Source organism: Caretta caretta, chromosome 1 (genome assembly GCF_965140235.1).
Source record: "Caretta caretta isolate rCarCar2 chromosome 1, rCarCar1.hap1, whole genome shotgun sequence".
NCBI lineage: Eukaryota > Metazoa > Chordata > Testudines > Cheloniidae > Caretta > Caretta caretta.
Genome location: NC_134206.1, coordinates 126,892,029 through 126,964,117, shown reverse-complemented (window position 1 = coordinate 126,964,117; position 72,089 = coordinate 126,892,029). Strand labels below are relative to the sequence as shown.

Below are 72,089 nucleotides of genomic sequence, written 5' to 3'. Positions count from 1 at the left end.
GCAACCTCTAGGCTGGTAACTATAACTACTTTGCAGAACTTGTATGTGTATGTGTGTGGGAGTGAATGGGATGTAGTAAATATGACTGTTTACTTGCTTTGCCTCTTTTGGTATTTTGTGTGAGTACATGGGATAGAATGTTTATGATTACTTGTTTACTGTGCCTCTTTTTGTATTCACAATAAACATGGCATTTTACCTCATCCCCTTTTAAAAGATCCTGTTGGGTTTTATTTTATTGGTATAACACAGGTTCATTGGTATGTTTTGTTTTGTTTTTTTGCCCTTGGAGAGAAAGATATCACATATGGATCAGAAGTTAGTGTGTCCCCCGCCCCGCCCCGCCCCGCCCCGCCCCACCCAAGATTCAGTCAACTTGAGACTTCCCAAGAAAAGATATTAGGAATTAATATGTCATTGTTAACAAAGATGATCAAATTAACCTGGAATTAAATAATAGCAAAGTATTACCTATTACAGAACCTGATCCAAACCTGAATGATGTCAATAGAAAGGCTTCTACTGACCGCATTCAGCTTTGGATCAGATGTCATAAACTAGTGCGGAATCATGTCACAGGCTGGAGCCCCTGAAAAATAAGTCTTGGTCTGCCAGTTTCCAAGTAATAGACTTAAGCGAGAGAGCAGAGAGAGGCAATCCTCTTCTCACTTTACCAAAACTGTTAGAAGAATTGTTGGACGAGGAATTCAGTCCAATATTGTCCATACAAAAGGTATCTCAATTGTCTCCTGCTCTGACCATCTTGAGACAAGATGGCGTGGAGAGGCAAGAGTTGTCTGTTAGCTGCTTTTAATTTTTATTATTTTCTTGAAAATAGTTATAGTTTTGTTTCCATCAGGATGGATGGGTATTAGCTTTTCCTGGTGCGGCTCAGTAGACAATCCTGTAGACTGAAATTTAGATATTACACAAGGGCCCTTCATACCTACGTAGATCCCCACTGATGAATACTTGTTTTCTGCATAGCACAGAGGACCTCCCATCCCAGAATTGGAGCCTCAGCGATGGGTTTGATAAAACACAAGTGTAATTTGCTTTTTGTTATTGTTATTTTACTCCAGTGAAACTACTTATTTGTGGAACCATGTAACATTTTCTCAGATTACAAAGCGGTCTGTCATATTGTACTATCAACTTGCTCATGCAATTACCATCGGATGCCTGAAGATCCTGTTGACTTTGAGACTACAAAACTTTCCTGACCTTGAAATTAGCCAAGATGGAGAAACAAACAATAAATGCTCCCCCACCCCGAATAGCATATTCATGCCGTGGAATGAATTTAATGTTTTCTTAATGTAATGAGGTTTTATGGGTCATCCCTGCAGGCAGTTAATCATTAACAGGAGCCCTCACCCAGTGTCCTTCTGCTCTGGCCGCAGTGGGTTTCAACCATAGGTGCCGACTTTCTAATGTGCCTGGGGGTGCTCCTGCACCCACCGGCCTCACACCTACTCCACCCATTCCCCCAAGGCTCCACACTGCCTCTTCATGCCCCCGCCTCTTCCTGCCCTGTTCCACCCCCTCCCCCCAGCTGGAACAGCTGATCCATGGTGGGTGGGAGGGACTGGAATGGAGGGGGGAGGCACTGATCGAAGGGGCCGCAGGTGAGCGGGAGTTGCTGGGGGAGGCACTGATGGGGGACTGCCAGTGGGTGCTCAGCACCCACATTTGTTTTTTAATGTGGGTGCTCCAGCCCTGGAGCACACAAGGAGTCAGTGCCTATGGTTTCAACCATCTAGGTTCCTAGCTGCTAACTGGTGGTGTCTCCACCTGACTGCTTACCATAGCCAGGAACCCTACCCTACCTCCATATGTGGTTTTTACAGTCACTGACCCAGTACTTATCCCTATAACTAGCCTGATAGCTCACATGTATACTCTTCTGACACCTCCATAATGGATAAAGGTACACTTTATTTAAAAGTGGAAATATAGAGGAAGCATATAAAAGGAAGGGGAAGATGGATTTGGACTAGGTACATCAGTAACACCATAGAATCTGCAAGTAACACTACTCCCAGGGTGGATTTCCCTGGATTCCTAAATTCAGTTTATTCCAGATAAGTGGGCTCCGTAATGTGGAGGAACCAACTACCTTGCTGAGGTGTTGCATGCCTGAAGCTGCTTGAGTGTGGTAAGGTGGTGAGGGCACCATTTGCCCAGGCTGCTAACCTTGCTGAGGTAGCAGTAGGCATTACTCACACTGGAAAAAGTCCCCACCATGTAGGGGACCTCCTTCAGAACATAAGAATGGCCCTACTGGGTCAGACCAAGTGTCCATCTAGCCCAGTATCCTGTCTTCCAACTAAAGGTTTCAGAGTAACAGCCGTGTTAGTCTGTATTCGCAAAAAGAAAAGGAGTACTTGTGGTACCTTAGAGACTAGCCAATTTATTTGAGCATAAGCTTTCGTGAGCTACAGCTCACTTCATCGGAGTGAGCTGTAGCTCACGAAAGCTTATGCTCAAATAAATTGGTTAGTCTCTAAGGTGCCACAAGTACTCCTTTTCTTTTTGTCTTCCAACTGTGGCCAGTGCCAGGTGCCCCAGAGGGAATGAACAGAACAGGTAATCATCAAGTGATCCATCCCCTGTCGCTCCTTCCCAGCTTCTGGCAAACAGAGGCTAGGGACACCATGCCTGCCCATCCTGGCTAATAGACATTGATGGACCGATCCTCCATGAATTTATCTTGTTCTTTTTTGAACCCTATTATGGTCTTGGCCTTGGAAGAGGGGCAGGGATTTGGGGAAGGAGTCCAAGAGGGGCAGGGGTGGAGCAAGGTTGAAGTCGTGGCTGGGCCGGGGGCAGAGGCAGGTCGAGCACCCACCGGTGCCAGCAGAAGTTGGCACCTATGCCTTTCAAGGCAAAATAGACAACTCCCCCAGGCAGGGAGACAGTCAGGAGATCATCCCCATTCCCTGAGGCAAAGCTGTCCTCCTCTCAGCCCCCCTCCAATTGGTTTAGTCAGCCTTCCATCCCCTTGGGTTCACCCAATCACAAGGCTCAACGTGCTCCCCCTCCTTTACTGGTGGGGTGAGCACACTTTAGTCTTCCAAATCTCTCATTTACCAGGTAACAAGCTTGGCTCACTTTTAGATCAGGCTCATTTACCCAGGTTTCAGTTCTGCTGTTGCCTTAATGTATGTTTCATTGACCATCTATTGTCTTTGCATGATGTTTCTTTCTATGTGATTCTTAGAACGGCATTAATGTTGGCTGTAGAGAGTAAAGCGCTCTTAAAAATCAACGGTGTCTTTTAAAAATGGTAAATAAAACCAACCAAACAACAAAAATCAGTAAATTGTCGGCCAGTGTGTTGGTTTCTTAACCATATTGGGTCCTGATCCTCAGGTCTGATCGGGCTGCCTTGTGCCTCACGGCGGGTGGTGGAAAAGGCCCATGAAGCTGGGCTAACCAGCCAGAGAGGGATTCCCACGACACATGGGAATCCCCATATGACATACTGTACAGCAGGCCTGCACAACTCATAAAGCAGCGAGGGCCATATTACTCCAAAGAAAACAGCTGAGGGCCGAAACAACCGCACGCACCCCCCCAACCCTCCTCAGCACTGCCCGTCCCGCAGAAACAAACCCTCCTTCCCCAGGGCCACCCCGCTGGGTGTGAGGGGGTGCAGGAGTCAGGGCAGGGGGGGCGTGAGGGGAGATGCGGGGGGCTGGGGAGGTGTAAGGGGGTGCAGGGGTCGGTGCAGGGGTCAGGTAGGCAGAGGGCTGGGGTCGTGGGGGCACTTACAGCGGGGGCTGGAGGAGATATGCCCTGATTCCAGCCCCTTCCCCAAGGCCACGCTGCCTCCTCTTCTCTTCCTCCTCCCCGGAGCAGCAAGTGTACTGAGGCTCCGCTCTTCCCCCTCCCTCCTGCTACTACTACCCACTCGGCTCGTCATCCCTCCATCCCCCCCAGGCTCCCTTCCTCACCACCCGCTGCCTGCTCGCCTCCTCAGACTCCCTCCCCTGCCACCAGCTCACCTGCCCCCAGCCACTGGCCTCTTCACCACCCCGCCTGCCCGCCGGCCAGCCAGCCAGCCAGCCAGCCGTTGGCTTGCTCCACCTTGCCACTTGCCTACTCACCCTCCACGGGCCACACAGTGAGACCACAGAGGCCGCATGTTGTGCAGGCCTGCTGTACAGCTTGTGTGGGAATGCGGCAGGGAGCATGGCCATCAGGCAGCTGTGCTCCAGCAATCTTTGGGAGTCCAAGCAGCCAGGTGCAATTCAGACCAGCCCTGAGGCTGTACCAAGGGTGAGCTGTCCTGCAGCCACCCACAGGTTCAGGGTTAAGGGCATAAAAGCACATTGGCCATCCTTTGCAGGTCCTTCACCAAACACAGCTTGGCAGGATCTGAGGAGTGGCCCCTTGGAACTTTCACCACAGCAAGATAAATATGCTGACAATAAAATTCAGTGGATGCTGCCCTAGACTTAAAATAGCCAGCCTTAGTTTTCTAAGGTGCCCTTTAAAGGAAAGCACCCTGACCATTAGGTACAAGCTACCAAAAACACAGCAAAGTACAGCTACTAATTTGGTGCACAGGTGAAGCAAGTTGGTGTTTCTATACTGTGCAAATGAGACTAAGGTTAGATCTCGAGCTCCTAAATTGTATGTCTAGTGGAAGTGTGGTGTTTCTCTCCAGACTCTTTCTCTTCCTCAGCCCTGGTCTACACTAGGACTTTAGGTCGAATTTAGCAGCGTTAAATCGATTTAAACCTGCACCCGTCCACACAATGAAGCCCTTTATTTCGACTTAAAGGGCTCTTAAAATCGATTTCCTTACTCCACCCCTGACAAGTGGATTAGCGCTTAAATCGACGTTGCCGGCTCGAATTTGGGGTACTGTGGACACAATTCGATGGTATTGGCCTCCGGGAGCTATCCCAGAGTGCTCCATTCTGACCGCTCTGGACAGCGCTCTCAACTCAGATGCACTGGCCAGGTAGACAGGAAAAGAACCGCGAACTTTTGAATCTCATTTCCTGTTTGGCCAGCGTGGCAAGCTGCAGGTGACCATGCAGAGCTCATCAGCACAGGTGACCATGATGGAGTCCCAGAATCGCAAAAGAGCTCCAGCATGGACCGAACGGGAGGTACGGGATCTGATCGCTGTTTGGGGAGAGGAATCCGTGCTATCAGAACTCCGTTCCAGTTTTCGAAATGCCAAAACCTTTGTGAAAATCTCCCAGGGCATGAAGGACAGAGGCCATAACAGGGACCCGAAGCAGTGCCGCGTGAAACTGAAGGAGCTGAGGCAAGCCTACCAGAAAACCAGAGAGGCGAACAGCCGCTCTGGGTCAGAGCCCCAAACATGCCGCTTCTATGATGAGCTGCATGCCATTTTAGGGGGTTCAGCCACCACTACCCCAGCCGTGTTGTTTGACTCCTTCAATGGAGATGGAGGCAATACGGAAGTAGGTTTTGGGGACGAAGAAGATGATGAGGAGGAGGTTGTAGATAGCTCACAGCAAGCAAGCGGAGAAACCGGTTTTCCCGACAGCCAGGAACTGTTTCTCACCCTAGACCTGGAGCCAGTACCCCCCAAACCCACCCAAGGCTGCCTCCTGGACTCAGCAGGTGGAGAAGGGACCTCTGGTGAGTGTACCTTTTAAAATGCTATACATGGTTTAAAAGCAAGCATGTGAAAGATTACTTTGCCCTGGCATTTGCGGTTCTGCCTTTGCAAAAGGTTTCTGGGGAGGGCAGCCTTATTTCGTCCTTCATGGTAGGACACTTTACCACTCCAGGCCAGCAACACGTACTGGGGAATCACTGTAGAACAAAGCATTGCAGTGTATGTTTGCTGGCATTCAACCAAAATCCGTTCACGCGGTGGGAGGAGGCAAAATGCGACCTTGTAACGAAAGCACATGTGCTATGTATGTAATGTTAACAGCAAGGTTTACCCTGAAAGAGTGTAGCGACTGTTTTATAAAATGTGTCTTTTTAAATACCGCTGTCCCTTTTTTTTTCTCCACCAGCTGCATGTGTTTCAATGATCACAGGATCTTCTCCTTCCCAGAGGCTAGTGAAGCTTAGAAAGAAAAAAAAACGCACTCGTGATGAAATGTTCTCCGAGCTCATGCTGTCCTCCCACACTGACAGAGCACAGACGAATGCGTGGAGGCAAATAATGTCAGAGTGCAGGAAAGCACAAAATGACCGGGAGGAGAGGTGGAGGGCTGAAGAGAGTAAGTGGCGGGCTGAAGACAGGGCTGAAGCTCAAAGGTGGCGGCAGCGTGATGAGAGGAGGCAGGATTCAATGCTGAGGCTGCTGCAGGACCAAACCAGTATGCTCCAGTGTATGGTTGAGCTGCAGCAAAGGCAGCTGGAGCACAGACTGCCACTGCAGCCCCTCTGTAACCAACCGCCCTCCTCCCCAAGTTCCATAGCCTCCACACCCAGACGCCCAAGAACGCAGTGGGGGGGCCTCCGGCCAACCAGCCACTCCACCACAGAGGATTGCCCAAAAAAAAGAAGGCTGTCATTCAATAAATTTTAAAGTTGTAAACTTTTAAAGTGCTGTGCTTAAAGTGCTGTGTGGCATTTTCCTTCCCTCCTCCACCACCCCTCCTGGGATACCTTGGTAGTCATCCCCCTATTTGTGTGATGAATGAATAACGAATGCATGAGTGTGAAGCAACAATGACTTTATTGGCTCTGCAAGCAATGATTAAAGGGAGGAGGGGAGGGTGGTTAGCTTACAGGGAAGTAGAGTGAACCAAGGGGCGGGGGGGGTTCATCAAGGAGAAACAAACAGAACTTTCACACCGTAGCCTGGCCAGTCATGAAATTGTTTTTCAAAGCTTCTCTGATGCGTACCGCGCCCTCCTGTGCTCTTCTAACCGCCCTGGTGTCTGGCTGCGCGTAACCAGCAGCCAGGCGATTTGCCTCAACCTCCCACCCCGCCATAAACGTCTCCCCCTTACTCTCACAGATATTGTGGAGCACACAGCAAGCAGTAATAACAGTGGGAATATTGGTTTCGCTGAGGTCTAAGCGAGTCAGTAAACTGCGCCAGCGCGCCTTTAAACGTCCAAATGCACATTCTACCACCATTCTGCACTTGCTCAGCCTGTAGTTGAACAGCTCCTGACCACTGTCCAGGCTGCCTGTGTATGGCTTCATGAGCCATGGCATTAAGGGGTAGGCTGGGTCCCCAAGGATACATATAGGCATTTCAACATCCCCAACAGTTATTTTCTGGTCTGGGAATAAAGTCCCTTCCTGCAGCTTTTGAAACAGACCAGAGTTCCTGAAGATGCGAGCATCATGCACCTTTCCCGGCCATCCCACGTTGATGTTGGTGAAATGTCCCTTGTGATCCACCAGAGCTTGCAGCACTATCGAAAAGTACCCCTTGCGGTTTATGTACTCGGCGGCTTGGTGCTCCGGTGCCAAGATAGGGATATGGGTTCCGTCTATAGCCCCACCACAGTTAGGGAATCCCATTGCAGCAAAGCCATCCACTATGACCTGCACATTTCCCAGGGTCACTACCCTTGATATCAGCAGATCTTTGATTGCGTGGGCTACTTGCATCACAGCAGCCCCCACAGTAGATTTGCCCACTCCAAATTGATTCCCAACTGACCGGTAGCTGTCTGGCGTTGCAAGCTTCCACAGGGCTATCGCCACTCGCTTCTCAACTGTGAGGGCTGCTCTCATCTTGGTATTCATGCGCTTCAGGGCAGGGGAAAGCAAGTCACAAAGTTCCATGAAAGTGCCCTTACGCATGCGAAAGTTTCGTAGCCACTGGGAATCGTCCCAGACCTGCAACACTATGCGGTCCCACCAGTCTGTGCTTGTTTCCCGAGCCCAGAATCGGCGTTCCACAGCATGAACCTGCCCCATTAGCACCATGATGCATGCATTGTCAGGGCCCATGCTTTCAGAGAAATCTGTGTCCATGTCCTGATCACTCACGGGACCGCGCTGACGTCGCCTCCTCGCCCGGTATCGCGTTGCCATGTTCTGGTGCTGCATATACTGCTGGATAATGCGTGTGGTGGTTAATGTGCTCCTAATTGCCAAAGTGAGCTGAGCGGGCTCCATGCTTGCCGTGGTATGGCGTCCGCACAGAAAAAAGGCGCGGAACGATTGTCTGCCGTTGCTCTGACGGAGGGAGGGGCGACTGACAACACAGCTTACAGGGTTGGCTTCAGGGAGCTAAAATCAACAAAGGGGGTGCCTGTACATGAAGGAGTATTTCAGGCAGGACTGCACGGAGGGTTCCAATAAGAAATGGTGCACCTAAGTTATCGTTGTTATTGGAACAAGGAGGTTAGCCTGGCCTCTGATTGATACATGGCTAGATTTACCTCGCTGCACCTTCTCTGTGAGTGACTGCAGTGTGACCTAGAGGAATGAGTCCCCTAGACAGGGGAGGAGGCAAATGAGTACAAAACAAATCTGGTCTATTTCTTGTTTTGACCCACTCCATCTATCTTTTACATCTTTGGCTGGCAGCAGACGGTGCAGAAGGACTGCATGCCATCCACATCTCATGGCTGCTCGGCAGAAGATGGTACAGTACGACTGCTAGCCATCCCCATCTCTTGCCTGCCTGGCAGAAGATGGTGCAATACGACTGCTAGCAATCCTCATCTCTTGCCTGCCTGGCAGAAGATGGTACAGTACGACTGCTAGCAGTCCGTATCGCCTGCCCGCTCACCATAAGACGGTTCAATAGGACTGACTGCAGGACTAAAGAGAATGACCTGGTCAAGTCACTCCAAATTTAGTCCCTGCGCCCATGTCTGCCCAGGCGCTCCCAGCCGACGCGGCCAGGAGCACCTCGGAGACGATGAGGACGACTACCAATCATATTGCACCGTCTGCTGCCAGAAGGCAAGGGGTTGCTGCTACTGTGCAGCAAAGCCGTACCGCGTCTGCCAGCACCCAGGAGACATAGGGTGACGGTTACCTGAGCGGGCTCCATGCTTGCTGTGGTATGGCGTCTGCACAGGTAACTCAGGAAAAAAGGCGCGAAATGATTGTCTGCCCTTGCTTTCACGGAGGGAGGGAGGGAACGGGGGCCTGACGACACGTACCCAGAACCACCCGCGACAATGTTTTAGCCCCATCAGAGTGCTCCATTGTGACTGCTCTGGACAGCACTCTCAGATGCCCGATTGTTTGCCATTGCTCTGACGCTGGGAGGGGCGCTTACAGGGTTGGCTTCAGGGAGCTAAAATCAACAAAGGGGGTGGCTTTACATCAAGGAGTATTTCAGGCAGGACTTCACGGAGGGTTCCAATAAGAAATGGTGCACCTAAGTTATTGTCCTTATTGGAGCAAGAAGGTTAGCCTGGCCTCTGATTGATACATGGCTAGATTTACCTCGCTGCACCTTCTCTGTAAGTGACTGCAGTGTGATCTAGAAGAATGAGTCCCCTAGACAGGGGAGGGGGGGAAGCAAATGAGTACAAAACAAATCTGGTCTCTTTCTTGTTTTGACCCACTCCATCTATCTTTTACATCTTTGGCTGGCAGCAGACGGTGCAGAAGGACTGCATGCCATCCACATCTCATGGTTGCTCGGCAGAAGATGGTACAGTACGACTGCTAGCAGTCCGTATCGCCTGCCCGCTCACCATAAGACGGTTCAATAGGACTGACTGCAGGACTAAAGAGAATGACCTGGTCAAGTCACTCCAAATTTAGTCCCTGGGCCCATGTCTGCCCAGGCGCTCCTGATCGACCTCACAGAGGCGACCAGGAGCACCTCAGACATGACGATGACGGCTACCAGTCGTACTGTACCGTCTGCTGCCACAAGGCAAGGGGTTGCTGCTGCTGTGTAGCAATGCCGTACCGCGTCTGCCAGCACCCAGGAGACATAGGGTGAGACATAGCCTGAGCCGGCTCCATGCTTGCCATGGTATGGCGTCTGCACAGGTAACTCAGGAAAAAAGGCGCGAAATGATTGTCTGCCCTTGCTTTCACGGGGGGAGGGAGGGAACGGGGGGCTGACGATATGTACCCAGAACCACCCGCGACAATGTTTTAGCCCCATCAGGCATTGGGATCTCAACCCAGAATTCCAATGGGCAGCGGAGACTGCGGGAACTGTGGGATAGCTACCCACAGTGCAACGCTCCGGAAGTCGACGCTTGCCTCGGTACTGTGGAAGCGCTCCGCCGAGTTAATGCACTTAATGCACTTAGAGCATTTTCTATGGGGACACACACACTCGAATTTATAAAACCGATTTCTAAAAAACCGACTTCTATAAATTCGACCTTATTCCGTAGTGTAGACATACCCTCAGAAACAGATCTGCTAAGTAGAATGGGATAGTTGGGCCTAGAGCAGGGAGCCAGCCACAGAACTTCATGCCTTCCAGTTTTTGTTTATAAAACACTCTATACACACCAGTTCAATGCTCTGTGTGCCTGCCCCATAAGTGAAAATACACCATGCAATACAGAGGGCGTTCATGCATGTGGAAATTAGCTTGCACATGCCCGTATTACATAAACGGCCGACTCCCAGCATAAGATACTACTTGAGAACAAGAAAGTCTGCATGCCAATCTTAGAGAGACTGTGGCTCATCGCTGTTCATATTCCTAGCTTTGTAATACTACTCCCTGATATTTCCTCTTCCCCAGCTGTGATAAGTTCTCCCCCCGATACATCCCTTCACTTTAATAGAGCATCATTCCAGTCACTAAAGATAAGGCTGTGTCACCATCTATCATTGCAAAGTTTTCTAGGGATTAGAACTAGGCTTGGAAAGATTTGCTATTTTTTTCGTAACTGCTGGTTAACCAGTGATTTCTCCCTTCAAACACACCTATTAACACTTATTGTTAATCAAAACATAACAAGAATCAAAGTTTGCAAAGGTGCTGCACACTGGCAGATGCGGGTTGCTCTATATTGCTGTTAGCTCTGTTATAACTTATTTCTGAATGTAGCAAATATTGAAGAAATAACCATCGGACTCCTCCTCCCCATGATGGGCAAAATGTTTTCAGCTGTGTATTAATGTTAGGAATGAATATGTAATGTGGATCCTACACATTTAGGAATAGAGAGCTCGAGGTCAATAAAGCAGCAACATTAAAGCGCAGCCATCTTGAAAACACAGCATCTGCTTTTACAATATAAAAATAAGCCTCAAAATATCAATGAGCAAATATGCTATTAAAAATGTCCATGTGTCCAAATGTATTTATCTGGCAAATGTTCTCTTTGTAAATTACACATTTCCCTGTAAGTTTTCATCTTAAACCTACTGTTTAAAAACATTCTAATTCAAAGCCCCAAGTTTTAAATAATTTGAGGGAAGAAAAGAAAGATCTCCAGTTTAGGTTGTCAGCTGTAACTTTAACTCATGCATCCTTCTCTCTCAGCTCCTCCTTTTTTTCCCCTTCTGGCAATTGTAAGTGTGTGTCCAAAAAATAATATATAAAAACTACAAGAGGTGCCTGTCTGAACACTCTGGGTCCATCTGTCAAATACTTTTAAAAAGTACAATAAAAGAGAAACCGCAACGCTTTGTATTGTTACTAAATAACCAAGCAGTGCTAACATTACACAAGTTTTATTGCTTTTCTAACACTGTCTCAAACTAAGTCCCAGGTATAAAATAACTTACCTCTAACATGGACCAGAAGAAAACCCAGGCCCAAAAAAAGGGTCGTTCTCAGCCTCATCATGGTCTTATTTACAGTTCACCTGCTGCTTCTCCAAACACTAACAGCTTTTTCCTCTGGAGATTTTTTAAATTGGCCAGATCAGACAAGTCTATTTGCACTGTTACACTCAAAAATGGATGGCTCAGTGGAGAGAGAAGTCATTAACCACTCACCCACTTCCAAAGCCTCCAATCCCAAATAGCAGAGCTGATGAATAATATTATTCATTATACATATAGGTCATATACCTACATGATACATCCTCCCCGCCAAGAAACTTCAGGCCCGCAGCTAATGAGAAGGGAAGGCAACCGACCAATGAGGAGATAGGAACATAAGAAACCAACATTCTCCCCAGAGCCAAGACACCGTTTTTAAACCTTCCCTTCATGAGACACCTGCAGAGTCGGGTGGGGTGCTGCTGCAGCTGGACTAACTCGCCGCAGAAGAGAAACTTCCCATACAGCATACCCAGCAAATGACACCATTCTGTTCATGGGCATAATTGCGATTTCCATGTTCACTTTTTGGATGCTAAGCAGTAACGAGTGACATCTTGTCAGATTTCTAACCCGTCACTCAATAGAGGAGAAAAAAATGCAAAACAAAGCACCCAAATTGCACAAACTACATGTAATAGCTGTCACAACTTGCCTTTGAGTCATCTGCTGGGAGCTTGAGCAGTTGCAAGATAAGCAACCCTCTCTGGTTCAGAGGTTTTAATTCACTTCAAAAGAGCGGTGGAACCTTGTTCATTCATGCTGCTGCCTGGCAGAGCCATTGCAAATGAATGAATTTTGTGAATTACTGAGTGCAGCTAGTCAAAAAAAGGACAAACATTTATTCTGAAAAAAATCTGATTCACTCTGCTGGTGAGTAAGCAAACAAAAGTAACAGGAAAGCAAGAGCACAGGGACCAGTTTGGAGCTTGACATAAGAGGACCGCCTGAGGCCTGAATGGGATAACAGGAGGGTGTCTCTATCAACCCCTGAACTTGCTTCACTCCCCCCATTTTCCATCCCTAGACTAGGCAGAGTGCAAGGTGCAGGTAGTGGAGTCTTGCAAGTAAATCCCAACATTTAAAGAGCTATTTTTGTGCAGAGGATGGGAGGTTGCAGCATGAGAAGACGTCTGCTAGTGAAGGAATGGCTCCCATAAATAACTGCAAATTAAGTCAGAATTAAAAACCAAAACCAAAAACAATCTCTTGAGGCTGGGAATGACTGGAATCTAGGCATTAAGGACTGATCTAAATATCAAAGCTCTGGCTGAGGAGAAATAAGTTGCCGATTTGGAGGACAGAGTCACTGTGCTGGAAACCGCAGTTGGAGGAACCAGAGGCAGAGGGGACTGTGGCAATGCTGCAGGAGACTGCTGGAGGAGAAAGAGAAAAATGGAAAATGAGAGAAAAGAAGCAACATCATAACCCAGAGGCTTCTGGAAATACTGAAAGAGGAGGCAGTTTGGTGCACGCAAACCTTGCTTAACGATTTGTTAAGATTGAGGTCTGTGGAAGAGGGGAAAACAGGTAGGACCACAGGGATTACTAACAAGTTCACAGGTGAAATCCTGACCCCTTTGAAGTCAACAGTATTTTTGCCATTGTCTCCAATAGGGCCAGGTTTTCACTCCAAAGATTTAATCCTGAATCTTCACAACTGTCACCAAAAATGTATGATCATGGAAAGGGCTACAGATCAGTCAGAACTTGCACTCCAATACCACAAATTTCTATTATTTTAGACCTCTCTGCTCTAACTTTAAAAAAAAAAAAAGAGGGAAAGAGAGGGATGAGATTACATTTAGAAGAGCAGAAATTCACTGGACAGGGATTTCCATTAAATTCACATTCAACTTTCAGATTCATGGAGACACATGATCCATTTAGCCTTTGTTCTTGTTCAAACACCTTTCCAATATTATTGTATATTTGTTCTATTAATATTTGCAGCCAAGTTTGGTGATTTTAATAGTTAATATACTCAAAGGGACACCCAGAACTGCAGCTATGTCTGGAAGGACCCTAGAGTGAGTTTCAATGAGTCTGTCAAAGTCTTTTTTATTATTATGCCACTTCAGTTACTCACAGGAGCATAGGGGTCTTAAAAAAAATGAGCGGCAGGACAGCATTAGCAGTCATCAAAAATCCCCTGGAACGATTTGCAAAAGTAGAGAGCATTAATGCTTCCTGCTCCAGTTTCAATTCGATCTTTACTTCCTGTCCTCATGTGTCCTGTGGTGTTATTGTGGGGGCACAAATGGCTCAATTTCAGAACTGCTTGAGCACTCAACAACCCACTGAAATCAAGGGGGCCGGGGGTGGCTCGGGTACATGCACGGAGGAAGCCTGCATCTTTGAAAAATCAGGCTACAACAGCATAGGCACCAACTTTTCCCGGCGCCAGTGGGTGCTCGACCCCCTCCTCCTGGTGCCCCCAGCCACGCCCCAACTCCACCCCTTCCCCAAAGTCCCCGCCCCAACTCCATCACCTCCCTGCCCCTATTGGACTTCCCCAAATCCCCGCCCCGGTCCCGCCTCTTCCCTGAGCACACCACGTTCCCACTCCTCCCCCTCACTCCCAGCACTTGCTGCTGTGAAACAGACGTTTTGCGGCGGCAAGCCCTGGGAGCTAGAGGGAGAAGCAGGGATGCTGCGCTCAGGGGAGGAGGCGGAGCAGACGTGGGGCGGGGAGCTTGGCTGCCGGTGGGTGCAGAGCACCCACCAATTTTTTCCTGTGGGTGCTCCAGCCCCAGAAAGTCGGCGCCTATGTGCAACAGTTCCTGTGATCACGTTCTACTCAGGAGAGGGTTAAACTAAAATAGTAAATGAAGATCCCATTATAATGAAAAGAGGAATCTGTAAATAGTAAGACATTTAGTACATTGCTGTGATCTGAGAATGGGAAGAAGAATGAAAGCTTTGGAAACTGAACAAGTAACAAATAGCAAGTAGCAAGTTGACTTTAAATAATGTAAATTGATATTGAAACTGTTTTTGCTATGATGGAAGACACGAAAATTGTCGTCATCATTGTTTTGGCTAAGACAGCTAAATATATTCATTCTTGTCAGTCCCAAACATTGAAGCTGAGAAAGTTATTGGCATTTAAGTTTAAGTGGCTGAGGAAATCATTTCTAATTTCAACAAAAGGAGTAGGCTATATGACTCAATAGGGAGTCATCATAAGACCTTTGAATGCCTCTCTTCAAACTAACATATGCATGTGTGCGCTAAGCCTGATTTCAATGATGAAACTGTTGACATCCTGAAGGTAACAGAGAATCTAGTGCAGTTGAATAATAGGGAATCTTAGGCACGCTCATTGAGGTTTAATGGCTTTACTTTACAATAGCTATTTTCTTGGTGGGTGGCTTTTCTGTATGTACCATATCTTCCCTCTCTTCATGTTGGGGCAAGATTTCTTATGTGAGAAAACTATTTTAGATCCACATCTCTGCTGAACACAAATCACTAACAAATGCGTCATTTGGTATGGCAAAGCATTTTACAAAATGTAGGCTGAAGCAATGAGCGGTGTTGGGAGTCAGGATGTCCCAAGTACTAATCCCACTTCTGCTACTAATGCAGTGGGCACCCGTGGGTAAATCCCCAAGATCCTCACAAGTTTTTAGGCACCTGAGTCCCATTGAAATCAATAGGAGTTAGGCACCTAAATTACTTTGAGGATCTGGGCCTGTGTCTTTTTGGCTTCAGTTACTCCTCTGTAAATAGGTGATAAAAGTGTGTGCCTACCCACCAGGGGGAGTAACAGCTGTACAGTGCTTTGAACATATAAAGCACCACAAAAATCTAAGCATTTTATTTTTAAAAAATTAAATTAAAAGATTTAACCATTTTTCTTTTTCAAACCTTAGCCCAAGAGTAGACGATGAATAAATGCAAGAATAAAAGTAGATTCCCTGTAAACCTTATTTTCTAACTCATTAAGATGTGAACAGATTGGAAAAAGTCCAGAGGAGAGCAACAATAAATTATTAAAGGTCTAGAAAACATGGCATATGAGAGAAGATTGAAAAAATTGGGTTTGTTTAGTCTGGAGAAGAAGAGACTGCAAGGAGACATGATAACAGTTTTCAAGTACATAAAAAGTTGTTACAAGAAAGCAGGAGAAAATTCGTTTCCTTTAACCTCTGAGGATAGGACGGACAAGAAGCAATGGGCTTAAATTGCATCAAGGCAGGTTTAGGTTGGACATTAGAAAAAATTTCCTGTCACGGTAGTTAAACACAAGAATAAAATTACTTGGGAGGTAGTGGAATCTCCATCATTGGAGATTTTTAAGAGCAAGTTAGACAAACACCTGTCAGGGATGGTCTAAAGATAATACTCAGTCTTGCCATGAGTACAGGGGACTGGACTAGATGATCTATCAGGGTCCCTTCCAGTCCTTCGATTCTATGAATAACTGATGTGCATGTACGTTTGGTATACACAGTGGCCCAGCACACTTTTTGTATGTACACTCTTTTCTTGATATAATTTAAAAATGGTTCCCACATTTCATTTAAATCTCTTTGTGTTCTCCATATCATATCAGGTATTTTGTAAATAAGCATGTTAGATCTGAGAAGCTTGAAGTGGGGAGAGTAGTGGCAGTTACACCCTTGTCACAGTCATATCTTCACCTCCTGAGGACAAGTTAGGCCTTACCCCACTAGAGCCAGATACCTGTTTTATTGCTCTATCTGCATTGCTCAATGGACCCCTATCAGAATTCTGGGGAGAGCAATTCCATTCCGCCAATTGCTTCCTATGATACAATGAACATTTTTGGTCATAAAAACTGAAGTATTTTCACTAATACCTTGATACATCCTCCTGTTTTTCTTGCTCTCTCTCATGTGGCCACTTGGTTGGTTGATTAATCCTCTTCAGAGATGATTCAGTGGTATACGTTGGATCTGTTAATCTGCCTTTGTACTAATTTACAAGTTGAAGCGATTGGAAGGCGTGAGAGCATTTTGCAATGATCTCTGAATTTGGCCCCCTGGTGTATGCATGTATGTACACACACACACACACACACACAGACTATAATAGGAGCTATCATACCTGGACTGTATATAGTTTCAGAGAGTTTAAGGCCAAAAGGGGGCATTAGATCATCTAATCTGATCTTCTGTATATTGCAGGCCATTAACTCTCACCCAGTTACCCTGAGGCTGAGCCTGTCTTTGAGTAAAGCATCCAGTCTTGATTTGAAGACAATAAATGGAATATCCATTACTTACTTTGGTAGTTTGTTCCACCTTCCCCATTAAAAACTTGTGCCTTACTTCTGCTTTGAGGTTTGTTTGGCTTCAACTTCCAGCCACTGGTTCTTGTTAGGGACTTTCTCCACTAGGTTCTCTCCCCATGAAGATACTTAGGGTATGTCTACACTACGAAATTAGGTCGAATTTATAGAAGTCGGTTTTTTAGAAATCGGTTTTATATATTCGAGTGTGTGTGTCCCCACAGAAAATGCTCTAAGTGCATTAAGTGCATTAACTCGGCGGAGCGCTTCCACAGTACCGAGGCAAGCGTCGACTTCCGGAGCGTTGCACTGTGGGTAGCTATCCCACAGTTCCCGCAGTCTCCGCTGCCCATTGGAATTCTGGGTTGAGATCCCAATGCCTGATGGGGCTAAAACATTGTCGCGGGTGGTTCTGGGTACATATCGTCAGCCCCCCGTTCCCTCCCACCCCCCCCGTGAAAGCAAGGGCAGACAATCATTTCGCGCCTTTTTTCCTGAGTTACCTGTGCAGACGCCATACCACGGCAAGCATGGAGCCCGCTCAGCTCACTTTGGCAATTAGGAGCACATTAACCACCACACGCATTATCCAGCAGTATATGCAGCACCAGAACATGGCAACGCGATACCGGGTGAGGAGGCGACGTCAGCGCGGTCCCGTGAGTGATCAGGACATGGACACAGATTTCTCTGAAAGCATGGGCCCTGACAATGCATGCATCATGGTGCTAATGGGGCAGGTTCATGCTGTGGAAAGCCGATTCTGGGCTCGGGAAACAAGCACAGACTGGTGGGACCGCATAGTGTTGCAGGTCTGGGACGATTCCCAGTGGCTGCGAAACTTTCGCATGCGTAGGGGCACTTTCATGGAACTTTGTGACTTGCTTTCTCCTGCCCTGAAGCGCATGAATACCAAGATGAGAGCAGCCCTCACAGTTGAGAAGCGAGTGGCGATAGCCCTGTGGAAGCTTGCAATGCCAGACAGCTACCGGTCAGTTGGGAATCAATTTGGAGTGGGCAAATCTACTGTGGGGGCTGCTGTGATGCAAGTAGCCCACGCAATCAAAGATCTGCTGATATCAAGGGTAGTGACCCTGGGAAATGTGCAGGTCATAGTGGATGGATTTGCTGCAATGGGATTCCCTAACTGTGGTGGGGCTATAGACGGAACCCATATCCCTATCTTGGCACTGGAGCGCCAAGCCGCCGAGTACATAAACCGCAAGGGGTACTTTTCGATAGTGCTGCAAGCTCTGGTGGATCACAAGGGACGTTTCACCAACATCAACGTGGGATGGCCGGGAAAGGTGCATGATGCTCGCATCTTCAGGAACTCTGGTCTGTTTCAAAAGCTGCAGGAAGGGACTTTATTCCCAGACCAGAAAATAACTGTTGGGGATGTTGAAATGCCTATATGTATCCTTGGGGACCCAGCCTACCCCTTAATGCCATGGCTCATGAAGCTGTACACAGGAAGCCTGGACAGTAGTCAGGAGCTGTTCAACTACAGGCTGAGCAAGTGCAGAATGGTGGTAGAATGTGCATTTGGACATTTAAAGGCGCGCTGGCGCAGTTTACTGACTCGCTTAGACCTCAGCGAAACCAATATTCCCACTGTTATTACTGCTTGCTGTGTGCTCCACAATATCTGTGAGAGTAAGGGGGAGACGTTTATGGCGGGGTGGGAGGTTGAGGCAAATCGCCTGGCTGCTGGTTACGCGCAGCCAGACACCAGGGCAGTTAGAAGAGCACAGGAGGGCGCGGTACGCATCAGAGAAGCTTTGAAAAACAGTTTCATGACTGGCCAGGCTACGGTGTGAAAGTTCTGTTTTTTTCTCCTTGATGAAACCCCCTGCCCCTTGGTTCACTCTACTTCCCTGTAAGCTAACCACTCTCCCCTCCTCCCTTTAATCATTGCTTGCAGAGCCAATAAAGTCATTGCTGCTTCACAGTCATGCATTCGTTATTCATTCATCACACAAACAGGGAGATGACTACCAAGGTATCCCAGGAGGGGTGGTGGAGGAGGGAAGGAAAATGCCACACAGCACTTTAAGCACAGCACTTTAAAAGTTTACAACTTTAAAATTTATTGAATGACAGCCTTCTTTTTTTTGGGCAATCCTCTGTGGTGGAGTGGCTGGTTGGCCGGAGGCCCCCCCACTGCGTTCTTGGGCGTCTGGGTGTGGAGACTATGGAACTTGGGGAGGAGGGCGGTTGGTTACAGAGGGGAAGCAGTGGCAGTCTGTGCTCCAGCTACCTTTGCTGCAGCTCAACCATACACTGGAGCATACTGGTTTGGTCCTGCAGCAGCCTCAGCATTGAATCCTGCCTCCTCTCATCACGCTGCCGCCACCTTTGAGCTTCAGCCCTGTCTTCAGCCCGCCACTTACTCTCTTCAGCCCGCCACTTACTCTCTTCAGCCCTCCACCTCTCCTCCCGGTCATTTTGTGCTTTCCTGCACTCTGACATTATTTGCCTCCACGCATTCGTCTGTGCTCTGTCAGTGTGGGAGGACAGCATGAGCTCGGAGAACATTTCATCGCGAGTGCGTTTTTTTTTCTTTCTAAGCTTCACTAGCCTCTGGGAAGGAGAAGATCCTGTGATCATTGAAACACATGCAGCTGGTGGAGAAAAAAAAAGGGACAGCGGTATTTAAAAAGACACATTTTATAAAACAGTCGCTGCACTCTTTCAGGGTAAACCTTGCTGTTAACATTACATACATAGCACATGTGCTTTCGTTACAAGGTCGCATTTTGCCTCCTCCCACCGCGTGAACGGATTTTGGTTGAATGCCAGCAAACATACTGTCATAAATATAAAGGGAAGGGTAAACCCCTTTGAAATCCCTCCTGGCCAGGGGAAAGCTCCTCTCACCTGTAAAGGGTTAAGAAGCTAAAGGTAACCTCGCTGGCACCTGACCAAAATGACCAATGAGGAGACAAGATACTTTCAAAAGCTGGGAGGAGGGAGAGGAACAAAGGGTCTGTGTCTGTCTGTATGCTGCACTTGCCAGAGACAAAACAGGAATGGAGTCTTAGAACTTTTAGTAAGTAATCTAGCTAGGTATGTGTTAGATTATGATTCCTTTAAATGGCTGAGAAAAGCATTGTGCTGAATAGAATAACTATTTCTGTCTGTGCACCTTTTTTGTAACTTAAGGTTTTGCCTAGAGGGGTTCTCTATGTTTTTGAATCTAATTACCCTGTAAGATATCTACCATCCTGATTTTACAGGGGGGATTTCTTTATTTCTATTTACTTCTAATTTTTATTAAAAGTCTTCTTGTAAAAACTGAATGCTTTTTCATTGTTCTCAGATCCAAGGGTTTGGGTCTGTGGTCACCTATGCAAATTGGTGAGGCTTTTTATCCAACATTTCCCAGGAAAGGGGGGGTGCAAGTGTTGGGAGGATTGTTCATTGTTCTTAAGATCCAAGGGTCTGGGTCTGTAGTCACCTAGGCAAATTGGTGAGGCTTTTTACCAAACCTTGTCCAGGAAGTGGGGTGCAAGGTTTTGGGAAGTATTTTGGGGGGAAAGACGCGTCCAAACAGCTCTTCCCCAGTAACCAGTATTAGTTTGGTGGTGGTAGCGGCCATTCCAAGGATAACGGGTGTAATATTTTGTACCTTGGGGAAGTTTTGACCTAAGCTGGTAAAGATAAGCTTAGGGGGTTTTTTCATGCAGGTCCCCACATCTGTACCCTAGAGTTCAGAGTGGGGGAGGAACCTTGACATGGTGGCACAGTGGTGGGATTAACCTGAAATCATCTGAGATCCAGTTGAGATTTTTTGAACTAGAAATACAGATTTTAAAAAGGAAATTTTTTTTTCCTTTGGAAAGAAAGTCCAGAAAGCAGCTTTGAAACTGAAAGCAGCTTGGTTTCTCTCTGCTTTGTGGCCAAGCAGAGACAAAAGGGGATTATCTTGTGAATTGCAGGTTTTCTTTGCCTGGAGGCAGGGTACTTAACTCCTGCAGGGAAATTCACAGTCTTCCAACCCATTGGTTTTTTTTTTCTTTTCTTCCTAAAAGTAAATAGGGGGTGTGTGTTCTACCCATTTGCTTTTTCTTTGGGCTGGGTAAGCAGGTTTCCAAGCAGTTGGAGGTTTTTTGCTTTAATTTGGGCCCAGAGCAGAGACAAGGGAATTGTTTTTTTTCTGTAGGCTGACAGTCACTATCAGAGAATAGGTATTCTATTCCAGCACAGCAAAATTTTACAGCCAAGTTTTGTTTGTTTATTTCTAAACCTCGGGTGTAAAGTTAGTAAAAACAGAGAGGTTAGAATGGCAAAATCCGCGGCTCGACTACAGCTCGAATTAGCCAAATTTCAGGCTGAGGAAAGACAAAGGGAACATGAAAGACAGATAGAACTCATGCAGCTGAAGAAGGAACAAGAAAGGGAGGCAGAACAACACCAAGAGGCTGCCCACAAGAGGGAAATGGAAGCAAGGGACAAAGAAATGGAAGCAAGGGCCAAAGAACTGGAGGAGAAGGAAAAAGAGAGGAAGCATGTGGAGGAGGTGGAGAAGATAAAGGCCCAGCAGAATATACCAACAAACCCTAGCAATCCTTCTCCAGGTACCACTTCCCATCCCAGAAAGTTCCCCACCTACAAGGCAGGTGATGATACTGAGGCCTTCTTAGAGAACTTCGAAAGGGCCTGCCTTGGGTACAACATCTCTACTGACCAATACATGGTAGAGCTGAGGCCGCAGCTCAGTGGACCCTTAGCTGAGGTGGCAGCTGAAATGCCTAAAGAACACATGAACAAGTATGAACTGTTTAAATCCAAGGCGAGAGTCAGAATGGGGATAACACCCGAGCAGTCTCGTCGGAGGTTCAGAGCCCTAAGGTGGAAACCAGACATGTCATTTACCCGACATGCCTACCACATTGTGAAACATTGGGATGCCTGGATATCAGGAGCAAGTGTTGAATCTCCAGTAAATTTGCCCTTCCTAATGCAAATGGAACAATTCTTAGAGGGTGTTCCTGAGGAAATAGAAAGATACATCCTAGATGGGAAACCCAAAACTGTAATTGAGGCAGGAGAGATTGGAGCCAGATGGGTGGAGGTGGCAGAGAAGAAGAAAACTGGTCGCAGTTGGAGCGGAGACCAGAAGGGACCACCCCAGACCACACCCTATTACCGGGGGCCGCCCAAAGCCCCACCTACCTCCCAAAGAACCCTCCAGACCCCTTATCGTCCCACCCCCCCATTCTCCAGCAACCCTCCTCGCCCCAGTGACCCGTCAGCTGGACGATGTTTTAAGTGTAACGAGCTGGGGCATGTAAAGGCCAACTGCCCCAAGAACCCCAACAGATTACAGTTCATTGCACCGGAATCACACCAGAGGTCCACAGGCCCAGATACCTCCCAGATACCCTTGGAGCGGAGGGAAACTGTGAGTGTGGGCGGGAAGAAGGTCACCGCGTGGAGGGACACCGGAGCACAAGTGTCAGCTATCCATGCTTCCTTAGTGGACCCCAATTTAATCAACCCAGAGATCCAAGTGACGATTCAACCCTTCAAGTCCAACTCTTTCAATTTGCCTACAGCCAAGTTGCCTGTCCAGTACAAGGGCTGGTCAGGAATGTGGACTTTTGCAGTCTATGATGATTATCCCATCCCCATGCTGTTGGGGGAAGACTTGGCCAATCATGTGAAGCAGGCCAAGAGGGTGGGAATGGTCACCCGCAGCCAGGCTAAACAAGCCGTGAGGCCTAGCTCTGTTCCGGAAACTTCTATCAGGACCCAGTCAGAGGTGATGGACCTGGACCCCAGGCCAATGTCTGCAACAGCAGTAGTGGATCCAGTCCCAGAGACCCAGACGGAACCAGTCCCAGAACCGGAACCAGCTGAACAACCAACACCAGACCCCGTGTCAGCACTGAATCCAGTACTTGCAACCTCAACACCGGAGGGCCCCACCGAACCTGAACTGGCAGCAGCCGATAACCCGACCCAAGAGGCTCAGCCGGAGCCTGAATCCCAACATAGTGCACCAGCGGAGAGCGGTTCACAGTCAACAGAAACAGCTCCATCCCCTATATCGCTTCCAGAGGGACCAAGCCTAGGTCCACAATCCCATGAGGAACTGATGTCTCCAGCATCAAGGGAACAGTTCCAGACCGAACAGGAAGCAGATGAAAGCCTCCAGAGAGCTTGGACGGCGGCACGGAGCAACCCACCGCCTCTCAGCTCTTCTAATCAATCCAGGTTTGTTGTAGAAAGAGGACTTTTATACAAGGAAACTCTTTCTGGTGGACACCAGGAAGACTGGCATCCTCAGAGACAGTTGGTAGTTCCAACTAAATACCGGGCCAAGCTCTTGAGCTTAGCCCATGATCACCCTAGTGGCCATGCTGGGGTGAACAGGACCAAAGACCGTTTGGGGGGGTCATTCCACTGGGAGGGAATGGGCAAGGATGTTTCTACCTATGTCCAGTCTTGTGAGGTGTGCCAAAGAGTGGGAAAACCCCAAGACCAGGTCAAAGCCCCTCTCCAGCCACTCCCCATCATTGAAGTTCCATTTCAGCGAGTAGCTGTGGATATTCTGGGTCCTTTTCCGAAAAAGACACCCAGAGGAAAGCAGTACATACTGACTTTCATGGATTTTGCCACCCGATGGCCGGAAGCAGTAGCTCTAAGCAACACCAGGGCTAAAAGTGTGTGCCAGGCACTAGCAGACATTTTTGCCAGGGTAGGTTGGCCCTCCGACATCCTCACAGATGCAGGGACTAATTTCCTGGCAGGAACTATGAAAAACCTTTGGGAAGCTCATGGGGTAAATCACTTGGTTGCCACTCCTTACCACCATCAAACAAATGGCATGGTGGAGAAGTTTAATGGAACTTTGGGGGCCATGATACGTAAATTCGTAAATGAGCACTCCAATGATTGGGACCTAGTGTTGCAGCAGTTGCTCTTTGCCTACAGAGCTGTACCACATCCCAGTTTAGGGTTTTCCCCATTTGAACTTGTATATGGCCGTGAGGTTAAGGGGCCATTGCAGTTGGTGAAGCAGCAATGGGAGGGATTTACACCTTCTCCAGGAACTAACATTCTGGACTTTGTAACCAACCTACAGAACACCCTCCGAACCTCTTTAGCCCTTGCTAGAGAAAACTTACAGGATGCTCAAAAAGAGCAAAAAGCCTGGTATGATAAACATGCCAGAGAGCGTTCCTTCAAAGTAGGAGACCAGGTCATGGTCTTAAAGGCGCTCCAGGCCCATAAAATGGAAGCATCGTGGGAAGGGCCATTCACGGTCCAGGAGCGCCTGGGAGCTGTTAATTATCTCATAGCATTCCCCACCTCCAACCGAAAGCCTAAGGTGTACCATATTAATTCTCTAAAGCCCTTTTATTCCAGAGAATTAAAGGTTTGTCAGTTTACAGCCCAGGGAGGAGACGACGCTGAGTGGCCTGAAGGTGTTTACTACGAAGGGAAATGTGCTGGTGGTGTGGAAGAGGTGAACCTCTCCATGACCCTTGGGCGTATGCAGCGACAGCAGATCCAGGAGCTGTGCACTAGCTACGCGCCAACGTTCTCAGCCACCCCAGGACTGACTGAACGGGCATACCACTCCATTGACACAGGTAATGCTCACCCAATTAGGGTCCAACCTTACCGGGTGTCTCCTCAAGCTAAAACTGCTATAGAACGGGAGATCCAGGATATGTTACAGATGGGGGTAATCCGCCCCTCTGAAAGTGCATGGGCATCTCCAGTGGTTCTAGTTCCCAAACCAGATGGGGAAATACGTTTTTGCGTGGACTACCGTAAGCTAAATGCTGTAACTCGCCCAGACAACTATCCAATGCCACGCACAGATGAACTATTAGAGAAACTGGGACGGGCCCAGTTCATCTCTACCTTGGACTTAACCAAGGGGTACTGGCAGGTACCGCTAGATGAATCTGCCAAGGAAAGGTCAGCCTTCATCACACATCTCGGGCTGTATGAATTTAATGTACTCCCTTTCGGGCTGCGAAATGCACCCGCCACTTTCCAAAGACTTGTAGATGGTCTCCTAGCGGGATTAGGAGAATATGCAGTCGCCTACCTTGACGACGTGGCCATATTTTCGGATTCCTGGGCAGACCACCTGGAACATCTACAAAAAGTCCTTGAGCGCATAAGGGAGGCAGGACTAACTGTTAAGGCTAAGAAGTGTCAAATAGGCCTAAACAGAGTGACTTACCTTGGACACCAGGTGGGTCAAGGAACTATCAGCCCCCTACAGGCCAAAGTGGATGCTATCCAAAAGTGGCCTGTCCCAAAGTCAAAGAAACAGGTTCAATCCTTCTTAGGCTTGGCCGGTTATTACAGACGATTTGTACCGCACTACAGCCAAATCGCTGCCCCACTGACAGACCTAACCAAAAAGAAACAGCCAAATGCTGTTCAGTGGACCGGAAAGTGTCAGAAGGCCTTTAACAAGCTTAAAGCGACACTCATGTCTGACCCTGTACTAAGGGCCCCAGACTTTGACAAACCGTTCCTAGTAACCACAGATGCATCTGAGCGTGGTGTGGGAGCAGTTTTAATGCAGAAAGGACCTGATCAAGAATTCCACCCTGTAGTGTTTCTCAGCAAAAAACTGTCTGAGAGGGAAAGCAACTGGTCAGTCACTGAAAAAGAATGTTATGCCATTGTCTACGCTCTGGAAAAGCTACGCCCATATGTTTGGGGACGGCGTTTCCACCTGCAAACCGACCATGCTGCACTAAAGTGGCTTCACACCGTCAAAGAAACTAACAAAAAACTTCTTCGGTGGAGTTTAGCTCTCCAAGATTTTGATTTCGACATCCAACACATCTCAGGAGCTTCTAACAAAGTGGCTGATGCACTCTCCCGTGAAAGTTTCCCAGAATCAACTGGTTAAAATCGTCCTTGAGATGTGGAAAATATTGTTAGTCTTTATGTACTTGGTAGTATATTTAGAGATGCATGTGTCTTATTAACTCTGTTTTCCTAGAGCTCCAGGAAGAAATCCCAGCCAGTGTTTCACCCTAGCTGAGATTTGGGGGGCGTGTCATAAATATAAAGGGAAGGGTAAACCCCTTTGAAATCCCTCCTGGCCAGGGGAAAGCTCCTCTCACCTGTAAAGGGTTAAGAAGCTAAAGGTAACCTCGCTGGCACCTGACCAAAATGACCAATGAGGAGACAAGATACTTTCAAAAGCTGGGAGGAGGGAGAGGAACAAAGGGTCTGTGTCTGTCTGTATGCTGCTCTTGCCAGAGACAGAACAGGAATGGAGTCTTAGAACTTTTAGTAAGTAATCTAGCTAGGTATGTGTTAGATTATGATTCCTTTAAATGGCTGAGAAAAGCATTGTGCTGAATAGAATAACTATTTCTGTCTGTGCATCTTTTTTGTAACTTAAGGTTTTGCCTAGAGGGGTTCTCTATGTTTTTGAATCTAATTACCCTGTAAGATATCTACCATCCTGATTTTACAGGGGGAATTTCTTTATTTCTATTTACTTCTAATTTTTATTAAAAGTCTTCTTGTAAAAACTGAATGCTTTTTCATTGTTCTCAGATCCAAGGGTTTGGGTCTGTGGTCACCTATGCAAATTGGTGAGGCTTTTTATCCAACATTTCCCAGGAAAGGGGGGGTGCAAGTGTTGGGAGGATTGTTCATTGTTCTTAAGATCCAAGGGTCTGGGTCTGTAGTCACCTAGGCAAATTGGTGAGGCTTTTTACCAAACCTTGTCCAGGAAGTGGGGTGCAAGGTTTTGGGAAGTATTTTGGGGGGAAAGACGCGTCCAAACAGCTCTTCCCCAGTAACCAGTATTAGTTTGGTGGTGGTAGCGGCCATTCCAAGGATAACGGGTGTAATATTTTGTACCTTGGGGAAGTTTTGACCTAAGCTGGTAAAGATAAGCTTAGGGGGTTTTTTCATGCAGGTCCCCACATCTGTACCCTAGAGTTCAGAGTGGGGGAGGAACCTTGACACATACACTGCAATGCTTTGTTCTACAGTGATTCCCGAGTACGTGTTACTGGCCTGGAGTGGTAAATTGTCCTACCATGAAGGACGAAATAAGGCTGCCCTCCCCAGAAACCTTTTGCAAAGGCAGAACCGCAAATGCCAGGGCAAAGTAATCCTTTCACATGCTTGCTTTTAAACCATGTATAGCATTTTAAAAGGTACACTCACCAGAGGTCCCTTCTCCGCCTGCTGAGTCCAGGAGGCAGCCTTGGGTGGGTTCGGGGGGTACTGGCTCCAGGTCTAGGGTGAGAAACAGTTCCTGGCTGTCGGGAAAACCGGTTTCTCCGCTTGCTTGCTGTGAGCTATCTACAACCTCCTCCTCATCATCATCTTCTTCGTCCCCAAAACCTACTTCCGTATTGCCACCATCTCCATTGAAGGAGTCAAACAACACGGCTGGGGTAGTGGTGGCTGAACCCCCTAAAATGGCATGCAGCTCATCATAGAAGCGGCATGTTTGGGGCTCTGACCCAGAGCGGCTGTTCGCCTCTCTGGTTTTCTGGTAGGCTTGCCTCAGCTCCTTCAGTTTCACACGGCACTGCTTCGGGTCCCTGTTATGGCCTCTGTCCTTCATGCCCTGGGAGATTTTCACAAAGGTTTTGGCATTTCGAAAACTGGAACGGAGTTCTGATAGCACGGATTCCTCTCCCCAAACAGCGATCAGATCCCGTACCTCCCGTTCGGTCCATGCTGGAGCTCTTTTGCGATTCTGGGACTCCATCATGGTCACCTGTGCTGATGAGCTCTGCATGGTCACCTGCAGCTTGCCACGCTGGCCAAACTGGAAATGAGATTCAAAAGTTCGCGGTTCTTTTCCTGTCTACCTGGCCAGTGCATCTGAGTTGAGAGTGCTGTCCAGAGCGGTCAGAATGGAGCACTCTGGGATAGCTCCCGGAGGCCAATACCATCGAATTGTGTCCACAGTACCCCAAATTCGAGCCGGCAACGTCGATTTAAGCGCTAATCCACTTGTCAGGGGTGCAGTAAGGAAATCGATTTTAAGAGTCCTTTAAGTCGAAATAAAGGGCTTCATTGTGTGGACGGGTGCAGGTTTAAATCGATTTAACGCTGCTAAATTTGACCTAAAGTCCTAGTGTAGACCAGGGCTTATACACCTTAATCATATCACCTCTCAATATTCTTCTTGGCAAACAGATTGAGCTATTTAAATCTCACTGTAAACCATTTTCTGCAGCCCTCGAGTCATTTTTGTTGCTCTTTTCTGCATCCTCTCCAGTTTTTCCAACATCCTGCTTTCTGGTATACAGTGCCCCCATTCTGTAAGCCTGGCCTGCCTTCCTTGTTTCTAGATGTATAAGGATTTGGCTGTATTAAAAACACAATTTGTTTGAATGGGCCCAATTTACCAAGAAATGCTTATCGTTCAGTATGACTGCCCTCTCATCATTATTTACCACTCTGCCAGTCTTTGTGTCCTCCACAAATTTTATATTTACTTCCAGTTCATTGATAAAAATTTTTATTAGCATCAGGCCTAGTACCACCCCCGGTTGAATTCCCCTATAAATATCCTCATTCGGTGTTGTTTCCCCATTAACTAATCTAAAAAATTAGTCAAACAGTTCTTAATCCATTTAAGATGTACTCTATTGATATGTATAATTTCTTATTTTTTAAAAATCAGAATGTCTTTGTGTACAAAGGTTGAAGTATATTACATCTACACAATTACCTTTATCAACCAAACTTGTTGTCTTAAAGAATGAAGTCAGGTTTGCATGACAAGACCTATGTTCCATAAAACTGTGTGCACTGGCATTAATTATATTCCTATTCTTTAAATCAGCTGAATCCCTCAGCTTTGGGAAGTTAGCTCTTTTGAAGCACCAAGTATATAAATTACTGGTTGGACTGTGCTCTATTTGCCCTTATTGAATGTAATCAGGTCACGATAATTGGTCCCCATGCAACCTACCAATTTCCATTTCTGCCACTAATCTTCCTCCATCATAAAGAGGTGTAACAGAGCTACATCATCGTTGTGCAATACCTTTTGTGTTAAAAAAAAAATTGTTTAAGAAAACAAACAAACAAGAAACAAAGTATAATGATATTTCACTATGGGCTACATGAGTCCTCCAGCATGTCTCCCAAACTGAAGTTTTTCTATCTACATTGCCTGCAATGCATAAAAGAAATAAGTACAACTCCTTAAAGAAGGAAAAGTTAATAAGTAACGTTACTTGGCCCTATTAGCCTTTTTTACAATAGTGCAACAATACACAGCTCTTATAAGCATTTTCCATCAGTAGATCTTAAAGTATTTTTTCAAATGCTAAAGGTTGAACTGGACATGCATTTTCAAACTCAAATTCTCTTTTCCTCCTATTCCCATTTGTCCTTTCATCAACTTTCTTCTGTAATATTGTCACCAGCATTATTTTTTCCTTCCTCCACAGCTGTTTTTCCTTCCCTCTAAATTTTATACACTGTTACTTATGTAAGCAGTGTCAGGATGAGCTCCACCCTGACATCTGGCGGTGAGGTGTGGCAAGTTGTGGAAAAGAACTTAAGGGGCCGATCTCATTTGCATAGGCACACCCTCCCCGCCTTGAATGAGGCCATAGCTGCCCAAATGGTCACTTTGACTGCTGTGGGATTCCCAGTGTCTCTGTTATTGGGGCAGGAAGAATAAATTGTTATTACCCTGATTATGGGAACTGTGCTTGGAACTGTACTTGGCCTTTTGTTATGATGGAGGGACTCACCATCAACTAAGTATCACTCGCTAGGCAAGGGTCATGGGTTCCAAAACTCTGTGAATTGAGAGAGGTTGGGGACAAGTATTAATACTTGGTGGCATGGGCCCCTTGGTGAGGGCCTTACATGCTAATTGCACTTCCTCCTCTCTCCACTGTGGAATATCAGAGGTAATTTTGATTTCATTAGAAGTCTAGTTACAGGCTGCTGAGCTCACTTTGGGCTAATGGTGCACCAGCACTGAGGCTCCCCTACTACAAGCTGAATTCACCAAAAAGCTCAAATCACTGAGTGTTGTGGTAAGTAGTGGGGGAGCCTGAAGATATATTGTGGAGCAGTTTGTGGGATGGCTGGAGTGCCTTGTGGACAGGCTGGTGGAGCAGTTCGTGGGATGGTGGGAGCTGCTGGTGGGCCACGGCGCGAAGCAGTTTGTGGGGCAGCTGGTGGAGCGGAGCGGAGGCGAGGCCTATGGAGCGGTCAGCTTCAGATCATGTAAGGTGCCTTTTACCCCTGCCCCCATCTCCACCCAGGTTGGGAGGTAAAGCTCTGCAGATAAACTTTTGAACTCTGGGGCTGCCCTGACCAGGGACAGAGACTTTTGGGTCATTGGACTTTTGGGACTTTGGGTGATTTGGGGTTGCTGGACTCAAGAACCAAAGGGAAAGGGGCATGCCCCAATTTGCTTGGGGTGGGGTTTTTGCTCATGGGTTGTGTTATGAATCCTGGTGGTGGTGTTTCCCCAACATAATGCCACATTGTTTCCCTCTGTTATTAAAAGGCTTTTTGCTACACTCAGACTAGGTGCTTGCGAGAGGGGAAGTATTGCCTCTTGGAGGCGCCCAGTGAGGGTGGTATATATTTGTCCCAGGTCACTGGGTGGGGGCTCGAGCCGGTTTGCATTGTGTGATTGGAATGGATCCCCTAGATCTTGAACCCAGCCCCTGTTGCTGCCAACTCTGACGGGCAGAAGGGTTACACTTACCTCCTTCCTATTGTTGCTCTCCTTTTTTTCCATCTTGATGTCTTTCCCATGGCATACAGAGTTCAGTTAGCACCCAGGCAGTTGCCTAAGGGATTTGACAGCAGGGTTGAAAACGGACTTTAAAAAATAAAATGTAATTCATAGATTCATAGATAATTCAGTTCAAAGTGGTTGCACTGACCCATGTTATATCAAAGTTTTACATTAAAAGTTAATGTTCAGAAACATTTAAACTAGGCATGTTTTTAAAATAGCCAATAGTCGGAGTTATGGGGTAAAAAAAAAAGTTATGGGTCAAAGATACAGTTTTCCAAAAGTTTCTGTGCCCTTCAAATTGTCATGCTGTTCAGCTCTCATGGATGCTAATGGGATAAAATCATCAATGCCAGAGTGTGAAAACCTTGTCAAATTATTATCCTGAAGTGTTTCTTTGACTAGATGGGCCAACTGGACTTTCCTGTTTGATATTACAATAGCTTGGTGATAACTGATCACAAGTAAAGCAAGAGGGATTTAGGGATAATATCTTCATGTAAGAGAAGGATTGGGCATATTAACATAACATAGAATGATGCACCCAGAAGGTAAGCCTGAGTGAAACAGTAAGACGGTGAAGACTTAGGGGAGAGAGAGAGCTAGATCATATAGTTTCTTGTATCCCAAAATGTTTTTCATCTCTGGATAGTTTAATGATAATTAAACTTCTTTCATTGCTGTACTGAAGATCTCTTGCAAGGTTGAACTGGCAATTGCTTTGGCTAGGAGAGGAGACGCTTGAGGGAGCTGAAGACTGGTACTCCATCCTCAGGTACCAGACTGATTAAAACCCAATACAGAAATTAGGTAGGGATTTAAGTAGGGAATGAGACAAGCCATTATGCAGAGAAGCAAATGGTCAAGTGCAAAACATTCTGAAGGACAGGCAAGTGGTGTTTAATGCTAATGTTAAAAGCTTTGCCTGCAGAATTAGTTCGATAGTGGGAAACTTAAGCACTATGGGTAAAATTTGCAAAACCAGGTGACTATATTTAGGTGCCTTCCTTCAGCCACTCAAGTTTGAAAATTTTGGCCTAACAGCTTTATGGGGGGCTGTGATAAATGTAAAGGGAAGGGTAAACCCCTTTAAAATCCCTCCTGACTAGAGGAAAAATCCTCTCACCTGTAAAGGGTTAAGAAGCTAAAGGTAACCTCGCTGGCACCTGACCAAAATGACCAATGAGGAGACAAAATACTTTCAAAAGCTGGGAGGAGGGAGAGAAACAAGGGGTCTGGGTATGTCTATATGCTGCTTTTGCTGGGGATAGACCAGGAATGGAGTCTTAGAACTTTTAGTAAGTAATCTAGCTAGGTATGCATTAGATTATGATTTCTTTAAATGGCTGAGAAAAGAAGTGTGCTGAATAGAATGACTATTTCTGTCTGTGTCTTTTTTGTAACTTCAGGTTTTGCCTAGAGGGATTCTCTATGTTTTGAATCTAATTACCCTGTAAGGTATCTACCATCCTGATTTTACAGGGGTGATTCCTTTACTTCTATTTCTATTAAAAGTCTTCTTGTAAGAAAACTGAATGCTTTTTCATTTTTCTCAGATCCAAGGGTTTGGGTCTGTGGTCACCTATGCAAATTGGTGAGGATTTTTACCAAACCTTTCCTAGGAAGCGGGGTGCAAGGGTTGGGAGGATTTTGGGGGGAAAGATGTGTCCAAACTGCGTTTCCCAGTAAACGCAGTTAGAGTTTGGTGGTGGCAGTGGTTAATCCAAGGACAAAGGATAAAATTAATTTGTACCTTGGGGAAGTTTTAACCTAAGCTGGTAAAAGTAAGCTTAGGAGGTTTTCATGCAGGTCCCCACATCTGTACCCTAGAGTTCAGAGTGGGGGAGGAACCTTGACAGGGGCCATGTAGGAAAATTTGTTCCCACAGTCACCCTTGTGGCTGACAGGGACCTCTATCATGACATCAGCTCCTTGCTCACACATTATAGAATGGCATCAGGGAGTTTAAGCTTTCAAGGATTTATTTTTTTGCCTTTCCTCTCTGGCTGTCAATAGTGACACTGCATATTTGTGATACTACGGGAATGTCTCAATGTGCCACATTTCTTCCCTGTCCCATACTTCCAGTCTGTAAAGCCACAAACCGAACTAGCACAGAGCAGTGTGAGGGATGGAGCACAGTGCAAAATTTAAAATCTGCTTTAAGACAGTCACAGACTTTCCGTTCAAATAGTGCTATATGATGCAACTGAATTTGTGGTGGAATTAGTCTTCTCTGTGCTCGAATTTCACATATCAGTTTGCATCCTCCAAAGCTGAGGTACTCAGTAAGTTTACTACTGTTATAACACTATTACTTGGAACCCCTCCCATGTTGTTCTCACTCATGTGTTTCAATGAGCTCCTCACTCAGAGGCTGGGATGAAAAGCAGTAGAGGTATCATTGCAGTAATTACTGCTAGGAGGAGCTGCAATGGCATTAAGTTGGAGAATGTCTTCAACCTGGCAAGACAGATATAGTCCACTTGTCTTTGTTTGCCTAACTGGAAGCACAGAAACAATGTCATTCCATGGTGGATGTTTTAATAATTGCTCTGTAATATAAACAAACCTACAGAAATTTGAGTGCATATGAATCTGCCACAATCAAATCCTGCAGTCTGTTCTCCAATCTATTGCACAATAGACAATAAAATAGGCAAGTACTTTTTTCCCCACGGTTTACTTACAACAATACATGTGTGTAATTTTATGTTTAGATGTTTTCAAAATAAATCTAAACTCTTTAGGAGAAAAGGTAAAACTAACAAGTTTGTAGACTACTCCCCTCTTGCCTCCAACTTTTTTTCTAGACCATCCAAACACAGAAGTAGAGTTAACATTGTTTTCTGCTCAAAGAAATAAACTGGAGTACATTTTAAGATACTTAACCAAAGTAACTTTACAAATGTTTATTAAAAAAAAGGCACAATGTTAATAGTCTGAGGTTTTAATGACCAATTCTTAAGAGGTTTGAGAAATTGAAAGAAGGATCCACAATCTTAATTGAAAGCTTGTTTAAAGAACCCCAAATCAGCTATTGGCATCTTTCAATGTACTTGACAATGATACATATGAAATACATTTGTTGGTGAAGGTAAGTAAGGCATTTCATTAGTTTAATGATTTACAGTCAAAGAATCTCACCTACAATATAGTAACTTTTCCATCAATAACACACTTGCATGTTTTAACATTTTCATCCAGGAAAAAATAGAGTAATGGGGAAAACTGGTTTACCAATGAGTTTCATAATTTAAAAACAAACAAAAAAACCCCAAACATTTAAAGCTCTTTGTCATCAACTTCCTAAAATAACATGTACATGTTCTTTAAAATGAGTTCTCATTAGATGCATTAATATTTGAATACACAGAGATTTGCAGGTTTTGGCAGGAAAAAAAAGTCTGTGCTAGTCCAAATTATAACCTTCTGTAAAAAGGCTAATTTGTTTACTGTATGAATTACTGTAATTCTCCAGATTCTCACCTATGCACTTACCAGATGCACTTCTAAGTAAAATTGTCTCAGTGTTTTGTAAAATTGCACAAAAACTGAACTTCTATTACAAACAAAATCTCCTCGGTACAGCTGGTCAAACTATTCATTGTAACCAATACTAGTTACAAATCTAAGCCCCAGTCCTTCAATGACAGCATGTAAGCAGACTGCTGTGCTTGTATGGAGCACCACTGACTTTACTGGGGCTCCATACAAGTCCAGCAGCCCCTGTGTGCTATTAGCTGCAGGACTGAGGCTGTTTTCTGCTGAATCGCGTGGAGAGTAATTTTTAGGAACTCAGTTTAGAGTAGGGTGACCAGATGTCCCGCTTTTAAAGGGACAGTCCCATTTTTGGGGACTTTTTCTTATATAGGCGCCTATTACCCCCCATCCCCGTCCCGTTTTTTCCACAGTTGCTATCTGGTCACCCTAGTGTAGAGTGCTCTTGATTATCCACATTGCAGAGTTACCACATAAGTTAGTTGTATTGTTTCTACTTTCCGACTGGATGACAAACCTTTCAAAAGCAAAACTGTAAATAATGACCTGTTCAAGCTTTCAGGTGAGCAGTTATGGAAATGTCTGTCAGTCCCAACTTGCATACAAATTAATCCCTGGCAGCTGTTTGAATACTCACAAATACCAGAAAAACACTCCCAGCCAAATGAAGAGTAGCCAATGTAGGGTTCTGATTTGTAAGTCAGGCCTTTCCTTTTTTGATCAATTCAATTTTAGTTAATCGGTATGAAAAGCAACTTTGAGACTCTGAGGGATGCACTAAAGCACATAGGGGCTTTCTGGATCTGTACCAGACAGACATAATGAAGAAAAATGAAAAAAAAAAAAAAATTTTTTTTTTTCCTTAGAGGACAGATACAAGTACCTCCTTCCTGCTAGCTGATCCAGGCAGCTGCACAGACAACACCATTGTCAAATACACACACACACTCATTTGGTCAAATATTTCAGATGACATGGCTACTTTTTTAACTTATGTAAATTTGCGTTCAGGTGCCCACAAAATGTAAAATTTACTAGAATTTTTTTTTTTTTAAACTTCACTTTCAAGTGAACTGTAAGGGTGTCTTCACTGGCACAATTACCCAATTTAGGGTAAGGATACGCAGCACACGGTAGCGAGCCTCCCAATCCTGGTCAACAGAGTTGGGCTCCTGGGACTTGGCGCTGCCCGCACTAAAAATAGCTGTGTGGGCGTCACAGCTTTGGTGGGAGCTCCAGCTTTGGAGCCCACCCACCTCTCTAAGCTCCAGAGCCAGAGCACTAGCCTGAGCTGCAACTTCAGAGCTCTGCCTCCACTGCTATTTTTAAGAGCACTAGCGTGAGTCTCGCTATCCCAAGTCTGTCAAGCCAGGGTGGGAGGCTCCCTGAGGTGGGTGGTGTAGCCGTTCCCATACGACGCTACAATGTTAGAGCTGTTTCAGAGTCATGGTACCTTAACAGATCAACAGATTTTTTTTGAAGGGGTAAGAAAAGGGGGCTAGCCATAATAGTAGTCAGTTCAGATACACACCAGCGATGGTTCTTGCCACAAGAGCAGAGTTGAGAATTAAAAGGCACAAGTTGTTTCAGAACGTCACTATTTTAAGGCCAACTGTCAGTGGGCAACACTGTGCTGCACAGGGCTAACCACAGAAAAACGCTCAGCTATTTGAAAACATCCCTCCCATCCTTTCTGAGGATATTTTTTTTTCCATGCAATTTTGAAACTCAAGCCCCTGCTGTTTACATTGTGTTTTTTCAGGCAGATATGCAGGTTTTCTATCCAGTTTTGCTGTTCTTTTCTTCACCTTGAGTTTCCCTGGATTATTTCTGCAGAAGAGTTTGCTGAACTGGGGGAAAAAAGAAAGAAACAAACAAATATACAAACAAAATAACCAAATCAAGCTTAGTACAATTCTCTATCAATATATGAGAATCCAACTTGTAGAACAGTGATTCTTTTAAAAGTGTGAACACTCTAATCTTAGTAAATAAATGGGCATTTGATATAGTGGGGTGGGCTGAGGCCTGAACTCTCTGTAAGCAGAATTCTGCTTGCAAAAAAAGTGGTGGTTGCATGTTTTTGCACCCAGGAGTAACTTGAAGACATAAATTTTAGTGACGTACATGGCTACTAATTTACATCTGCAGTCAAGTATTCAGAAATACAACTTCTACGAACTTTCCCTGCAATTCACTGTGGATGCAAAACAAAAGGGGTACTTTTGCAGGCACAAATTGTGTCTACAAGGGTGATTTTGGGTCATGGGAAGTTTAGCTTTATTTATGCAATATGCAGTTATAGTAAACTCAGACTGGAATGTAACATGCTTGCACAAGCAACTAGGAGAAAATGGTCAGATATCAATGTATACAAAGATTTTGGTTTTGTGCGGTTTTATTAAACCTCTAAAAAAAAAAATCACTAATTTTATAACAATTGTGGCATATCACAACCAAGTCCAGGAATCCTGAACAAAGTTTAAACTTTTAACCTACTCTGTTTAACTTCATACATGAACCTGAATTTTGCAGAGGTCTTACAGTATTATATTTATCTAGATTACAATGGTAACCTAATCCAGGATCTTATAAAGGTATATTTCACTACGGCCAAAGGGATAGGATACAGTGTTAAACTAAAATCTAATGAATATCTAGATATTTTAAATCTGCTCCTCTTTTGAGTTAATATAACCACATTAATTTTAAAAGGACTAGAATTAATATCTGTATTTAAACTATTTGTCAGAATAACTCTAGTTTGAGGTGGATATCCAGAACTAGCTGCACTCTCACCTTCAGAAAACAGTTGGAGAGAAAGGTACCTGTTTTATAGTTTTATAAAATAATTGATAAGGTATTACAGAAAAGTTTATGCAAGACATCTTGAACCAGCTAACAAGTTTGTGGGGACAAACTGACTGTATTGGAGTAATAAGGCAGGTAACTTTGCCCAGTTTTAAAAAGCAGAAAAGGCCTAGTTCTGGTTTTAAACTAAGCACATAGGAGGACATGTATAGTTACTCATAACCTACACTCTTGTGAGAGGCTCAACTTCATTTTCTTTTTAAATATATGGTACATGCAGAATCCTCTCCAAAACTTCAATGCCTTGCTGAGTACTCCCGCTCATCCCTTCATTAGCCAGTCAGAAGGTGTGAAACTGACAGAAGCCAAGTTTGTTTTCTGGCTATACCACTTCAACAATTCTCTAATCCAAATTTATCTAGGGCTTCCTGGAGCCAGGTTTCCTACTCTGGCAATACCTCATCAATTTCCCTAGCCAATCATTTTAAACAGCCATGTCTGCATTGCACTACAGAGTTGGAGCTCACTGAAAAAAACTCTTAGCAGACATGATCAGACAAAAAAAAAAAAAAAAAACTAAGTTTGCTGTTTTATGCTTCTCTTTTATAAAAGATTCTTTGTGGTGCACAACAGTATGCTAGTCAGTTTAACTTTCCCTGCCTCCAGCTTGCTTTTATGTAATTGCATCTTTGTTCAAATACCGTTACCCTTTTATTAATGCCAGCTCCGGCACAGCTTTATTGGTCTCATGTCAGACAGCACAGCTACGGCTACAGTCAGACTCCCAACACATTCCACTAAAAAACATGCCAGCCAGCCACCATTCCATATCATTTTTCAAATAATTGATTTAAAGTAGCAGCTTTGTGTTCTTTCAGTTCACAATTCTGATTACAATACCCATTTACATTCCCACTACTTCCTTACACATTTTAATATTTCAGGTATTTCATCCAACCACCATAAAGAAAAAATGCAAAGGGTTATTAATTTGCTTTAGTTCTACGTTTTTACCATCTAATATAAATGAAACTCAATTTGAAACTTGTTTCAGTCCAGAATTCATTTCTCTTGCAGTTGTAAACACTTGACTACAAGAATGTATAGTGCAAGTGATAAGTCTCTTTAGGAGATTAATTTCTGTGACTCAAGTCCACACAGATTCCTGCCAAAAATTCTGTTCCTCCCTCCAGATCCTTTTCTTACCAGGTGGCTCTGCATGTGCTCCTTGCTGATTTTCCATATTAACATTCTCTTGATCTGCTGAGATACAAACAAACATTGTAAGACATCAGGCATTTGTGTTACCTGCATTTCCCTAAGACCGGAAATGGCAGAGACAAGAGCAAATGTGAGAGAGGCTGGGGATGCTCTGTAGCAAAGCAACTTAAAAAGGTAAGGCCTGCGAAACCACTGATGGATGGGTATAGCCTCCTTACACTGACTAGGTGGCCAAGTGATCATCCTCCGGAGAGGCTTCTCCAGAGGGTGGCCACTGAAAGCTTAGGGTGCATAATTCAGAGCTCCTACAAGAGCCTAGACAACTAAAAGAAAGAAGAGTGCCACCAAGACCAAATGAAGCATTAAGTTGCACCCAGTAACCGTGTTATTGCCCTTGCAAGTTATTTGGGGGAAAGTTTTGTGTTGTGTGACTTTTCATGTCATATCCTGGCCTTCATATCCTTGGTTTAGGAAGACAGTGGGGGAGGAGAGAGGGATAGAAACCAATGGTGGGAAGATGAACATCTCAAAAAGGAATAAACTCTCCTGTGCTGTTATTAGAAGCCTAATGTGTGGGAAACAGCTGTGTACTTAGTCTTCATAATTCCCAAAGTGTGGGTTACTAGTGACATTACAGAGCCAAGATAATGACTCTTTTGTTAAAGTTGAAAGGCAGTTTCCACTGTAAACATTCTGCTCCCCATTTCCTCTAATTTTCTATTTTTCCTCTCAAAAGTGTTGCTTAAACTCTCTCATGCTCACTCTTTGGCGAGTAGAGAATTTTTGGAAACATTTTGAGATTCCTCAGTCCAGCTTTTTCTGAGCTATGGAATCTTGGGGGGCGGGGTGGAGGGGGGGAAAGACGGACACCTCCTACTTTAAAAAAAAAAATCTTTTTTTTTTTTTTGCCAAAACATTTCAAACTTCTTAGTTTTAAGACTCACTTAAAATATATTATTCCTTCATGATGACTGCTAATGCATTGGGCCATTAAGATTGGCTGATGTGTTTTATATTGATTACTAAATTCCCTATCTTTCTAGATAAGAGCTACAACAGATCACAAAGGAGAAAAACTAGTTAAAATCTTACCGCTTGCTTTGAAACAGAGTTTCTTCTTCTGGTAAGCAATGAAGCTAGATACTGCTCCAACAACGGCTACAACCACAGCACTTATAATTCCAGGTATCACTCCTTGAGAGGCTATAAACAAGACATTTTTTTTCTAGATATAAATGAGGACAGACTTGGCTTCTTTCTCAAAAGATATACAAACTCTGAATGTTTCCAAAACAGCACTAACATTTGAAGTAATCTTAGACATTGATTCTGCCTTCTTTTCACGGATTTTGAAGAGTCAAGCATAGATTTAGAAGAGTTAATTTTTCAGTAGTTCATGTTAAGCAGCATGAGTGCATTCCATTATGGCGCTAGACATGGTATGAAGTACACTCATGCAAAAACGAGTGAGCACTCTGAAGTCTGGATCTAAACCTTGTGAAATGCTGTGTGCAAGGTTCACATTTTCTACTCTAACGGTATGTCTACACTACAAAATTAGGTCGAATTTATAGAAGTCAGTTTTTTAGAAATCGGTTTTATATATTCAAGTGTGTGTGTCCCCACAGAAAATGCTCTAAGTGCATTAACTCGGCGGAGTGCTTCCACAGTACCGAGGCAAGCGTCGACTTCCGGAGTGTTGCACTGTGGGTAGCTATCCCACAGTCTCTGCTGCCCATTGGAATTCTGGGTTGAGATCCCAATGCCTGATAGGGCTAAAACATTGTCGCGGGTGGTTCTAGGTACATGTCGTCAGGCCCCCCTTCCCTCCCTCCCTCTGTGAAAGAAAGGGCAGACAATCATTTTGCGCCTTTTTTCCTGGGTTACCCGTGCAGACGCCATACCATGGCAAGCATGGAGCCCGCTCAGCTCACCATCACCGTATGTCTCCTGGGTGCTGGCAGGCGTGGTACTGCATTGCTACACAGCAGCAGCAACCCATTGCCTTATGGCAGCAGACGGTACAGTAGGACTGGTAGCCGTCATAGTCATGTCTGAGGTGCTCCTGGTCGCCTCTGTGAGGTTGATCAGGAGCGCCTGGGCAGACATGGGCGCAGGGACTAAATTTGGAGTGACTTGACCACGTCATTCTCTTTAGTCCTGCAGTCAGTCCTATTGAACCATCTTATAGTGAGCAGGCAGGTGATACGGATTGCTAGCAGTCCTCTTATACCATCTTCTGCCAAGCAGCCATGAGATGTGGATAGCATGCAGTCCTTCTGCACCGTCTGCTACCAGCCAAAGATGTAAAAGATAGATGGAATGTACCAAAACAACAAGTAGACCAGATTTGTTTTGTACTCATTTGCAACCCACCTCCCCCCCATCTAGGGGACTCATTCCTTTAGGTCACACTGCAGTCACTCACAGAGAAGGTGCAGCGAGGTAAATCTAGCCATGTATCAGAGGCCAGACCAACCTGCTTGTTCCAATAAGAACAATTACTTAGGTGCACCATTTCTTATTGGAACCCTCCGTGAAGTCCTGCCTGAAAATACTCCTTGATGTAAAGCCACCCCCTTTGTTGATTTTAACTCCCTGTAAGCCAACCCTGTAAGCCATGTCGTCAGTCGTCCCTCCCTGCGTCAGGGCAATGGCAGACAATCGTGCATCTGAGTTGAGAGTGCTGTCCAGAGCAGTCACAATGGAGCACTCTGGGATAGCTTCCGGAGGCCAATACCGTCAAATTGTGTCCACAGTACCCCAAATTCGACCCGGCAAGGCCGATTTAAGCGCTAATCCACTTGTCGGGGTGGAGTAAGGAAATCGATTTTAAGAGCCCTTTAAGTCGAAATAAAGGGCTTCATCGTGTGGATGGGTGCAGGTTTACATCGATTTAACGCTGCTAAATTCGACCTAAAGTCCTAGTGTAGACCAGGGCTAAGAACTCAGTATTTGACCTATCAGAAGTGAAGTATTTAAAAAAAAAAAAAAAAAGGCGGTAGGAACAAAGCTGTTGGAAGTAAAAATACTAGAGATTTTGTATAATATTTTGAAGCTGAAAAGCACCGCCAGTGCTTATTCAGCACTATTAAAATTCTAAACCTGCAGGCAATAAAAGGAATGCTTAATGTTAGATGTTTAACTTTTTAAAGATGATGTACAGATACAACAGATATACGAAAATCCATGCACTTACCCTCCGCCTCTCCTCCACTCTTGGGATTGGTATCACCTTCACCTGTAAGATAACAAATAATTTCATTGCTAGAAGAATCTTTTTAGAGAACAGCCTTATCACAATGAGAATCTGCGCTCTATGTCAATGCATCATGCAAAATGACCCACTATCTCCGGATGCTACATTAACAAAGTCAATACAATAGAAACAGACTTCAACTAATAAAGGAATTACACAAAATATGTTAAAAGACTATTCAGGTTGCAAAGTCAAGCACTCAAAAGTAGGAAATGCCAGACCTAGGGTTGCCTGTGCAAACTTAATTCAACCTCCTTGGGTGTATTTATTGTGATACTCTCGTTAATTGCGTAATCACAGACCATTTTATTCTACAGGACCCTGCATCAAATGCATAGGATGAATGGTTCCCAGGGAATGAGTAGCTAATTCAATATTTTAATATTATTCTCATGGTTCAATGTAGAGCCCCCAGGACTAATTTACTGCACACCATTCAAACTCTTCTTTAAACACAAAGTTATTAGATTTCCTCATGGGGTTTTCTGTGGTGCTTATCACCAAATTATTTAAGTGTTTCACAAACATTAGTTTCACAACAGCTCTGTGTGGTAAGGCAGCATTAGCATCTCCCCTGTACTGATGGGAAACTGAGGCTCAGAGATTAAAACTAATTTTGAGTGCCAGAGTATTTAGCATTATATAGCACTTTCTGTGCTCAAAGCTCCACAGCTCCCACTGACTTCAGTTGCAGCTGTAAGTGCTCAGCACCTCTTCAAATCAGGCCCCAGGGTCTCAAGCTGGGAACCTAGAAAACGAATACAATTAGCGGCCACCTGTGAAAAGTTTGGTTTAACTCTGTGGCAGAGGCAGCAAGAGAATCCAGTTCTCCTTTGCAGCATTCAACTGCCTTAACCATCGGAGACGAGACTTTCCTTTCCATTCTTGCAGTCCCCTGCCTCATTCACTATACCCCTTCCAACTTCTGTAACAAGTGAGGCAGGGGTGCGACAAGTAACAGCCCTATTCATTAGGAACTCTGATTCATTCCCAGAGCGCCACCCGTCCTCTGCACTGAATGATGCAGATATCCTATGTGACCGTGCAATTGAAGTCTACCACAGTGCACAGGCAACCTTAGTTCTGGTATTTCTGAACTTCTGAATGGTTGACTTTGCAACCTTAATATTCTTTTAACATGGTTGTGTGTATAATTTCCAAAGCATTTGAAAAGCAAGCTGACATGTGAATTCCATCAGGTGACACCACAGAGGCTGGAACCTTTAAATCCACCACACAGACCTCTACCATTTGAGCTAATGGAGTAACTGGTAGCAGTAGTAAGTTGTCATCCTCTCTCTGGACGAATCATCAGATGGTGAGGAGACACTCTTTGCCAGTGCGTTTCACAGATATCTTCTGTAAGCAGAGAATGCTGACACTGAGGAATCTCAGGTGCTGCAGGTGCGTGCTCTAGTGGGCACAGACCCTTCTGCCCCACCCTCTCTAACCTGTCTCTTCTCCACACCTGACTTCTCCTCCTACCCTTAAGTTCCTAGTCTCCATAGCTTGTTGTCCCAACCTATTTTTCCCCCACCCCGACTCCAGCTCTTGTCCCCTCTATTCAAGTCAGGTGGCTTCCTCATCCTTGCTGCTTGGTGCCAGCACAGAGAGGATAGGAGAGAGTCTCCATGTGCCAGGTATCAGAACTGAGAACCACAGCAGCATGCAGCAGTTGGGAGCAGTAATCACAGGGAAAGTCCTGCTCACCCACTGAAGACCTTGGCTGCTGCATGTTCTCTGCAGATGAGATTCTCAAGAAAATTTAACTGCAAACTAAAGTCTCTACTGAGCGTGTGCAAACAGATTTTTCAAAGGCTAATATCTTGGCCAAATACCAGTGGGTTTTTCCCCCACGGGAAAAGCAAGATGCACATTCCTGGCACCAGTGCTATACCTATGCCAAATTTCAAGTCTGTCCCAAAGCAAGGCACTAGAGCTTCTCAACAATGGCTGGGGAATTTTTTCCCCAAAGCACTTAAGTCCTATTTTCAGAAGGGACTTAGGTTTTTAGTAACCTAAATCTCATTGAAAGTCAATAGGACATAAGCTCCTAAGTCACGAGACATGGTGCTGAGGTACATTTGGAAATTTTCCCCACTGTGAATGCTGAAACAAGTACCACTTTCACATCATTGTAGTTTTAAACCTATTGTTTAGAGTTCCTGAATCAATTCCACCTCCTTGGATCATCAATTTTTCTGAATGAACAAAGTACATAATGGTTAAATTGGAAGATAACAATTTCCATGCCTCAAACAGACCAGGACAAAAATCTAGCATTCCTAACTCATTTTAACCAGTTTGTGACACACAAGTCTAAGGCAAAAACTAGATAGCAGTGGGTTTCACTGTGAAGTGTTGGACATTATCTTACCCCTTTTTTCTGGTGGAAGTTTACCATCAAGTAAGTCCTCATCCTTAAAGTTCCCTGTAAGAGTCAATAAAATGGTTATCCTTCCTTTTTAAAGGTGTTTATACCTGATCTTGACTCTTCCTTTAAACTACTAGGACATGTTCATCCTTGATCTCTTAACCCCTTTTTAGCTTCTATAAGCTGATAGGAAACTTGAGCCATCTGAAAAATAACTATTGGGAACACGTGTGTCATGCATTTATCCGTGACGTGCTGAAAACTATGTTTTACTTCATATATGAGAAAGTCCAAGGTTTAAGGTAGACTCTCAAGTACAAATTTAGTGCAATGCCCCAACTACTCTCCTCCACTAGTGTCTCTCTCACTCACAAAAGGTATGTTAAAAATTCAGCTAGATTGTCAGAATTTCAAAATCATAAATAAACTCCTAATTTTTTTTGTGATTTCCATAGAGCATATTCTATATGCTACAGGTTAACACAAAATAGTTTCAAAATGTGCATGTGAGATACTAAAAACAACCTTTCAACCAGTTAGCAAGTTTGGTCAGAATAGCACTGGAACATTGCAGTTCCCATTGACTTGAATGAGATCTGTAGGAACGCAGCTTGTCAAGGTGGGGAGACGATAAATCAGAGCACTTATTTAGGTGCCTTGCTCTAGGCACTCAAATGCAAATATTGACCCATGCTCACCTTTTCTCTTTTTTAAAAATGAGAGCAAAGGAAACTGACTCTCCTGTTCTATTACTGTCACTTTAAGGCTGTTGCATGATTTGTTTGCAAAATCAAGCATTTTCTCTTCGTTCTCAACTGCTCTTTCATCGTGTCTAAGTTCATCAAGTTCATTATTTGCATAGTCAGAAGTAAATGCCTTGATGTACCAAATCATTTAAATATGAATGGTTCATTTAAAAAGAAAAGTCAATAGAATGGTCTGAGTATGATGGCTGACAAATGCTATTTAAAACATTTACAAAATTCTTACCACCAGTATTGTCCTTGCTTCCGGGCTGAGGGTTTGGGTGGCCATCTGTTGACAAATATTGTTGGGATGGGGGGAGTTAAAATTGCAGATGAGTAAAAGTGCAGAAACAAGCTGAATAACCTAATCTTATAAGATTATCCCTACCTTTCCTATGTTTCTCCGTCTTCCACCCCTCTCCCCCACAAAACCCCTCCATGACTTATGCTTACTAATACTATGGCAGCTGATTTCATCCACTGTGTTCAAGATCGTAAATAAGAAATCTCTTGAGAACCCTTACATTTCCAATTATCATACCTCATTTCGATTTTTGTGTCTGCAGTTTTGTGTCTGCTCCTGCTCCCGCTGAAGGCAATAGGAAAACTCCCATTGAATAGAATGGGGAACAGGCCTGAGCACTAACATGGCATTTTTAAAACTAAGTAGCTAGCATCAAGTATGCATCAACTTTAAGACTATGGAACTGAATTTATTTCAGACTGGCAGCTTTGTCTCAAAGTCTCAAAAAAAAAAAAATATCAATCCATGTGAAGAAGAAAATCAGTTCATTTTGAGTTCATTCTAGTTATGAACATTTAAAATTAGCAAGACCAAGACAGCCTCATCTCCTCATTTTAATTTATATATACATACATACACACACACACACACACAGAGCTATAAATGCATATGGAAGCATGTACTTTGCATACAACATATACACACAGTTGATTCTATAAACATGAGTTAACTAATAAAGGCCACTAGTTCATCTGTTCTGACTGGCAATTCTATAAAAATGAAGACACTTTTTCCCCCCCATTTACAAAGAAACAGTAAAAGAAAAAAAGAAATAAATAAATATGGTGATTTACTTTGCCACTCCAATGCACTAAAAGTCATGAAATTTGAACAGTGAGGTTGAGCATTTTGATGTAGTCATAATTAAAGATTTAACTTCACAAGTGTATCCATGACGTATAACCTGAGAAACTTTTCACAAAAAGAGCCTGAATGCTAACCAGCCAATAACTTTACAGATTGCAAAATTTGCATTTAATTGACCAACATCCTTCTAACAGAGGCATTAATGGCCTCCTATAACACCATGGCACTTCTATGACTACATAAACTGAAGGAACAAACATTGTTATAGTTCTGGAATTGTGCCCATTGTTAGTTCCCACAGACTAGCTTCCCCCTTCCAAACAGTTGCCAGTAATGCTGAAGCACAGCAATGCTAGTGGGATACTGGCTTTTTCAGGTGGTGTTCAGCAATTTAAAGAGTTAACAGCCACTACCTGCCAAACTATGTTCCACTTCACTAGTGAGAGCGTGGCAAAGATATTGCAGTTTGCTAAAAGTGACTTAGCTGAAAATACATTAAAGGCTTTGCAAAGAGATTATCCCAGAGGAAAGGGAAAGCCTTCCTTTCTGACAACAGACTCCCACTTCCTGGCATAAAGAGCACCCCCCCCCTTCTAGGGAGTGATTAGAAAGGTAATATATTCAAATTACAACCACTTCTAGGAATGGTATATTAGTCAATTAGTGCTATCTACTGAAAATAAGGTGATGACACATCCCTAAAGCCAACTAATCAAAAGCCATTTGGAAAAAAACAAAAAACCCAAAGCCATTAATGCACTCAAACGAGGCCTCTAACTCAACAGCAGAAACTCATGGATCATCAATACCAAATTCTACTATATCAATTTCTGTGCATGGCACTGACCTCCCTTTAATCGAATCCCTCTTGCTATTCACTTCTTCCAGCAGTCCTACAAGCTCTAACTCACCTCAATATAATGCCATCACCACTCCTATATTAAAAAGCCATTATGTTGTTCCTTGGATATCTTTTAGACCTGATCTTGCAATGAGCTCTGCCCAGGCAGCCCCCAGAGCCCACTGCAGAACACACTAATTATGAAGGGTTTAGTATACAAAATATAAAGGTTAATATTCCATGGTTCTACTTACTAGGATTCCCTACTTACCTCTGAGGATCCCCCTTCCATTTAGCAAAATGGGATGAGCAGTGTGGTCACAGCCACAAGGTTTGCCTGCAACGCATGTACTAGGCTTTAACAACTCAATAATAAGTATTATTATTCCATTATATAGCATTTTTCATGAGTAGACCTCAAAGTGCTTTACAAAGGAGCAAGCTCTCACCTTCCCCATCTGTAGAATGGGGATAATGACACAGCTGTCCTTTGCAAGGCACTTTTGAGGTCTACTGACGACAAGTGATATAAAGGGCTAGGTATTTATTATGCGTTGTTATAGTTCAGGGATCAGCAACCTTTGGCACGCAGCCCGCCAGGGTAAGCCCCCTAGTGGGCCGGGCCGATTTGTTTACCTGCCGCATCCGCAGTTCGGCCGATCGTGGCTCCCACTGGCCGTGGTTCGCCGTTCCAGGCCAATGGGGGCTGTGGGAAGCGGCAGCCAGCACACCCCTCAGCCTGTGCCGCTTCCCGCAGCTCCCATTGGCGTGGAGCAGCGAACTGTGGCCACTGGGAGCTGCGATCGGCCAAACCTGCGGACGTAGCAGGTAAACAAACCAGCCCGGCCTGCCACAGGGCTTACCCTGATGGGCTGCGTGCCGAAGGTTGTCGATCCCTGTTATAGTCTAATTCATGGGTTGTGAGCAAGTCTTAGGGCTGTGATCATCCTGCTCATCCCATTTTGCTAGCTAGTACAAAACCCCAATGAGGCTGCATGTGCATTTGTTTTTAAGCAACTGCTTTTAATGGAGTTTTTTTTAATTCACTGACAAATCTAAATTCTAAATGCATATTCTGAAGACTAATTATTATTTTCCTAATTATGGACTAGATCATGACTAACATCTGAGCAAGGAACAACAATATGTCGTTGCACTGCCCCCAAAGAAGCAAAAGAGGGAGATTGTGACTCAGTCTCAGTGTCCCTCCTGGTTTCTCCCTCGACTCCAGGGAGGCAGTAACTGCACTGTATTTGTTGCAGCATATATCCCCTGCACAGCTATGCCAACAAGCATGTTGAGAGGGGGAAGCCTATATTCTGCCCCTCTCTCTCACCTGCATGAGGGAGAGAAGTAGCAGCTCTATGTAGCCTGCTTTCCCTACTATCTGTAATGCATGTAGCCAGCAGAAGGGTGTTAGGGTGTCCTTATGCTCTTATTCCACCATGCTAGTTAAGCCACTATTTAACCCTTAGATATAGTAAAATACAATTTCAATGTGGTGGTTCAGCAGATGTCAGAGAAAAATGTGTTCCCTGGAGACTGAGGTAGATATGACATCACCAAAAGATTTGCCAGCCAATATCTCAGTTTTGCCATGACACTGACTAAAGCCTAAAAGAGTCATTATTACAGTAACTCCTTGCTTACTGTGTAGTTATGTTCCTGAAAACTGCTACTTTAAGCAGAATGATGTTAAGCAAATCCAATTTCCCCATAAGAATTAATGTAAAAATGGGGGGTTGGGTTCCAGGGAAATTCCCCCCCCATATTTTTTTTTATATTATATATACACACATACACACACACACACACACACACACATTTTAAACCAACATTTTAATATTGTCCAGAGCAATGATGATTGTGAAGCTTGGTTGAGGCGGTGAAGTCAGAGGGTGGGATATTTCCCAGGGAATGCCTTACTGCTAAATGATGAACTAGCATTCAGCTGAGCCTCAAGGGTTAACACGTTGTTAATGTAGCCTCACACTCTACAAGGCAGCACGAATAGAGGGAGGAGACACAACAGACGCACGGCAGTGGCTGCAAACATTGCCTGTGGAAACTGAACGTGATAATGAACCCACGCTATCCCACTGGAGCGCATCACTCCCTCCACTTTCCAAAGTGCTGGGGGGTGCGTGCGTGCGAGCGAGAGAGACAGACACACACACACACACGTGAGATGTGCATTGCCCCTTTAAGTATGCTGACCCCACTCTAAGAGCACTGCATTTTAAAGTAGATCAGCAAGTCGAGACAGCAGCTGCTGCCAGCAAGCTCCCTCTGTCCTGAGCCCTGTGGTGGGTCGTTGTCCCCGCTCTGTGGAGATGAGGTACAGGAGCGGTAGGATGGGTACACCCTGACATCAGCACCCCTCTTCCCCCCCACCCCCTGCACGGCAAGCAGGAGGCTCCAGGAAGCAGTTCCAAGACAGAGGGCAGGAGCAGCACATGGCAGTGGGAGGGAGGGACAGCTGAACTGCGATAGCCTGCGAAGTGGCTGCTGCACAGGGAACTTAGGGAAGTGGGGAACTGATTGGGGGGCTGCCAGTCCACCCTGGTTCCAAGCCCCCACCAGCTAGCTCCAATGGGCTGCTCTTCGTGCAAGCAGCGGACAAAGCAGGCAGCTGCCAAACAACATTATGAGGGAGCACTGTGCAACTTTAAACGAGCATGTTTTCTAATAGATCAGCGACATAACAACGAAACAATGTTAACCGGGACGATGTTAAGTGAGGAGTTACTGTATTATTAAAGACAGCTTGGTTCTATTATTTGATCCTCCACTTGTCCCCAAAGAGGCCTGAGATGTGTACTTTAAAAAAAAAAAAAAAAAAAATAGACACATTGGGATAATTTATCCCAGATATACAGCAATGTGTAACCATGACTCTTTGTCAGTAACTACACATCTAAAATCATAATAAAGCATTTACCGTAAGGTGCTTTATGTGCCAATCACTACTCACCCAACTCCGGCTTTTTGGTAGCTGAATCAGGCTTCTTTGTAGGTCCTGTTATGTCAAGGACATAGAAGTTAATACAAATTGAAATGTTTGTGATGATACTTAGAGAACAAGTTTAAATAGACTTCCTTTTAAAATAAGTGAAAGTATTAGACTAATAATTTTTCAAGTCTTCTACAGTTGTATGACTTTCCCCTAAACAGGTTGCTCCACTTCTATGTGGTCCAGGTTTTGGTACATTCTTAGACTAACTAGCACCTTATACCTTAAATTGTGCCAAAGAAGTTAATACAGCTACTCATGGAGAAAGGTGTTACACACATTCTCTATGGATGTCAGAATATGGCCCTAAGTGTTTGTTATGTTTTAACATTAATGCTAAACACTATATGAAGAAAAATCTCACAAGAAGGGATTTTTGCAAGAACATATTACTTACCAACGTCTAATGCATCTTCTAAGTTAAAGTCGTCTTCACCTAGCAACACAAAAAAAAAAAAAAAAAAGCCAGAAATTAGCAGCAGAATGAGGAGACACCTTTCTCACTCTGAAATATGCCATTCTGATCCTGGTCAATGTTGTCCCACATGCAGCTAGAATAGACGGACTTTCTCAGTATCGTGGGCAGGAAGCAAAAGCAGCTTCCCTCCAAAACACTCCTTTAGAAGAGAAGGGATATGGATTATAAGGGTCGTATCTGCAGACAATCTCAGTAAGGTCAGTCAGTCTTCCATGGAGTAAATGCATTCTTCCTTGTGAGGGGCAGACACCCCATCACTGGCAGAAAAAGGTTTAAAGGCAGCCTACAGAAGCTGTGCCGGAGGCAGCCAGAGAAGAGCTGAAGGGAGCAGCCCATCAGGGCCAAGCAGGCCCATTTAAAAAGGGAGCTACAGAGCAGAGGAGGGCAGTTCTCTGCTGGGAGCCCAGGGAGGAAGGACTGTGTCTCTGGAGGGCTGAGAGAACTGCCCACATCCTGGACAGAGCAGTGCTGCAGACAGACACTGGGGGAGTGGGAGACAGCTCTTGGCTGGCTACTGGGGTTTGAAGGCTGAGGCCCTGAGGCAAGGCAAAAAGGATGCTGGGGCCATGAGGAAGTGGCCAGAAAACTCGCTGCAGTAGCCACTAAGGGAAGTGGCTGAACAGTGAACTGCAGATCCCTTGGAAGGGGAAGCACAGTGTGTGGCAGGGCTGGAGGGCAGTACTGCTGAAGAGAACGCCGTGGTCCTTGGAGAGATGTGGGTCCTAGAGCAGGAGTGATGGTGGCAAGGCACCACCCAACGAGGATGCACTACCGTACAGAGCTAAATCCCTAAGACAACCAGCAGGAGGTGCCAGAATGGTGAGTGAACCCTGTTTCATTCCCAAATGATTCACTGATGTTGAACCGGGATCTTCAGCGCTTTTTCAGCGGACCTCCAGAAAGCCACAAGCTTAGCAGGAGCATTGCTCTGCTCAATAGGAATGAACACAACTGGTCCAGCTGTGCAGAGAAAGATTCTCTACCTAGGGGTTTTAGGGCATGAAGGGCGGCTGAAACATGCATGATCATGTAAAGAATTTACAATATAAATTTCTTCATAATCTGAAATAATTATCTTCTTTGGTTCAGTTCCACTGTAATCTGCTATCTTTCTTCCTCCCATACACAAGATATCCAGTCCAAAGGTGGTAAGTTTTCAATGCATGGTCTCTCTTTAAAAATTGTATTTAAACTCCTGATTGGCACTTTAATTCAAGTATTAACACCACGGACACCTCCTCCTGCTGGAATAAATATCATTTTGAGGGAGACGGAACAGAACATTTCTACATCACATCATGATAAACACTATATCTACTACTGTTGTTCAACAGCTTCCGGCCACTTGCTTCACGTTGATTCACATTTTTGTGATACAAACTGATTTCACATCATGAATGCTGTGGTGGCAAATTTCAGTGGTTAGTGAAACTGATCAGACAGACTGAATGCTGACAGAAATCTTCCCCAAGTACAACACAAGAGCTGTGGGAAGCACCCAGAGCTCTCTAAGCCCAGATATTAGTTATCTATACCTTCACTGCACCAAGCAAAAGGTAGAGGAAAAAGAAGAAGAGCAACCAAAACCCACTGCAGCAACTCAAGAAGTTGAACTGCAAAAGGAATACTTCTCATGACCCTAGGAGTCCACTGGGCTTTTACACTGACTAATTATCAGGCCGCCAGAACCAGACAGCTAGCTTGGTTCAGCGAAGTGTTTAATACTCTTAATGTAGATGCACACAAAACATTTCTTTCTGACCTGAGTCTTCTCAGGTTTAACCATCCAAGGGGTCCTTAAAGGAAAGCTCTGCACTTTACTCACTACATACTTCCTTTAAACAAGGCCAGGAAAGGAGACTGAATTTGTACTATTTCTGTATCAAAACTGAATAAAAAAATTTAACTAAGAAAACAGGGGTTTTAATAAACCTTAGTATTTGATACCAGTGCTGTGGTTTATGCAACTTAGAAAATGCCAGTCTGAGATACAGAAGAATGGAAATTCACTGGTCCTCAATGACCATTGTGCTACTCCAGCACAACCAAATAGAAGAGGAATCATTAATTCTTGAGGTCATTCTGAAAATAGAACTGGTTTTATGTTTGGCTCATCTTTCACAATATATTAGGTTTTTTCCTGGGAAGGGGTAGGGACTGAAAGGAAAGAGCCTGATTTCCCTTCATAGTGATTCTCAGCTGAATTGTCCTCAACATAAACCACAAATATGGGAAAACCCAATAGCAAGATGCAGGGAGCCAAGTTATCTGAAAGCAACCAAGACAACAAACAAGTTTGCCATCCAGAGGGGAGAAGTTGGGATAGTTCTTTGCTTCCGAAGAAATTCACATTCTGCAGCCAAAATTTCACTCAAACTTGCTTCATGGATGCAGGACAGTCTTAGCTGAAACTAACCAATCATGCAGGTTGGCCTCACTGATTCCTCCCCATCATTCTGGGCCTCAGATTACTGAAATGGGATGGGCATTGGGAATAGTGGTTGTTTGTAACTCTGAAATGCTCATAACTCAACAAAATGTGATGGTGGTTCTTTCAAAAGTTTACAACTGAACATTGACTTAATACAGCTTTGCAGAAGAAAAATGCATCTCCCCCCCGCCTTTTTAGTAGTTTATGTTTAACACAGTATGGTACAGTATTTGCATTTTTTTTTTTTTTGGTCTTCACCGCTGCCTAATTGCGTACTTCCAGTTCCAAATGACATGTGTGGTTGACTGGTGAATTTGTAACTCTGGTGTTTGTAACTCTGGGGTTCTACTGTGGTAATGTAGCCATGGTACCAGACAGCAGCAAGGAGCAGCATAGGCTAGCTGCCCTAGACCCTGGGAGTACATACTTGGCACAGGCTAGCCTGTGCCACTACTCCCTGCTGCCTGTGCTATCGCAGCTATGCTATTGTTTTTAGCATGCTAGCTTGATGAGAGCTGGCACAAGCATGTCTATGCAAGCTGGAAATCACACCCCTAGCTCCTAGTGCAGACGTAGCCTTAGAACAGAAGGCATCTGAAAAAGACAAAAGTAGGCAATCTGAAGGGATGCAAGAAAAAAAGCTCTTAATTGTAGTTGCTCTCTGAAGAGAGCCATCGCACAGCCAAGGCAGGTACTCCAAGTCTCCACAGGGGTGAAGGGCAGAGAGAGGAGAGAATCTTCCCACAAGCCACCTTTCTTTACTCCACTCCTGAAAAATGCTGTGGGATCTTTTAAACACCCAGCTCATGGAAAAACTACTTCATAGGAGTGGGCATGCACATGAGACATATTGCCAGAATGATTCAGCTGGAACTGACACCACCTTTGAAAGGAATGCAAGATGCATCCATACCATCTTAGGAATTCAGCATAAAAGTGGATCACAAAGGCCTGAAGCTTATCCATCTTGCAAAGAGAATCTCTTCTGTACAAGATCTGCAGATAAACTGTCCTGTTTCCAATGGGCATGCAGAAAGTCAAAATAGCCAGAAAATGGGACCTAACCCAGACAAGCAAAAACTTGAAACACTTGATGTGAGGCATTAAAAGCATCACAGGGGGAACAGTTGCATTAGATCTAGGCTTTGGTGGAGTAAAGGGTGTATTTGGAGGGGAGATACCAATTGCAGAGAAAAGGACTATTCACTGATAGCACCCTGCCTCCACGATCAACTGACATTTAGCACAAGGGTGAGTATCTCAGCTGATTGCCTCTGCGGTGGTTTGCCCAAGAGGGGGGAGAAGCAGTCTAAGACAGCCAAGATCCAAAAAGTACTGTAATTCTAAGGTTTTATTGTTGTAACTTGTAAACATCACCCACAAATAAGACTGAAGCTTCTTTTTGACTGCTGGGCATGTATGGTATGCTCTGGGTAACCACTTAAAGCAGGAAGCCTCGTCTTGTACTGACTGAAGTTACTGAGAGGCCTTCTGGTACAGTCCTGTTTAAGGCCAGAGTTTCAAGAGTTCAGCATCCCCAGATGTCAAACTTTTTTCAAAATGAAAATCCGGCCCCAGTGGTGAATGCAGAACTCTTTTAAAGTTCTGGCCCATGGAATGCACTGCAATAATCCAGTTCTGAGCCGAGAGGTATGAATGACTGGGATGAGGTCCAGATACTAAGGAGAAGATGGCAAACTTCTTTCCCAGGACAAATGGAGGAATAAAGGGTTATTTTATAATTGTCCATGGATAGCATTTCATGCAATTTCCTCTGAAGCAACTAGTATTGGAAACTGCAAGGGATCAAGGCAGCATCAGTCATGCCTGTCTAGGAGAGAGGCATAGTGCAGCATTAGAGCAGTTTTTGAAACTGCTGCGCTGCCTCCTCTCCATACCCACAATATACAAATCCATGAGTTGCAAGTGTTCTCAAGCATCTGAGCAGAGAGCGGGGGGGGGGGGGGGGGGGAAGAAAAACAAAAACAAAAACAAAAAAAAAGACCCTAGCCCCTCTAACAGAGCAGAAGCTGCCACCCTTGACGCCCTGACTGACATAGGCTATGTCAATTGCTGGCGGTAGCTGGGAAAATGAACATAAAAATATGACATCTGAAGCACTAGGCAAAAGCTATTTCTGAGCAAACAAAGCTTTGAAGGGCTGATTAATTGAAGCCACTGAAGAGGACCAAACAGACATTCAAATGGAACTCTGTTGCTGTGACTCATGGAAGCTCCTTCACTGAACAGGGTGGGAAAGAAATGGCAGCTAGAGCCAGTAGTGGTAACTACATTCCACTGCAGAAGCTGGCATGAGACAACAGATTTAGAGGAGCTCCGGCCTTGGTCATGAGCAAGAGTACAGGCTGAGACTGAGGATTTATTATCATGCATCTCCACAGGGGGTAAAACAGCTTGTCCCAAGCAGGTTGCACAATTCCCTATAGTCATATTTAATACCACTCCTATTCTCCTCTAGCCTTTTTTTAATTTAAGATGAATTTAGTAATTTTGTATTAAGCTACCATGGGTTCCGCTGCTGTTGCTACAGTTTCAAGCTCAACCGCGTGAAAATCACCGCTGGTGTTTTTCTCAAATTTGGAGACTCCAGGACCACACAAAGTCCAAGGATAGTGACCACAAACACAATCACAAGTACAAAGTCTTATCTGTATAAAGTTACAATTACCCATACATATATAAATCCTACAAAAACCCATGCAATGACTAAGGCTGCAGTCATACACACATCCTCAAAGATATCCTAGGGTCCTGATGGACCTCTCAGCAGATGATTATTGATAGAGGGATGGTTCCTGCTGGGGTTTCCTGGGGGGGAGAAGGGGGACGGTCTTCCCACTTTTACATAACCAGGGACCTCTTTTATATTGTTGTTCTGATCACACCTAATGCAGATATAAGAGGGTTTCCCTTATCTGTACTTCCACACCCCATGAATACTGGAGGGCCCCATTCTTCATAGGCTGTTTCTTACTTTCACTTATTATTAGCATCTATGCACAACATGTATGCTGCAGTCACGACAGGACATTCCATGATCTTACAACCAGGTGTCCCATGATCTCGAACAATACCCTGCAGTTTATTGCAATCTAGTTTTCTGTAACATCGGGCACATCTTTTATAGTGATCCTGTGACCTTTCTGGCATAAGGTTATTCCTAGATCACCCATTCATGCCAAGCATTCTTAAGCCTGGCCGAGTATTACTAAGCTAAAATTTTACAGGTCTCAGCCTATATGACAGGGGTGGCCAACCTGTAGCTCCAGAGCCACATTTGGCTCTTCAGAGGTTAATGTGCGGCTCCTTGCATATGTGCCGACTGTGAAGCTGGAGCTACAGACACCAACTTTCCAGTGTGCCAGGGAGTGCTCGCTGCTCAACCCGCTGCTCTGCCCCAGGCCCTGCCCCCACTCCACCCCTTCCCCCAAACGTGCGGTACCCTCCTTCCTCCCCCCTACTCCTCAGAGCCTCCTGCACATGCAAAACAGCTGATCAGCTAGGCAGGAGGCATGGGAGGGAGGAGGAGGAGGAGGAGCTGCTGACATATTACTGTGGCTCTTCGGCATTGTACATTGGTAAATTCTGGCTCCTTCTGAGGCTCAGGTTGGCCACCCCCCTATAGGCTTTGTATTCCAGCCATGCTTTACTTATATACCTAACACACACTCATCACTCCTAAATAATTGTCAGTCTTACACTTCTATTATCCTACAATTTAAATCTATGAAATAGCATATGAATTGACCATAATGCCAAACACCACAATGATAAAGGGATGATAAAATGAACTAACTAGCTAAGTTCTATACCCCACCAATAATTCCATTTTCCCCCCCTCCTTCAGTGGACCTATAAGAAGGATGGGAATATCTGCTACCCAGCCATGAGGGACTATGGTAGATAGGTCTGCACATAAGCAATTAGTAAAAGTAACACTTCAAAAAAAATAAAATTGTGCAAAATACTTTAAAGTTTAAACCTTCAAAAAAGGAACTGCTGGGAACTGCTGTTCTGAGCTCACTGGCATTTGTTTCCAATTCCATTATTTGCCTCCTGTCAACATACAGTGATCCAAGACTAAAAACATCTACTGCATAGCCCACATTCTGACAGTCTTTTTTTCCCCAAAAAATAGTTAATGTCACAAACAGCTAGAACCAAAAAAGAAAAACCAATTTACTAACAAGCAGTGCAGGAGAAAGTGAAAACTTTTCTATTTCTCTTAATCTATGTTCCCCTTATAACTCTGCAAAAACTGCTTTTTTTTAAAGTTTTAAGCAGAGAAACTTGAATGTGATGATGACTCACTGCGGGAGAAATAGAACTTGCAGCTGCATTAGTCATCTCATTCTAGGTAGAGTTGTGGGCACCAGTCCTGATCAGGCAAAAACTGTGACAAGATGTTTACAGACATTGCCAAGCAGCAGCTTATAATTAGCTCTGCAGCAGCATACCATGAAATCTTCAGAATTGAAATCTTGTACCGTAGTTTTCAGTCTGCAACCCTCTTACAAGACTTCACCTATCAAAGCTTTGCTCATATATGAAAATCTTTGAGTTTATTTTCTATTAATTATTTGCACTGTGGTAGTAGCTAGGAGCTCCAGTCATGGACCAGGAACCTACTGTGCTAGGTAATATACAAAAAGAAGACTGACCCTACTTCAAAGAGCTTAAATTCTAAGAAGGAGACAAGGATACAGATAGACTATGAAGTGAAGATTTTCTAAATACAAAAAAAGCACCTATTTGCTGCATATTCAGTCCTGCTGGATTTAGCATGTTCACAGTCAGAAAACATTGGTAACCATGACAGTTAAGCTTCCTCTAGGACCAATAAAAAGAGAAACCTACATTTCTTTCCTATTGCTCAAGATGTATTTGACTTACCAAGGTTATTTGTTCACATACAAAAGTCTCCCAACAGGCCTTTATGCAAAAAGAATGGTTTCTAGACACCCCTTCCAAGGTAGCAATGACATTTTTAAAGTGATGGGGTACCTAAACAAGGAGCAAATAAGCAGTTGTCCATTATCACTTTTCAGTTCCTGAAGCTGAAGTTCAGAACAGACCATTCCTTCCACTGAACAGAAGTGAAAATGTACACAGGATCCTTTGACAGAAGTGAACATCCATTCAAGAGGCCACCTTTCTCCCACACATACCTTAGTTTGAATTTTATGTTTCCACATGTGTCTGTGGAGCATGCTGGAACTCAGGGGATGTATCACAAATTATGTTGATCTGCGTTAATATCCATTCAAGACTGGATAGAGAAATTAGGAATTGTGGCACATTTTGTAACAAGAGAAACCTATTCACTGAGAGCTTGCATCACAAACAAAACAAGCTCTGGTGCTGATAATGTGGATGGCTTGACAGGAGCATTTAGTTTAGGAAGAAAGAGTTAGGGGTAGCGTACTTTGAATCACCAGATGAACATCTGACTAGACTACACAAGAGTAGGGTAAACAGGAGGTTACAGAATCTGGCACAAGGAGCTCAGCGTTTAGTAAGGCTAATGACAGCTGTTATCCAGAAACCAAAACCAGTCCAGCTGCACAGCAACAATAAATCTGGGAGCCGCCTCTGAAGCTTTTCAGTTGGGTTGGGTAGATTAAGGCCCAAGATCCAGCGTCCAACCTTCAAATCACTACCCACATGCCAGAACTAATTCTATACCAGAATTTAGTTCCACAAGGTTAGGGTCAGTAAGGACATAGGTTCAGAAATGAGGTGACTATTTTCCCCTAGGAGCCTCAGTATGGTCTCGGAGCACACAGATAGCATAGGGCTAAATGTTTGCCATGTTTGTTTCTGGGAAAGTTATTCCCCCCAGAGGTGAGCTTACCACACTTGAGAGTTCTCTCTCCCCTCTCCCCCCCACCCCATCCCCTGCTTGCCCGCCCTTGCTGGGAGCCGATCAAAAAAAAAAAAAAATAGAAGCAACAAGCTACAAGCCAAAAACTAACCAACAAGCAACTCACAAGCCAATAACAAGCACAATTTCTGTTTTTTTTTTTTTCCATGGGTTTGGCATGTCTGGTGTGTATGGGGGTGGGGTGAGGGAGGAGAGACAGAGTATGTATTGGGGAGTGAGTGTGTCAACATGCTGTCTCCTAAATTCAGACAGCAGCGGAAGCAGTCAGTCCTGAGGCAGTGGGAGGGAGACACCCCTGGCATCAGCCCCCACCTCCCACCATGGCTCTTCACAGCAGTCTGTCTCTCACTCACGCCTCGCCTCACCTCACCCCCCCCACCCCTGCCTGCCTGCCTCTGTGTTTGGAGTGTGGGACAGAGCAGCATTAAACATTAGTGATTTGCTGTTTGTTGCCCAGGGCAGAGTTGCACACTCAGCTGTCAGAGCAAAGCTTTGAAAGGGGAGGGGCACATGCCCGCAGAGTTCAAAACAGTGATATAGCGAACAGATATAACAAACAGCAGTATCTACACTGACACTGTCATTTTAATTTTGCCGCAGAAAGCTTTAGGACTCTTGTCGAGGTGGTTTTATTGTGTTGTTGAAACTGAAGAGTTTGGTCGCCAAAAGCGGTATTGCAGTGCGTACACCTCCACATTTTGTCCCCAAAAGCTGCCTTTTAGCGACAAAACTCTGCAGTGTAGAAAAGGCCTAAATTTAATCTAAGGTTAAGTCAGCTTACTATTATAGAACAAAAACAAATACTTTCACCTCCACAACAAATGTAATATTCAGCTTTCCTTTAAAAAGCTGAATGTTGTCATTCACCCCTCCTCCCGCAAGAAAAAGTTAGCTTTACATTTGGAAAGTGGTTCACATTCGGGTACTGGCTACAGCTGATGTACAGGGAATGATCCCCAATTTCTGCAGGGAAGAGTTAAATATCGTGGAAAGATTTTTTTCGGTAAACATTTTCTCAGTGAAAAAATTGTAAGACTTACTTTGTGCTAATACAATTTAGGATATCCAAGAAGTTACCACATGTTACCAATAAGAAGGAAAATACTAGAAACAATGATAAGTCCTCAAAACCAAGTGATTTTATAATGCATCCAAGTCACAGAATTTGGAAGTCTTTTCCTCAAAGCAAGAGACTTTCAAATTTAGAGCTCTTTGGAAATCCTTTTATATTGGTTTTGTATCATTTATAAACACATTCAAAAACCTCAGGGTATTCAGCACCCAAATTCCAATGAAATTAAATGGGAATTGGGCATCTAATTCCCTTAGTATCCTTTGAAAATTCCACCCCTGGCATTTGAAAATCCAGCTATTGAAAGTTTATAATAAGCCTCGTTCATTTTCCATGACCAAAAGACATACAAACAAACCTTCATAGTATTTATATCATCTACAGCACACAGCTTCCAAGTTTAACTTGTCCAAGGGCTGGTATTTTAAACTTTCACAAACCTAACAAAGACTTGTGATCAACAGCGAACAGGACTTGCTACAATCAGCTTTCCTTAACCGGTGATACACTTACCTGAAAGTTCTCATTTCTCCACACATTCCACCACCAAAGAAGAAACTGTCAATGTCAATTCATTGTTCATTCTGCCCTTTCCAAAGCTAAATTATCCGTAGCCTCCTTTATTATGCTACTCATTGACGATTTCCAGGTTTAAAGGCAACAAGAACGTTGTCAGTTATAGCAATACTCTTTTCCATTTCTGTTTAGGAAAATTATACAAATATCTGGAACTACAGAGCTTCCAGGACCATTGCACATTCCTCAAGGAATGTTAATGTACTGTATTCCTCATGTGGGGATCACAAGCAGACAACATTATTCCCATGAGATTTTCATGGAAACAGAGCACCTGTCTCAAACCAGGACAGAGAAGTTTAGTGGCAAGTTTCAGTGTTCTCACAAGTACTTCATGCGTACCTGGCCCTATGCATATCAGGCCTCAGCAGTTCTCACATAACTGTGGTAAAAGACTAAATGTTAAAGCTACTCGTAAGAATTCTACAGCTTGACAAATTGTGACAATTAAAAAGGAAATTAACAGATAAACAGTTTCAAAATCAACTAGAAATTCAGGTTCATTAAAAGAAGAATGTTTGGCCCAAGCAGGCAGTTACCTTCCTGACACCATACAACAGAATGAGATTATCAAAACCTGTTTCAGATAGGAAAATAAAACTCACACTGAGTGGTTTAGGACAGTTTTTCTTCACTAGAGAGCTAACTACTGGCATGGTCTATCATTCCACTAAAGAATATTTTATACTCATGTACGCTTCAGTGTCTTTCCCATGTTTGCTAGAGAGAGGGAACAGAATATCATAGGTTTTAAAGACCAGGTGGTAAAAAGTCATAACTTAATGTAAATCATGGTTTATGACAAAGGACAGCTCTCAGATCCTGATAGTTTAATTTCAATATTCATAAAGGTTTTATCTATGTAGCTATGAAGGTGAAGGTCTTCGGTGGCAGGTTAGTGGATTAGTAAACACACATCCCACCCCAAATAAAGTGATTGCAGCATTTTAACAGTTACTAGGGAACTGCACCTTGAGTGCTGGCTCTTGCCCAGAAATTATAGCAATTATGTGTTTAAATCTTCCATCCTTATCGCTGAAAGCCACTTCTGATTTCTCCAGGAGCACCCATCCCACACTCTGAATACTATTCCACCAGAACAATCAAAAGTTAGAATGAACTACTAAAATATACAGCATGTCACTAATACAATCCTAACTCATTCCCACTCGATTATACCACAATTAATAAGTTGACAATCTGTGACAATATGCTTAGGAGTGTAAATATGATGTAACTAGAATATGCTTTATGCAAAAGGTCTCTTGTAACGTATCGTAACAAAGGTTATAACCTACTGAATATATTCCTCCTATCTGAATGTATGTATCATTCTTGTATGTGAAGCTAGAAATATAGACAGGTTTCAGAGTAGCAGCCGTGTTAGTCTGTATCTGCAAAAGAAAAGGAGGACTTGTGGCACCTTAGAGACTAACAAATGAAGGGAGCTGTAGCTCACGAAAGCTTATGCTCAAATAAATTTATTAGTCTCTAAGGTGCCACAAGTCCTCCTTTTTTTAGAAATATAAAGTATAACTCTGGGGTCCTATTGTAATTATGTGAAGTGTGGGCCGCTGCTGGTGGTTTAGAATCTTGATGGCTCCCATTTACTAGCACAATTGGTTGTAAATGGCTGTTTACATGCAAGCCTTCCCATGTTCCTGTAAGCCAGCCCAGGAAGAATGGAGGCTGGGGATCTCACAGGACATGTGACCATGTCACATTATGCTGAAATCCATCTTAAATCTGGTACTTTTCCATTCTGAAGGAGGGGTTGGGACCCAGAGAGACAAAAGATTCCCGTCTTGGGCCAAACCTATAAAAGGGGGCTGCCAGTCATGAGAAATCCCCTAGTTACCACCTGAGCTGGAACCAACAAGGACTGTACCAGGGGAAAGGATTGGGCCCACACTAGGAAGGAGTCTAGTCTGTGGAAGAGGCTTATTGAAACATCTCAGGGTGAGATTTTACTTGTAAACATTTTCTTAACTTATTAGGCTTAGACTTGCATGTTTTTGCTTTATTTTGCTTGGTGACTTACTTTGTTCTGTCTATTACTTGAAACCACTTAAATCTTTCTTTTTATACTAATAGAATCACTTTTGTTAATTAGTAAACCCAGAATAAGTGATGAATACCTGGGGGAGGAAACAGCTGTGCATATCTCTCTACAAGTGTCAGAGGGTGGACAATTTACGAGTTTACCCTGTATAAGCTTTAAACAGGGTAAAATGGATTTAAGGGTTTGGATCCCATTGGGAACTGGGTGTCTGGCTGCTGGAGATAGGTGACCTGGTGAGCAGTTTTTGGTTAAAGTCTGCAGCTTTAGGGGCGTGGACCAGACACGCGTTTGTGTTGCAGCATGCTAGCATGTCTGGTTCAACAAGGCAGGGTTCTGGAGTCCCAAGCTGTCAGGACAAACGGGCTCAGAGGTAATTCCAGCACATCAGGTAACAATCCCAAGGGGATCTCTGTGACCAAACCCGTCACATAATCCATCCCGCAGTCTCTTCCTCTGACTCCTCCAATAGGTTCAGTGTGGCCAGATGCTTACATGTACCCAGAAACCCAATGATGCTTACACCTGTATGGAGTCACTCAACTTCTACGTTCAAAGATCAATTTGCATGATTTCGTTGCAAGTGTAGCGGTTACACTATACAGTGCAATACAGCCTGCAGCCACCGGGGGATTCATTATGGCCCTGAAAATGCCCTAGTCCCCCTGTAAAATATGGAATACATGTTGATCAAGGCAACATGATGAGATTTCAAGCCTCAACTCCTACCACAAATTTCACCACTGTTGGCTGCAGACATGGGACATTCAAAAGGGCTTGGTGCAGTCCCTTACGTGCCTGGTCACAGCCACATGAGTGGAAGGGAAGTGGAAGACGGAGATGGTAGCAAGAGGAAGCCAGGGATTTGCTGCAGAAAGTGGTTGTAGGATGCAGTGGGGATTCCCAGGTGCCTTGTGGGAAAGGCAGGGAGATAGATGGAATGAAGGATGGTTGCAGTGGGGAGAAGGCTGCTGCAGGGGAGAGGGATAGTGGGCTGCTGTATATGTGGGAAGGGAAACCATGGTGCAGAATTGCTGTGGGGAGGGAATCATGGAGTGGTTTGCTTCAACCGGTGACTGCTATGTATGTGTGGGAGTTACCAGAGAGGATGCTGGAAGAGTGACTGGGATGCAGGATTGTTGCACAGGATTTGGAGATGTGGGTTACAGTGTTGCGTTGGGGTTGGGCAGTGAGACTGCATAGCAGTGGGGGTTGGTGGAAGAGGGAGAATGCAGATGAGTGGTGTTAGGAGGAAAGGATATATAATACTGAAGGAGTAATGGAAAAGAGGAATGAACAAAAGAAAAACAAGTATCTGATAAAGGAAAAAACAAAACCAAGAAAACTGAGAAGGGGGATCTGAAGAAAGACTCTGCTCCACCAGCTTCCAAGAGCCTTTTGCACAAGATTCCCAGAACCCTTTACCAAAGCCCTACTCTGCTACTCGCCTCTTAAGCATGCTCTCTCTCCTGCCCCCAAATGTAGGTTGCCGCAAATGTGGCACAGGGATTAGGAAGACAAAATAAGGGTTATCTGGCACTTCCATTCCTTCCACTTGTTTTGTGCACGAGGCACCACAGATTGAAAGAAGAAAAGGAGTACTAGTGGCACCTTAGAGACTAACCAATTTATTTGAGCATAAGCTTTCGTGAGCTACAGCTCACTTCATCGGATGCATTCAGTGGAAAATTTGAGATTTATATACACACAGAACATGAAAAAATGGGTGTTATCATACACACAGTAAGGAGAGTGATCACTCAAGATGAGCTATTACCAGCGGGGGCGGGGGGGCGCGGAGAGAAAACCTTTTGTAGTGATAATCAAGGTGGGCCATTTCCAGCAGCTAACAGGGAGGAGCAGTTGGGGCTGGGGGGGGGGGGGGGGGGAGGTGGAAGAGGGAGAATAAACATGGGGAAATAGTTTTACTTTGTGTAAGGACACATCCACTCCCAGTCTCTATTCAAGAGAAAGTTAATTGTATCCAGTTTGCAAATTAATTCCAATTCAGCAGTCTCTCCTTGGAGTCTGTTTTTGAAGTCTTTTTGTTCTAATATTGTGACCTTTAGGTCTGAAATCGAGTGACCAGAGAGATTGAAGTGTTCTCCGACTGGTTTATGAATGTTATAATTCTTGACATTGAGATTGAAAGAGTAATTCTTTGGAGTGAGCATCTTTAAGATTAAACTCTACTAACAACTGTATCATTAACACCAAGCCTATTAGATACTCTGTTTTAAAACTGCAGACCCAGCATTAGGTAGAGAATTTTGTATTAAATAACTTTTGTATCCCCACAGTTTAATTTCTATTTGTGAAACAATTCACTAGTTTTGAGCAAAAATTAAAGAAATATGTGAAATGAATGTCTGTGGTCTAGTTTAAAATTAAAATAAAAAGGACCAGTGTGAGTGAGAAGAGAACATAACTAAAATGTCAACAGATCAGATCCAGACAACATAAGCTCCGGAATTTACAAACAGCTTTTGTTTAATAAAAATACCAACTTGGAACCTTTTATTCAGACTCAAACAACTAAGATTTGCAGACAACAAAAAAGGCAATGGATATCCTGTGTGAAGGGACAAAAGCAAAAAAAACAACAACCACCCCAAACTTATTTTTACCTAGACCAAAATTCTGTTATTCAAAAGAAAAGACCTGGGATTAAAAGATTTCTTGTGAACAGATCTTGTGGATGAAGTATTCTCACCCTCCATCCTGCACAAAGCTGAAAGTTATACAGTAGAACCTCAGAGTTACAAACAACCTCCATTCCCGAGATGTTTGTAACTCTGAAATGTTTGTAGCTCTGAACAAAATGTTATAGTGATTCTTTCAAAAGTTTACAACTGAACATTGACTTAATTCAGCTTTGAAACTTTACTATGCAGAAGAAAAATGCTGGTTTCCCTTTATTTATTTATTTTTTTTAGTAGTTTACATTTAACAGTACTGTATTGAATTTGCCTTTTTCTTTTTTTTAAATTTAGTCTCTGCTGCTGCCTGATTGCGTACTTCCAGTTCAAAATGAGGTATGTAGTTGACTGATCAGTTCATAACTCTGGTGTTCGTAATTGAGGTTCTACTGTACACAATAAGTATACATTTGAGGTCGGGTGGGGAATATCTATAAAACTGCTGGCAGAGATCCAAGAAGAAAGACTATTAAGTCACTCAAAATGTGAGAAGAATAGAGACCAGTAACATGTGGAGTGAATTACCAGTTTAGTTACTAATGACTTGTCTTTTAACAAGTACAGTTAAAGACGTTTCTTTATAAAAAGTGTCCATTTGACATTTTGTACATTGATGATAGAAACCTACTTAGGGGAAGGAAATTAAGACTGGATATTTGAGGAGTGCTAATGTACATATGATTTGTCACACTTCTAAATCCTTCATGTTTTCTGTTGAGACTGTGGCTTAAAGTTGCATTTGTGTTTCCTTTCTCTCATAATAAAAAGTTGGATTTTTATTTCATTTGATGCACTTTAAGCTGTCTTGTCCCAAAATATTTGGTGGAGTTCTTTATTTAGCTCACATCTCAAATGCAAACAAATTTTATTGGCATGACATACTGTTCATTTGTCAAACTACTGAATAAACTACTTAAGCCAGAAGCAATTAAACTACCAAGTAAGAGACTATTACAGGGAATCTGCTTCATGACTTGGTGACAAGCTTTGTATGAAACCTTAGAAATCCTTTTTTATGGGCTGTGTTTTCAGTGTTGTGTGTAGAGAAATAGCAACTTGTTTAATAGAAGCTGTTTAACTCGTTCCCGTACACTGCACTAATGCAATACCCAACCCTGAAAAATGTATTTCCACGGCAAGTAAGAAACTCTCTAGCAAACGTGTGCGTATAGGTATCACACACACTTAGTCACCAGCTTCTACATAATTTCTGCTTTCATTAGCAGTCTCCTTATGATTGCAAAGAACCTTCCAAATGTTAACTGTTGTGGTGCTGTCTGAGTCTGCAGACAGAAGACTTCAATGCTGCTGCTACTACTTACTCCTTTCCCAACAAGTAGCCCTGGGATTTCAAATTTATCAAACACTAGTCAAAGATTCATATGGAGGATAAAGTGTTGTTCCCCCCTCCCACATTCTAAGGAAAAAGGAAATGCAACCAGGTACAAACCCATGTACCCTCCCCTTTTCTACCAGCTGAAGATGAACCCTGACCCCTGGAACTCCCTGGTGACTTGCCTTCCTCCTCCCTCCCCTCATACCCTTTACACACTCTTGTCCTATTGGTCTCTGGCTAGTAGATTTCTGGGTGCTCTTTCATCTTCTTGCAATACTAAAGGAATAAAGGACATGTCAATTACAGTAGCTTCTTACTAAACTGTATCCTCCACTCAAATAGGGCCTTCCCCAGTATGTGGATCACACTAACCAGTGTCAGACAAGGACAAACATTTTAAGTACAGCTGCCACCCCACGTGACATGCCAAAGTAGTAACAGCAAACATTAATATATAGAAATTGTTTCTGGCTGTGCAGTGTAAAGCTGAGGAGTGTTCAACAGTTGCCAAGCTACACTGTCATGACTTCAAAGAACTGCTGCAATGAAGTAATTTTGATTTAGCATGCACAGTTGTCCTTTTATATAAATTATCAGTGTAAAAAGTAAAAGCCTTCAGAGTCTGAGTCACAGATCTGAACGCTTTTCAGTGACAGAGGTAAAGAATAGTCTGCTGCACATTTTCAGCTTCATAGTATAGTATGTGCGGCTCAATAAAATGATACCCCCACCAGAAATTGGGGAACAGCAATAGGATACAATGGAATTTACATTTTCAGAATGATGCCTGGGGCAATTTGATCCACCTGCTATCAACATTAAAATGCATAATTTAACTGTATTTTGACCATTTTTTTCAAAGTCTGAATTTAAACCAACTAAAGTAGTGTAGAAATGAGGCCAGGGCGGTTAAAAAATCACAATTTATGAATTTCTAGTTCTTCACATTCTTTCTATTCTATAGTCTTAACATGATAAGGTGGTTGTTTTGTATTTATTTTTTAAATTTTCTAATTGCTAGTAAAATTTCAGCAGCTACATAGAGATTTTTCTCTGCTATGAAGTTCCACACCATGAAAATCTCACCTGCATGTGTCTAAATGCAAACTTAACTTTAGGCTCTTATTTTAAAAGAAATTTAGCTTGTGTTTATAACATGGTTAGTTAAAACTGAAACAATTTTGTTTTGGAATGAAAAAGATTTTATGCCATTTAGAGAGACGTTTAATTAAAAAATACAGTGCTAGCCCCTGATGCTGCAAACCCTCATGCTTAACTTTAGGAACAGGAGTAGTCCCCACTGAAGTTAATAGGACTATTCATGTGAGTATAGTTACGCAACTGCTTAAGTGTTTGCAGGATCAGAGTCTTACATTTACAGAACTGCTACTGCAAAGTAGTGAAAATTCAAATAAGATACCCTACAGACATTGGGATTTTAAAGACCCATTTAAAAATTTAGGATATATTTTTAGCTTAATGTTGTAAGAGCACAAGTTTTCAAATTAGTTTTGCAAAGCCTCCACCTGATTTAGACTGATGATATTTTAAAATCAAGTGATTTAGATAATTGATGTAAATTGCTTTATTTAAAGTAGCTTCACGCTGGTTAAAACTGAAGCTTTCTTCATACCATGCATGAATGCATACAAGTATTGTTTAAAAAAGATCCTATTTGTCTTTTACGCATTTGGTTGGGATAATGCATTCACATTATGAACTGTAACCCCAGGCACAACAAGCTAAGTTAAGGTTACTGATCGTGTCAGAACAATTTACCTTCTTGCAAAGATTTGTCAAACACTTAACATCCTCCTTTCCTTATGGCATGTCCTCTGGAGCTCTGCGGCAACAAGTGATTTTACACTAACAGGTTTCAGAGGAACAGCCGTGTTAGTCTGTATTCGCAAAAAGAAAAGGAGTACTTGTGGCACCTTAGAGACTAACCAATTTATTTGAGCATGAGCTTTCGTGAGCTACAGCTCACTTCATCAGATGTTTACCGTGGAAACTGCAGCAGACTTTATATACACACAGAGAATATGAAACAATACCTCCTCCCACCCCACTGTCCTGCTGGTAATAGCTTATCTAAAGTGATCAACAGGTGGGCCATTTCCAGCACAAATCCAGGTTTTCTCACCCTCCACCCCCCACATTTGTGTGGGGGGTGGAGGGTGAGAAAACCTGGATTTGTGCTGGAAATGGCCCACCTGTTGATCACTTTAGATAAGCTATTACCAGCAGGACAGTGGGGTGGGAGGAGGTATTGTTTCATATTCTCTGTGTGTATATAAAGTCTGCTGCAGTTTCCACGGTAAACATCTGATGAAGTGAGCTGTAGCTCACGAAAGCTCATGCTCAAATAAATTGGTTAGTCTCTAAGGTGCCACAAGTACTCCTTTTCTTTTTACACTAACAGTTTTGCTAAATATTTGACACAAAAAGATGACTACATAGCATCAACTAGCCTAAAAGTGGCAATTCTTCACAAAAGAACTTCAAAAAAACAGACTCCAGGGAGAGACTGCTGAATTGGAATTAATTTGCAAACTGGATACAATTAACTTAGGCTTGAATAAAGACTGGAGTGGATGTGTCATTACACAAAGTAAAACTATTTCTCCTTGTTTATTTCCCCTCCTACTGTTCTTGTAAAGTGCTGGAAATGGCCCACCTTGATTATCACTACAAAAAAGGTCCCCCACCCGCTGGTAATAGCTCACCTTTCCTGGTCACTCTTGTTACAGTCTGTATGGTAACACAGATTTTATATACACAGAGAACATGAAACAATCTCCCCACTGTATTTTCCACTGTATGCATCCGATGAAGTGAGCTGTAGCTCACGAAAGCTTATGCTCCAATAAATTTGTTAGTTTCTAAGGTGCCACAAGCCCTCCTTTTCTTTTTGCGAATACAGGCTAACACAGCTGCTACTCTGAAACCTAGCCTTCTTTGGAGTGTGGCAAAAAAATACCATCCTTGCAAAAAGTAATTAAATAACAAATTGCGCAAAGTAAGTTACTATTTGTATCATATATCCTTATATCACATTAGATCTTAGCCAATAGAGTTTACATAACTTCTTATTGGATAAAGTAGTTTTAGCCTCTGTCGCTGCATTTCTCCAAATAATGCATCAGAATCCTAGCATTCAACCTATTGTTTTTAAATATTCTGTGCAAAAAATTGGGCAAAAGTTTCAAGGCTTAAAGTCTGCTAATAAGAATACTAAAACCAAAGGGAAATTGTCAGCAAAGTTTGTTTGTTTACCTTGGTGTTTCCCATAGTATAGTAATTGTGCTGATACCCACTAGAAAGTTAGCATTGAGTTAACTGTTGCTCTGACTTAAAGTACCTCCTCTTTCTTTCCTAAAATGGAAGCTTTTTTCGAGCTCTGACAGTGCCAAAACTCTCAGTTTTCAGAGTAGCAGCCGTGTTAGTCTGTATTCGCAAAAAGAAAAGGAGTACTTGTGGCACCTTAGAGACTAACCAATTTATTTGAGCATAAGCTTTCGTGAGCTACAGCTCACTTCATCGGATGCATAAAAGTGGAAAATGCAGTGAGGATATTTTTATACACACAGACCATGAAAAAATGGGTGTTTATCACTTCAAAAGGTTTTCTCTCCCCCCCCCCCACCCCACTCTCCTGCTGGTAATAGCTTATCTAAAGTGATCACTCTCCTTACAGTGTGTATGATAATCAAGGTGGGCCATTTCCATCATACACACTGTAAGGAGAGTGATCACTTTAGATAAGCTATTACCAGCAGGAGAGTGGGGTGGGGGGGGGAGAGAAAACCTTTTGAAGTGATAAACACCCATTTTTTCATGGTCTGTGTGTATAAAAATATCCTCACTGCATTTTCCACTTTTATGCATCCGATGAAGTGAGCTGTAGCTCACGAAAGCTTATGCTCAAATAAATTGGTTAGTCTCTAAGGTGCCACAAGTACTCCTTTTCTTTTTGTGAAAACTCTCAGTGGCATTCAAGAAAAGCCCCCTCCTCCTACAAACAAACTAATAAAAACAGAGCAAAATAGAGCAACTGATTTGGTACATATAATATATAAAGTGAGAGGTGAAAAAAGTAAACAATTTCATACGGTACAAGTAAGATCATGAAGCTTAGCAATTATGGTGTTTATTTTAAAGGACATCATCACCTCCTCTGTAAGTGACCACATTACCCCTTATGTATCTATGGCTCAACTGGCAAATGTGAAGAGGACCACTCTGTGCAGATCTAGTGGAGGAATGATGTGCACTTGAGGCATCCCACCTCCTCTGAAAGATGGCAGCTGGACACACCACGCTGTTAGGGTGGGGCAGGAAGGCAGCTAAGGATTCCCAGCATGTATGTAACATTTCTCCTCCCCAGGCTAGCAATACATAAAGAGACAACTCCCAGATCCTTTCAGTTCTCCCAAACCAGACAGTAAGCAGGACAACCGGTCCCACATAATATACCTGGTTTATTTCCCTGTCTCAGCCCTGTGGTAAACCCCACCGCCCTCTGCCTCATTTCCAGTAGCGCCATGTTCAGTGTCCACAGTTAAGGCGATTTCCTCACAATCACTGCAGATCCGTTTCCCCAGGGATTAAATTCAACCGCAAAAAGAGGAGACGCCAACTAAAACGTGGCACGCCCCTCCTGCTCGCAGAAAAGGAAGGCTTTTCCCCCCCATCCGGCTGCCTCTATCCGAGGACTTCTCGGTGGCTGTCGCTGGGGGAGCCGAGGCAGACCACCAGGCTCACCCCACCTAGGGAGGCAGCGCTGCGGTGGGGGGACCAGCCATTTGTGGACCCAGGGCGCGCACCCGTGCCCGGAGCTCCCGACCCCAGCGACACCTCCCGCCGCTTGGCGCGCCCGCCTCCCGCTCTTCGCCCGCTCTCGCCCAGCCGGGGCCAGCGCGAGGGGTCCCGGGGCGCGCCCCGCTGTATGGCCTCAGGGGAGCCCCGGGCACTGCCCCGCCTGCGATACGACCCCGCCTTCAGAGCCACGCAGATCTCCCGCCTGGGCGCCCCACCAGCCTCCTGCCCGCTCCCAATACAGCCCCTCCTTTCTTCCGCCTATGCTGGCAGCGTAACAAAAGGCAGCGCTGGGTGGGGGAACAGAGCCCCGCAGGAAAACCCCCCGCCACGGATCCCCGGCGGGGCAAAGGGAAAGAAGGGCCAGTTGCACGGCAGGCAGCCACCCACCCTCTCGCCCCAGCGTCTGCTCCACCTTCTTACCTCTCACGTGAAGCAGGAGAAAAGCCAGAGACACTAGGAGGGTGAGTCTCCCCCGCTGCATGATCCGCTGCTGCCGCTCCAGGGACTAAGGTGCAAACTTTCCCCGCAGGTTTCCCTCCCACGCACCCACCTTCTCTCTCAAAACTTTCTTTCCAAGAAGCCACTAGCTCCACTCCCGGCAGGAGCGGGTCACGGGTGCGCCGCAGGCAGCAGCAGCCGCCGCCACAGCCCTCCCCGCGCACAGGAGCCTGCTGCGCAAACAGTAATTCCAGCGCGAGCCCCGCAGCCAAAAAAGGCATGGGGTTGCCCGCTCTCTCCAAGACTCCTACCTCCCAGGGGCAGGCAGCCAATCCGAAGGGAGAGCTGGCCCCAGACAGCCAATGAGACGAAGGGGCAGCCAACCCGCTCCCCCCTCCCCCCCACAGCTGGCAGGGAGAAGAGACAGTGCGAGCCTGCTAGGGCATGCCACGCCCTAGGTCACGGGAGGCGAGCGGGTGCGGTGCGGTGGAGCAGGGCTCGCCCTGCAGATGGGGAGAGGCTGTCCCCGAGCTGCGGAAAATTGCTTGGGAGTGCAGCCGGCACGTTAGGCTGCTAACGGGCACGGGGAGGGTTTGCAGTGGAAGGGCAGGAAGGTTGTCAGAGTGCAGATCTGTGCCAGAAACTGGTGCAGAGAGAGAGAGAGCGAGCGATGACTCAACGCAATAGGAGCCAAAAGCTGTTTTTCCCCTTGCTGTC

The 72,089-nt window shown here is 44.3% G+C and overlaps 1 protein-coding gene across 2 annotated transcripts; it reads right to left on the bottom strand.

The window, feature by feature from the left end:
* Positions 1 to 33,577: 33,577 nt before the first annotated feature.
* LOC125640835 (CD99 antigen) lies at positions 33,578 to 71,655 on the bottom strand. 2 transcript variants are annotated; one of them, XM_048859852.2, is made up of 9 exons: positions 71,355 to 71,655; positions 49,955 to 49,993; positions 49,519 to 49,563; positions 44,837 to 44,881; positions 43,850 to 43,903; positions 41,413 to 41,454; positions 39,306 to 39,416; positions 38,199 to 38,255; positions 33,578 to 36,031 (listed from the first exon to the last, which is right to left on the bottom strand). In XM_048859852.2, the coding sequence occupies exons 1-9, from the start codon at positions 71,413 to 71,415 to the stop codon at positions 36,006 to 36,008; spliced, it is 480 nt and encodes a 159-aa protein (XP_048715809.1). In that variant the 5' UTR covers positions 71,416 to 71,655; the 3' UTR covers positions 33,578 to 36,005. The 2 variants fall into 2 exon arrangements, with proteins under 2 accessions (XP_048715809.1, XP_048715817.1); XM_048859860.2 differs by having other exon boundaries at positions 38,199 to 38,252.
* Positions 71,656 to 72,089: the final 434 nt, after the last annotated feature.

Bases quoted from the DNA above. Each gene is read 5' to 3' on its own strand.
- LOC125640835 (XM_048859852.2), bottom strand. From the start codon at position 71,415: ATGCAGCGGGGGAGACTCACCCTCCTAGTGTCTCTGGCTTTTCTCCTG. The intron at 49,564-49,954 runs GTAAGTAATATG...TTGACATAACAG, and splicing joins AGAAGATGCATTAGACGTTG to GACCTACAAAGAAGCCTGAT. The intron at 44,882-49,518 runs GTGAGTAGTGAT...ATTTGTCAACAG, and splicing joins TACCAAAAAGCCGGAGTTGG to ATGGCCACCCAAACCCTCAG.